Raw genomic sequence first — 72,089 nt, 5'->3', positions numbered from 1 at the left:
TTAGCAGTATATAAAACCTGATTTGAATTGAATTGAATATATACAACTTGTGCTGTATTACAGTCTAAGGAATGGCGAAGCTCTGTAGACTGATTTGAAACCAGATGAACAGGTAGATAAAAATTAAACAATCCCTGCAAACAGAACACTCCCCACAAGTGGAATGTCCAGTATGAATTGGTGAACTATCCCTAACTTCAGGCAAAACCGATGGTACCAAATGTTCCCTGAGATTATGATTGCGTGAATAAGCTATGATTGGTTGTTTACCTTTGAAACAATTATGAGTTTTTAGGATAAATGCTTTCTAATAATTTTATGAATGCTACTAGCATAATCAGAAAATCTCAGTATACGAACCTCTCTGTCTTTCATTCTAGCTTTATTAAGACATAACACATCTTCTGGGATAACCCCTTTGAATAAATCAATCAGACATGTGAGCTGCTTGGATCTTAAATTCTTCAAAGTCTGTGTAATCTAAGAAATTGTGAAAATGGTAAGTTCTCCTTAAGACTTCTGTTATGGAAGCTGGTAAAGTGCAGACAGGTGTTCCTTTCGGTCTCTAAATGATATCTAGTTTTTTAAATAAGAATGTCCAAAAATGCAACCTAATTGTCTTGATGTTTTATCTTAAAATGTAAATTTGGTTCACATGTATTAAGCCACTCCAAACGTTTGACATCACCCCTCCATAGAAGAAAAATATTATCTATGTATCATTTATAGAAAATCACTTCCCTCTCATAAGGATGGTTTTTCAAAAAGACTTCTGCAAAATTTGCAATGTACAAATTGGCAAATGTAAAGGGTCATAGATTCCTTTGATTTGTTTAAAATACCTATGAGTTCGATTCCCACTTCAGGCACAGGCAGCTCCTTGTGACTCTGGGCAAGTCACTTAACCCTCCATTGCCCAAGGTACAAATAAGTACTTGTATATAATATGTAAGCCGCATTGAGCCTGCCATGAGTGGGAAAGCGCGGGGTACAAATGTAACAAAAATAAAATAAAATAAACCAACAGAATTCTGGGTGCGTGCCAAAATAGTCAATGCAAGTATGAAATGCATCATGGTGCTCTTTTCTTTAGTACATTTTCAACTATTATGAGTGCCTCTAGCTGCGGGATGGTGTACAAGGCATCTGTGTCCATGGTAACTGAAATAGCATCCTCAAGATCCCCATCAAACCCCTCCAACCGATTAATCATTTGGGGTGAATCTCTTGTATAATCCATCTGTGGAATAAGAGGCCTCAAGAAATGGTCCACAAATTTTGACAATTGATCTAAAACCGAACCATTGCCAGACACTATTAGACAGCCTGGCAGATCAATGAGTGATTTATGCACTTTCAGCAAAATATAAATGGAACCACTGGATATTTAACATTAAGGAAGTCCTTTTCCTTTATAGTAATATATCCTGCATCATATGCCACATTGACTATCTGTGGGGTCCTTGTCTAACTGTATATAGTATTGAATGACAAAAAACTACCTGCCTACATCATTAATGTATTTGTCTCTATCTAAAATAACTATACCTCCCCCTTAGTCTGCCGGCTTTATAACAATCTCATGATTATGTGACAGAGAGGTTAATGCCCTATGTTCATCCTGTGTCAAATTATAAAATATTTTCCAACATTTGGATTCTGTTTTCTTAATGCCTTCCAAAACACACTTATTAAAAGTAGATATACCAGAATCAGGCAGACCGGGAGATATCTATTTCGATTCTTTTCTAATCACAGAGGTGTCACTAGAATGATCTATATTACTAGAAAAAAACTGCACAATTTGTAATTTGCAATTAAAACGGAATAGGTCTACTCGTGTCTGAAAAGGGTCATATTTAACAGTTGGAACAAAGGAGAGCCCTTTCTTAAGAACCCTGGTTTGACCTTCAGATAGAGCAATGTTAGACAAATTAATAATAGGAATTTCTTCTACCACTGTTCTTGATTGTAATGGCCCTGATTGTAACGGTCCCTCTCCTCTCTTTCCCTTCTCTCTGCCTTGAGATGGATAAAATATTTGTGGATGTTGGTATGTGTTCTCAAACTGTTTGTGTATCTGATTCCTCAGGTCTTGGAAGTTTGTCTTCTCCGACCATATCTTTTCTAACAAATCTTTACATGGACCTGCAACAGGTGTATTCACAGGGCTAGTGTGTGTGTGTGGTGATGGTGGGGGAATAAAAAGTTCACCAGAATCAGTACAGATATGTTTTCTTGCTATATATTTTCTTTTGTAATAGTTTGTTACTATTTTGTCTTTTGCTGTAACATGAATTTTCTTGGAACTCAAATATAAATTACTTATATAAATAACATAAAAAAATGGATAGTATTCATTCAAGTCACAGCAACAAGACTAAGATAACTGCCACTTCCTCAGAGCATCTTTATCAAACTCCTTTTTACAGGCAGAACCCATTGCAGTGCTTGTGTGTGTCACGTCTGTGGCCGTGACCACCCTCAGCCTTACCTTCTTTCTGGGGGTCAGCAGCTCTGCTGGCTTCTGTCTGTGTTTGTGTTTGTCTTGTCTCTAGTCTCTGGGCTGATTGCTTCTCTAGACCTCACCTGTGTGGGCTATGCCTCTCTAGGGAGCCAGCATCTAAGATGGCTGCCACCGGCTCTGTGCCAGCTTCCAAGATGGCTCCTGCTTGTCTTTCCTGTGGGCTCACTTCCTATGTGTGTCAAGCCTCTCTTTGGGGTCTGTGTACTTCCTGCTTCTGCCCTTCTGCTGGTGACTCATCAGGGAGAGCTTTCATAAGGAAGTGCTGTGCTTGCAGTCAGGGCCTTTGCATAAGTGTTATGCTCTTAGGCCAGGTCAGGTTAGTAAGTGTCTGCTGCACTACTGCTTAGCCTCTCTCTGGGTTCCTGCCCAGCTTCTTTCTGTGTCTGTGTCTGTTATCCTTCCATGAGGGGTCTTCCCTGCCACTGTCTGTCTGTGGACTACGGGTCCTTCCTGGCTTACCTTGTGTTTGGGGTGAAGCCTCTGTTCCTGGCTTACCCTGTGTTGGGGTGAAGCCTCTGTCCCTGGCTTACCCTGGGTTGGGGTGAAGCCTTTGTCCTGGTTTACTCTGTCTGTTCTCCTGTCTGCCCCAAAGACCCTTGACCTGTTATTCCTGGTTACTCTGTTTGCTCTGCTGCCAGCCCTAGACCCCTGGCCTATTCTTCCTGGTTTGCTCTCTTTACCTTAAGTCCTGCCTTGTCTAGCCTGTGTGCCTACCCTGCTTGTATATCCTGAGTGTATATCCTGAATCCTGTATCTGTCTAGCTAGTGTGTATTTCCTGGGTGGTTATTCCTGTATCCTGTCTCCACCTAGCTAGACGGTTTACCCTGTAGGTATTCCTGGATCCCCGTTCTGCCTAGGGTGTATGCTGCCCTAGTCCTTGCTCCTGCTAGGCTTCTGTACGCCTTGTGTTCCTTGGTCTGTCTTCTGGGTCTTGCTAGTGGCTGTGCAGCAGCACACTGTCTGTGTTTAGTTCCTAGTCTGGGCTCCCTCGTGTATCCCAGACCCAGGGTGGGTCCTCTGGATCTTCAGTTCCTGCCTTATCCTGCAAGTCCTGCCAGCCACCTGCACTTCGGAGCTCAACTCCGGAGGAACGGTGGCTAAGTGCAGGTGAAGCTGTTCCTGTTTCGTCTGTTCTAGTTGCCTGCCTTGTACTACTCCAGTCCAGAGTTCCAGTACTGCTCTTCAGGGTATCCAGTTCCAAGGTGGTCTTGCCTGCCGCTGCCGCTCCTCGGCAGTGGCCCAAGGGCTCACGAACTCCAGTCCTGCCTCAAGAACCTGACAGGATGCCAAGGCCCTCGAGAACGCAACAGTGCAGCAGCACATAAAGAGTTGTATTGCGGTGTGGGTGGGATGGAGCATTACTGGAGATGGGTACTAGGCAGCGTTTGTGCCAAGTTACTTCCATTCTTTTGTGTGGGAGGGGCATGACCTATCCTAGAAGTGAACACCAATTGGTAGAAGTCATTCTTATTTTACCTGTCAATCAATATTCACATGTGGTTTTATAATCTCAAAAACCCTTCTCAGAAGCAGTTCTTTTGTCCTATATACTACTCCCTGCCTATCCCAGAAATCCACATATTTACAGTTCTCCTGGATCAATATTTATGGTTGCTCTGATGGCAGTGATGGGAGGGAAGGAGGACTGGAGAAAGGTAGTGGATAGTGTATGTGTGTGTCATGGGATAGAGGACTAGAAAAAGATGATTAGGGGATGTGTGCACCTGGGGAGAGATACCAGCCCTTATAATGGGAGAGTTTTACACAAGAAAATTTACAAAGGGGCCATTTTACTAAACTGCACTAAGAATTGAATTATTTAGGGTGAATTTATCCCTCCCAATATGGTGGGCCACCCACCAATATCTAGGAAGAAATAAATCACCCAAGGCTGCATCAGTTAGGAAAGCAATTAGATACCTTATTTCTTACCAAGTAGAAATACAATTAGCAGATCAGTGATATCTCACTGGGAGTACAGAACATTGCTACACAAAAGTACTGCTGTATGTGAGACTCCAAAGACTATATAAGCAATCAAATAAAGCAATCATGGATTCTCAACCAGGAGAACTTTAAGGCAGTAGCCTCCCAGCTCAGTTGGAGATCTTTTCTGGAGTAGGCAGGAGTTTTTGAGGGTGGAGTTCTGGAAAGACTTTGGCCATCTCCAGGTCAGGTGTTCAGGATTTCCACAATGACTATGCAAGAGATCTATTTTCACACAATGGAGTCAGTGCATTCAGATAGATCTCATGTATATTCATTATGGAAATCCTGAAAACCTAACTGGATTGCGACCCTCAGGGACCAAGGTTGGACACCCCTGTTCTAGACACTCATTTCATTATGTTAAGAGGAGTCTAGAAGGAATTGTATGTATGGGCTTATGGGGAAGGAGGCTGGAACAACTGATTGATGGTTGGAACAGGGAAGTACTTTTGGAAACAGTCATTTCACAAAGGACCATATTAAAAAAAAAAAAAAAGAGCAGCCTCACCCAAGGCTTCAGGGGTCCTTTTACCAAGCTGTGGTAAAAGAGGCCTGCGTTGGTGTCAGCGTGTGTTTTTGATGCTCACCGAGATCCTCTTTTACCGCAGTGGGTAAAAGGGAGGTCTTTCTTTTTTTAAAGAAATGGATGTGCGGCAAGTGAAGCATCCATTTCAGGGGGGAGCACTTACCGCCACTCACTAAGGTGGCGGTAAGGGCTCCTGTGCTATCCTGGCTTGTAGAAAATGTTAGTGGGTTGTTAGGCATTAGTTTACCCACAATCTTCAACCTAATGATGATACCACTAGCCAAACTCTTGGCCAATCAAAACCTTAACCCCTACATATATGCCGATGACGTCACAATCTATATCCCATTTAAGAGTGACTTAAACAAAATAACCAACGAGATCAACCAGAGCTTCCAGATCATGCACTCATGGGCAGACTCATTCCAGTTAAAGCTCAACGCAGAAAATACCCAATGCCTAGTTCTCACCTCCCAATACAACACAAACAGTTACTCCACTATAACCACACCTCACTGCACACTTCCTATCTCAGAAAACCTGAAAATTCTTGGAGTCACCATTGATCGAAACCTCACACTCGATACCCACGTGAAGAACACAACGAAAAAAATGTTCCAATCGATGTGGAAGCTCAAAAGAATTAAACCTTTTTTCCCAAGAAACGTCTTTCGCACCCTGGTACAGTCACTAGTAATAAGCCACTTGGACTACTGCAACGCTCTGTACGCAGGCTGTAAAGAACAGACCATTAAAAAACTCCAAACAACCCAAAATACTGCAGCTAGACTCATCTTTGGAAAACCTAAATATGAAAGTGCGAAGCCCCTAAGAGAGAAACTACATTGGCTACCACTCAAGGAACGTATTGAGTTCAAGATCTGCACAACCATGCACAAAATCATTCACGCAGACTCCCCACTCTATATGCTAAACCTAGTGGACCTACCGCACAGAAACGCCAAAAGATCGGCCCGCAAATTCCTCAATCTGAATTTCCCCAGCTGCAAAGGAGTGAAATACAAACAGGCTTATGCTAGACCTTTGCATACAAAAGCACACAGTTTTGGAATGCGTTACCCAAGGCCCTGAAAACCATGAATAATCTAACCAGCTTCCGCAAAGCTCTGAAAACACACCTCTTTAACAAAGCTTACAAAAGTCACCCTCAATGACACAAATCATCCCTAAACCACCCAAGCACACCTAAAACACTTCTCACACAATCCACTCAACTTCTGCCCATCTAAATCCTCTTTTACCTCAACTTATGATCTACTGAATTTAAATCATGTACTGACTTTATCATAACTTTACTCTGTAAGCCACATTGAGCCTGCAAAAAGGTGGGATAATGTGGGGTACAAATTTAATGTAATAATAATAATATGTGTAGGGTGAGTTATGTATGTGTGCATGTATGTGTGTATTTATATGGAGAGGGTCACATGTTGCACTCTGTCCCCTCTGAACTCTCCTCACCAACTTCACTGTTCAGGGCTGCCCCCTCTTTACTCCTGAGGGAATTCTGTGCTACTGCACAATGCAGAATTGTGTAGAATTCCCCTCCTCCACAGAGAGACTGCTTAGAATTCTGCCTTTCCTGTGAGAATTCTGTGCAGTCTGCTGAATATGCTCTGTTTCCAGCTGGCTGTCTTCTTCCATCCCTGTATGCCTACCTGCACTTGCACTACTACAGCATGGCAAGAAAAAGAAGTTGCACAGCCGCACATTGGGCTGCTTCCACCTTCTCTGCTGTCTTAGTCCCCAGTGGTTCCTTTAAGCCGCAAGACTGTATGGAGGCCCATGTGGCTCAAAGGAGGAGGAAGCAGCCCAATATGCAGCTATGCAGCTTTCCTCTCTTACTGTGCTGTAGTGGTGCAAGTGCAGGTAGGCAGAAAGAAAGAAAGAGAGAGAGGGAGGGAGTTCCTGGAAAAATGTGGATGAGGTGTATGTGTGCCATTAGAAGGGGGTAGAGAGCTGCAGGAAGCTTTATGTGGTTGTGTATGCCATGGGGAGGGGGGGCAGTGACTGAAGCAAGGTGGATGGGGGTGGTGCATACCATGGGAGGGGGAGGATTGGAGCAAGGCGGATGGGGTAGTGTGTGCCAGGAGGGAGGGAAGGAGGACTGGAGAAAGGTGGTGGATAGTGTATGTGTGTGTCATGGGATAGAGGACTAGAAAAAGGTGATTAGGGGATGTGTGCACCTGGGGAGAGATACCAGCCCTTATAATGGGAGAGTTTTGCACAAGAAAATTTACAAAGGGGCCATTTTACTAAACTGCACTAAGAATTGAATTATTTAGCCTTATTATATAAGGCTGCATCAGTTAGGAAAGCAATTAGATACCTTATTTCTTACCAAGTAGAAATACAATTAGCAGATCAGTGATATCTCACTGGGAGTACAGAACATTGCTACACAAAAGTACTGCTGTATGTGAGACTCCAAAGACTATATAAGCAATCAAATACTTTTATTATTCTCCGAGTATATGTACAATTAATACTTATGAGTATTAATACAGTACCACAGCTGCACATAGGTGTTCTTCTGGGTCTGAGTCTCCAAAGAAGTAGGAAGTACATACATCTTTATAGGTCTTCTCAGGCTACAGGTAACATAACAACAATCGTGCCCTATTGAACACATGAGAACACCGTGGCCAACAATGATTGGCTATGGTAATGAGTTGGTTAGTTCTTCTTGGAAATGCTAATAATATAATATAGCTATTATTTACTTAGAAATGCTAATAATATAATGGACTAGCTCTTCTTAGAAAGCTAGGTCATTTTCCTGAGGAGTTATCTTGTTCTGTCAGCTGCAGAACATCTGTAACCACTACGTTGCTAAACCATGTTGCTGTTTTTCCACCTACGCCCGCCTGTTCCTCATTCTGTTGCATGAGAGTGTCACAACAGATCATGTGTTCTGCAGTCACACTGGAGTTCAGGTTATACTCATGGGCCTGTAAGGTTTTCTCTCATTTTAGATCCTGAACCAAAGTCAGGCCTTGAATCAAAGCTCTTAGCTATGATGATAATATACAGAAGTGGACTGCTCTAAGACTAGCAGTGGCGTAGCAAGGGCGGGCAGGTGGGGGTAATCCGCCCTGGGTGCACGCTGCTGGAGGGGTACAGAGAGCAGCCATGCGCCTGTCGGATCCGCTGGTTCCCTGCTCCCTCTGTCCCGGAACAGGTTACTTCCTGTTCCAGACAGAGGGAGCCAGTGGAGCCAACAGCCGCGCGGCTGCTCACAGCAGCTAAGAATGCACCCGGGTGGGGGGTGGGGTCGTGCTGCACCCTGGGGGGACAGATGCCGCTGCACACGGGGGAGGGGTTGCGCAGCGGCGATCCATCCCAGGTGGCAGCCAGCCTAGGAACGCCACTGAAGACTAGCATGTGGGTTTCCTGCGTGCTGAGGCCACTTTTAGTGCATCTGTAAAATGGCCACATTTCCTATTTCTCCCATTAATGGCTACTTGCTAATTTCCCAGTTAGCATGTGGCCATTAGTGCGAGAGCCCTTATCGACACCTATTTACTAGGCACTAAGGGCTCCTGTGCTGGGCACGCCTACTGTCTGCTCCCAGATACTCCCCCCATCGCTAAAAAATACTTTCTATTTCTTAGTGCATGGGTAGCACATGCCAAACCCAAAACTACTAAGCGATGCCTCGGCGTGCCCCATGGTAGTGGATTTTAACTAGCAGTAAGCATGTGTTAGTGCTTGCTGCAGCATTGTAAAAGGACGCCAAAGTGTGCAGAATTTTGATATTGTTTTCATAGAATTCCTCCAGGAGTACCTTTTTGACTGTACTAAAGTTCTCTTCAGCCCCTTTGCTTATTTTTAATTTTGTCTGTCCATCAGCTAGACCCACTTGTGATTTCAGTGTCTAAGATAGGCAACTAGATAGAGAAAACTGAAAATATAAGTATATTTTTTAATGTTATAATACATATTAAAATCAAGCCAGGATAGTTTGATTGAAAAATGCTTGCTAGTGATAGGTTCTGGCTCTTCTCCTGTCAACCTTGCTGGAAGAGAACAGAACTTGATTGCCAGAACACCTTGACTCCTCCCTTGAGAAAGCTGGAGGGCGAAACGGGTCCCCGTCGGGAGTTGGAAGTCTCAAGTTCGGATGTTCGACAGCCAGATCCGCCTTAGAAGCACAGAGGCTTAAAAGCTAAGTTATTTCATCTATTTTCATTTGAAAATTGTTTTTTGAATTATTATAAGCAAATGAATAAAAAAATAAGAAAAACAAGAAAAGAAATATGTGAAAAGGTTGCAAGAGGTTTTTGGTCAGTGATGAGCTATAGTCTGGTGTGTGCCTTGAAGATATTGATGGTGAAGTTCATCATGGCACCAGGGCAGTTTGACCCCTTTTCCTCCTTTTTTTGATTTTTAATATCATCTTTCAACATATAAATGCTAAGTATCTACAGTCTATTGTTGGTATTATTTTCTGTGATCCTGTAGAAGAGTTTTTTGTATTTGTGGAAGTGATCTTTCTTCCCCACACCCCACCACTCCTAGCAGGCTGAGCTAAAAAAGCTCCAGAGATCACTTGTCCTATAGCCTACAATGGAAAACAAATGACATATATGACAAACAGAATCTAGTTAGAGTTTTGTGTGGATTTCAAATGACGTGAAATGAAACAATCAGTATTTGTTTTCATGTCATTTTCAAATGACAGCTCAAGCCTACACTAGAATGCTTTAGAATGGCAATAAAAATATCCAGTGTTAGGGATGTATATAGGCCGAAATTTTTCATTCCTTTTTCAGAAAATGTGGCTTTTTCCTTGATATTCAATTACTTTTTTTCAGTATGTCCTACATATTCATAGAAATTTTGTAGCCTACATTAGATTCATTTTAATGTTTGGAAATTGACCATACACATTTTAATTCATGAGTTAATCATTAAGGCGTCATTTTTATTAAGCTGCAGTAAGCACTAACACATGATTACCGTGGGGCATGCTCAGGTGTCCCGCGGTAGTTTCTGCATGGGCATGCACTACCCACGTGCTAAAAATAAGTCTTTATTTTTAAGCGCTGGGGCAAAGAGTAGGCATGTTCAGCGCTAATCAACTAGTTCAGCTACATTGCTGCATACTAACCAATTAGCACGTGGTTAGCGCGTGATCCCTTACCACCTACAAAATAGGTGTCGGTAAGCGCTCACATGCTAATGGCCACACGCTAATGGGAAAATTAGCACATGGTCATTATTGTTGAAATAGAGAAACTGACCATTCCCCAGCAATGCTAAAAGTGGCCTTAGCGCATGGGAAAGATATGCACTGGGGATAGCTCAGGCCACTTTCTAGCGCTGCTTAGTAAAAGGCTCCTAAATCAATTTTGTATGCACTTAGGGCCTTGTTTACTAAGTTGCGCTGAAGGTGTGCTAACATTTTTAGAGTGTGCTAACACTACAGACACCCATAGGAATATATGGGTGTCTCTAGAATTAGCTCATGCTAAATTTTAGCATGCGCTAAAAATGCTAGCGCACCTTAGTAAATAGGGTCCTTAAATTTTTAAGGATTTTTAGTGCATCAAATATATGATAATGAATGCCCAGCACTATGCAATTTCTCTTGTTTTCTTACCACATAACCGATCCTCCTCTCTGAATGTAACTTGCCTTGAGCAGCAGCTACAACTAAAAATAAAACAAAAAAACGTATGTTAAATCAAATTCTGGTGTAGTGAAATGAGAAGAACAAGTTGAGTTACCAAAAATGTTCCCAAAAGAAGTCAAGTGAGAGGGTAGAAATACAGGGAATGCCTGATATGCCAAAATGGAACATTACCCTCTCTCTTCTCCTATTTGCTTTCTTGTGCTTTGAACTGTTTTCTCCAGTGACTCACTTTACATTGCTATAAAAACCCAGGTCTGGTTCAGCCTATGTAATTCCTATCATCAGCGCAGTTATTACTGTGATACAACGAGACATACCAGCAATCTATTTCAAACTGTGTAATGGGGAGATGTTTAATAAAGGGGGCAGAATTTTTACAGAATACAAAATGCCTAGACAGATCTGACTGAGGCTAATATGCATAAAAAATGCAGCTGTCAAATGCAGGCTTTTCTAATTCAGTAATCTAAATAATTTATTTGACATTTTAGCATAAAATGACCTTTCTCTGGGAAAAAAATGACTGTTTTAAACTTTTAGCAAGTGCAACCCGCTGAGTCTGATAGCTGATAAAATCGGCATTTTCCTAAATGAGTGGAGGTTAATCTTGAGCTCCTGCCTGCCTTTGACCAGATTGCTCTACATACCTGCAGAACAAGGAAATTAATTTTTCTGTCTGTATTTCTCCCAAGTGACAGACATTCCAAAGTCCCCAGCTGCCCTTGCCTAGAATAACTGGTAGTGTTGTTGGCGCATTGGTAGAGATGTGATGTGGGGACAGGAGGGAATCTCAATACTGTGATTTTTTTCTTATTATAGAACCAATCAATAAAATGTGTGATATTTCCATTTCTATATATGTAAATAAATACAAAATCAAATAATGTGACACATTCATAACTTCTATGCAGTTTTCATTCCTTTACTTGTCATCTCTCATCCCTATACTTAGGGCTTCTGATTTTAGGTTTTAACTGATAAAAACCAATAAAATTCTTTGAGCCATAAAAATTAAAATAGGTGTTTACTGGATAAACACCAGAAAAATATACTTTCCCTACGGTTTCTCACCCCTCTCCTGGTTCTTGTATCCTCTGTTCACTTTTGGTGCTTTTTCTGCACTTAACAACTCCTAAGTCAAAGTGACATAAATATACATATTAATTCCACCAGAAAAGGAATTATTTCTAACAATAATAGAACTAGGGGACAGAAGATGAAATTAGAATGTGGTAGGTTTAAAACAAATTGAAGAAAGTTTTTCTTTACTCAGCGTGTGGTTAGACTCTGGAACTCATTGCCGGAGAAGATAGTGACGGCAGCTGGCCTTGCTGAGTTTAAAGGGGGTCTGGACAGATTCCTGAAGGAAAAGTCCATTGATAGTTATTAAATTTTGGGTTTTTGCCAGGTTCTTGGGGCCTGAATTGGCCGCTGTCAGAGACAGAGTGCTGGGCTTGATGGACCTTTGGTCTTTTCCCAGCGTGGCAGTGCTTATGTACTTATGTACATGTGACATGAAAACACTGATATTTGTACCCTCAAAAAAAACTCTCTAATTAGCTGGAAAATAAACACCAATTGGTCAATGTTCAGCCAACAGTGGTCAGCATTTTTAAGACGCTAACAGCTGCAGGCTGAAGTAGGCCCTGATATTCTATGCCAGGACCTATTCAGGTACCAACACTAAATATCTGGGGCTCTTGAGGCATGTACTGGCCACCAACTCTTGTATAGGTCCCAGCTGATATAGGCTGGGACCCACAAAAACTGGATGTCCCCTCTCACACACCCCACTGCATTCTGATCTCCCAACTAGACCCATCCAATAGAATAAGACCTGGTCCCCTATTCTGATCCCTCACCTGGACTCATCCAACAGAACATGACCTTCCCCTCCCCCCACTTCCCAGTAAATCTTCTGGGTCTACATGACTATCCCTGGTGGTTCCTTGGGTGATCGGGGCAGGAGCGAAGCCCACTCGTTCATGCCCCTTGCTGCTCCAGCTGTAAAATGGTGCCTCTTCCTAGTGGTTGTCTCCAAGCAAGTTATAACGTGGTTTGGCCATATACCATTCATGTGGCTCATTGAACCATGTGTAATAAAGGTAAACTTAGCTGAAGAGCCGTGCTGAACTCGGGGGAAGGGAGTTTGGTGTTGTGCTTGAATTAACTCCTGCTTGAAGATCTATAGCCGATATCTAGAGCAGAGCAAGGGGGAAGGTGTGTGTGTAGGTAATGTAGCACTATTTGCAGATCACAGAGCTACTCTTTAAAGCTATTTTGTGTACATGGCCCGGCCAGCAGAAGGGGCTGGGTTACAACATCATTAGCACAGAGAGACTGTGACTCTGAGAGAGAAAAGCAGTTAGAAAGTCATTTTTTTTTCCTGAAGGAAAGCAGCTGGATGAAAGCATCCACAGGGCTTTTCTGATATGACTGAGTGCCTGATAAAAGTAAACTGTGACTAATTTTTAAGAAATTATTGTAGCAGGAGAATGCAGGGCCGCCGAGAGGGGGGGGGGGGGCAGGGGGGACAAAATTCCCTGGGTCCAAGTCTCTCTCCTTCTCCTGCTCCCAGGCCGCCGGCGCTGCACTCCCCAGTCTCCCCTGCCTGCCCTCGGCTCCATCGACAGCCCCCCTCAGTCCGCCACCGGGCCCCCTGCATTCAAATCGGCAGTGCCTCACCTCTATGTGAAAGTGGCAGATCGCCTCCCCTTCGGGCCCTCCCTGTGTCCCGCACTCGCAGAAACAGGAAGTTACATCAGACGAGGGCGGGACACAGTGAGTGAAGGCCCAAAGGGAGGTGATCTGCTGCTTTCACATGGAGGTGAGGCGCTGCTGATTTGAATGCAGGGGGCTCGGTGATGGACGGAGGGGGGCTGTCGACGGGGCTGGGGGTGGGCGGGTGGAGACTGGGGACTGCGGCGCTGGCGGTCTGAGAGCAGGAGAGGGAGGCGACAGTGGTAGTGATTGGGGAGGGGGCGGTGGCAGCAGTGGGGGCCCAGCTCAGTCTCTCGGTGGCCCTAGGAGAATGTGATAGCTTTGAGAAAAGGATGTGAAGCAATTGTGTTACTCTTTCGAGAGTAGTATCTCTGAAAGCATGTATGCTGAATGAGTCAGAGTCAAGGCAGAATGCTTCTTGAAGCACCAATAATCTCTAGCAGAGGGGTAGAAGAATCTAGGATGAAAGAGGACAACTTGGCACAGATCAACAGAACCTGCAAAACTGATCCACTGACTCCACCTTCCCTTGAACTGAGGAACTGGTTTGCAGCCCTACCTCAGAGGTGGAGGTGAGAACACCCCAGAAATAGGAGGAATCTAAGCTCATAAATCCCCAAATTGTCAGATCAGACTGAGACCACTAGGAAGCAAAGGGTAGTGGTGGTTGGTGATTCCCTTCTGAGGGGTACAGAGGTGTTTGTCTGCCATCGAGACATAGAATTAAATACAAGACCTACTATGCATCCAGTTTCTCCTTTTCGGGCAGCCAGCTTTGGAATGCTCTACCTAGATCTATCCGATTAATTAATGACTACTTACCCTTTAGAAAAATGCTGAAAGTTCATTTCTTTAAGCAAGCCTACTCTAATGTCCCAACCTAACCTGATCAACCTCCACTCCCAACTCTGTTCTGACTATGATACGGACCTCATCATTTGTTTTACTAACCCCACCTCCCCTTTCCCCCTCTACTCATCCCAACCTCCTCCTCTCCATCTCTCCTTTACTATATTCCTCCTTACCCCATTTCCCCCAACCTATACTATCCTATCTTGTATACCCTCCCTTATCCTAATCATACATTATCAAGCTTCAACTTTATCATGTTTTATTACTGTTTAAATTTCTCTCACTATAAGAATTTGTATTTCAAATTACTATGTAAGCCGCATTGATCGTGCATTGTGTGGGAAAGCGTGGGGTACAAATGTAATAAATAAAATAGTCCCAGGAGGTGTGTTATCTGGTGTTAAGACTTGAGACGTTATAGAGAGTTTGCCAAGACTCATCAGACCTATTATTACCTAATGCTGGATATACTTGTTGGTATGAATGATACTGCTAGGTATCCCACTGAATGTATCAAAAGTGACTTCTTGGCTCTAGGAGAGAGGATGTAGCAGATAGGTGCACAGATGATGTTTTCATCAATCTCCCTATGAAGGCTAAAGACCAAAACAGAGAAGCTGGCATTCTGGAGATTAGTTCTGGATGGTATTATTGGGAACATTCCAGATTCCTGGCCTATGGGGTGATCTTCCAAGGACTACAGGGAACAGAAGATATCCATCTATCAAAGAAGCAACAAAGAGGCCAATATTCAAAGCAATTACTGCCTGCTTAAATAGCTTCCTGCTGCCTAACTGGGGATATTCAGCGGCAGTTAAGAAGAAGTGGGCAGATCAGGGGCAGCACAGGGGGCGGCACTGAGGAGGAGCCCCAGTTTATGAAGGGGCTGGCAATATTCAGTGCCAGCACCTGCATAGCTAATTGGCTTCATTTAGGACAGATCAAGAGCTGTCCTAAATAAGGCTGCATAGCTATGCAGACATTGGCTCTGAATATTGGGCCGGTACTCACATAACCATTTTAAAAAAATGTAAAATTATTTTTTTAAACTACACCCCGAGCTCCCTCAAACCTCCCCACAAATGTTCCCTTCTTTCTATCCCACCTTCCAGCTCACATCAAGATCCCCTGCCCCTGGAAGACTCCCCTGCCCCCCCCCCCAGTTGTGTAGGCAAACCCTCCCTCTGGGCCTACTTATATCCTTGATGGTCCAGTGCGATCATTGGGGGCAGGAGCACAGCCCCCTCACTCCTGCCCCTTGCGGTGCTGGTCTAAAATGGCTGCCACGACCTCTTGCAGCAGCTCACAGTAATGTACTTCGAGCTACCGTGAGAGGTCATGGCAGCCATTTTAGACCAGTGCCACAAGGGGAAGGAGTGAGAGTGCTGTGATCCTGCCACTAAAGACCCCACTGGACCACCAGGGTTATAGGTAAGCCTGGAGGGAGGGCCTGCCTGTATGGCTGGGGGGGATGGAGTTCTTGATGTGAGCTGGGAAGGGGAAGGGAAAGAAGGGAACATTGGCGGGGTGGGGGTGGGGGGCTTGAGTGAGCTTGGGGGTTTAGTTAAAAAAATTAAAATAAATTTTTTAAAAAAGTTATGAGGGCCGGCCAGCCGGCCTGATATTCAGCAAGGGCCTCATAAGTATTATGCAGCCCTGGCTGAATATTGGCCTGTCCTGCATAAGTGCTGGGCACCCAGCCCTCTCAACCCCCCCCCCCCGATATTCAGTGCCAATGCCCAGTCATGCCCTGGCACTGAATATTGGGGGATAAGTTAGCCGGCGATGATCAGCATTTTAAAAAACGCTGAACACCACCAGCTGAATATCAAGGGGACAATGTCTTCTACAGCAGACTGGTTGACCCACTGAAGAGGTGGGAAACTGGAAAAAAGAGCAACATCTGAAAAGGTGTTTATACTAATGTCCATAGTATGGGAAATACTATTCTGGATCTAGAGACTGACTTGGATTTAGTGGCAGTCACAGAGACATGGTTCACAGAGCATCATGACTGATATAGTTATATTGGACTATAATTTATTTAGTAAAAGCAGGGTAGGAAGAAAAGGAGGAGAAATGTTGTTATGTGTTAATGATAGTATTAAAGTGACAGAATAGCAGGACTTACAGAATAAAGAAGAGACACTGTGGGTTAACCTTGAAAGAGGGAAAGTATATACAGGCTTCTTTTTGCCTAAAGAAGCCTGGCTGAATGTAGATGAAAGCTACATCATCTGAAACATGTGTTTTGAATAATCATGGTAATTAAAAGATTGAAATGAGAGGGTTAGATAGGGTAAACAGAAATCCGATTGATTGTAGGACCGAGGCAATACTGTTTTACTAGAGCAGTGATTCTCAACCAGTGTGTCAGGATACGCTGTTGTGTCACTTACAATTTGGTATATACAGCAAGCCTGCTTCCTTTACAGTCTGCAAGCTGGGAAGACCAGTAATCTGGAGAGTCAGGTTCTTGAAATCCCTATAATTGGTCCCTATTTTGGCTTCCCTTTGACCCCCCATTAATAACTTCTGGCACCAGCCCCAACTGAAAATATTACAGGTCTGCTGTCCATTGATTGTTTACTGTATTGTTTCTGAGTAGCTATTTGTATGTTTTTGTGTTGGTTCACAGTATCTGGCAGTGGAGGGACTCTGTGTTGCTGTTACTGAGGTGACATCAGAATTTGAATATATATTTGTTTTGTTGTATGACAAGTGATAAATCTGGGACTGATGTGTTGCATGCAGTTTTTTTGATATGAGATAGGCAAATTCATACAATTAAACAATGAAATATTTAAGTGTGCTTTGTTCAGTTGTGAATTTCATTGTATCATATATGTGAAAGTTGTCTGTCAGGTGTGTCACATCAGAACAAAGGTTGAGAACCACTGTACTAAAAGGAGGTCTTGTCAGACAAATCTGATTAATTTCTTTAATTGGATGACCAGACAGTTGGACTGAGGGAGATCACTAGATGTAGTATACTTAGATTTTAACAAAGCCATTGACACAGTTCCAAGTAGGTGATTTATAAACAAACTGACTGCCTTCAGTATGGACCCTAAAATGACTGACTAATTTTAAAACTGGTTGAGTAGAAAAAGGGTAGTGGTAAATGGAGTACATTCTTAGGACAGGGATGCTACCAGTGGTGTGGCATATGGATCTGTTTTTGGTACAGTTCTTTAAAAAAAATGGTTGTAAGTGATATTGTGAAAGAGTTGTCTGGCAAGATTTATATCTCTGTGGATGATACTAAAATTTGCAATGGGGTAGCTACCCCTGATGATGTGGATAACATGAGGTGGGATCTAGTGAAGCTTGAAGAATGGTCTAGAATTTGGCAACTAAGATTTAATGCTAAAAAATATAGAATTATGCATTTGGGCTGCAAACATACAAAGAAGTGGTACTTATGCTCATGAAAGAAGAGCTGGATTTTGGGGTGATCGTATCTGATGGCCGAACAGGTAGTAAAGCTGATGGCAAAAGCCAGAAGGAAAAAGGAGAATATGTTTCTGTTTAAGTCTCTGGTGAGACCCCATTTACATTGCTATATACAACACTGGAGTCCGCACTTTTGGAGTTGGTCCAGAGGGTGACTACAAAAATGGTCTGTGGTCTTTCTTATAACATAGGGGGACAGACCTAAAGATCTCAATATCTATACTTTGAAAAAAAGGTAGGAGAGAGGAGACATTAAAATACCTCCATGCAGGGGCGTAGCCAGACAGCAGATTTTGGGTGGGCCTAGGCAAGAAGTGGGTGGGCACCAAGTGTTCTCCACCCCACCAAAAAAATATCTCAGCTGGTGGAAAAATGCTTCTCTCCACCTTGGCAGTCTGCAGCAGGCAGGCGCTGAAAACTGAGAATGTGCAGGTGCCGGTATCGTGGAGATTAGCGTTTTCATTACCATCAGGGGGAAGTCTTCAGCTAGCGGAGATTGGGATCCCCACCAGCTACTGCTAAATGTGTATTACTGTTGGGTGGGCCTGAACCCCATGTGGGTGGGCCCTGACCCACCCCAGCCCACTTGTGGCTACGCCACTGCCTCCATGGCATAAATGCACAGGAGGAGGCAAGTCTCTTTCACCTGACAGGAAATTCTGGAATGAGGGTGAAAGGTGAAAGGGAATAGACTCAGGAATAATCTACGAAAATGCTTTTGGAAAGGAAGGTGGATATGTGGAACTGCCTCCTGTGGAGGAAAAGGCTGTATCTGAATTCAAGAAAGCATGGGACAAACACATAGAATCTCTAAAGAAAAGGAGGGGATAGTAGATGGTATGGATGAGCAGACTAGATAGGCCATGGGGCCCATTTTCAAAACAGAAAAATGTCCAAAAAGCGGCACAAAGTGGCAGATGGACTTTTTTTCTCAAAACGCCCAAATATCTATTTTTTAAACCCATTTTAAGACTGTTTTCTATGCAGTTCATATACAGTGCATCCAAATCACAAAGGGGGGGGGGGGGGGGGATCATGCCTTAATCCTTCCAGTGATCATTTGGAGGGGCATTTTCTATATGACATCCATGTCAGACATTGGACGTTTTGTGCTAAATGTCCCAAATCCGAATAGCAAATATAACCCTTATGGAAAAAGGAAAACATCTTTTTTTTTTCCCCCTTGAAAATACCATTTGTAACAATGTTTTGTGCTCTCTGCATTTATCTTTTCAGGCATAAAAAAAATGCACATGTGAAAAACATAGCAAATCAAGCCATAGGGATGTAGGAGGGGGCCAGCATTTTTGGCACACTGGTCCCCCAGACATCCAAGAGTGCAATGGGACATCCTAGGGAGCGCTGCTGTGGATTTCTTATAAATGCTCCCAGGTACACATCTCACAGATGCTCCCTTATCTTGCCTGCTGAGCCATCCAAAACCTACCCAAAACCCAGTGCTTCCAACTGTACACCAGTACAATAGCCCTTATGGGTGAAGGGGGCACCTATATGTGGGCACAGTCGGTTTCTGGTGATTTTTGGAGGGCTCACAGTTTCCACCACAAGTGTAACAGGTAGGGGGAGGTATGGACTTGGGTCCACCTGTCTACAGTGCACTGCATCCACCATTACATTACTGCTGCTCTAATGGACCTGGCTATAACTTCTGAGGCTGTCATAGAGGCTGGTGAGTACTATTTTTATTAAAAGGTTTTGGGGGTGGGAGGGGGGTCAGTGACCACTGGGGGGAGTAAGAGGGATCCCTGATTCTTTCCAGTGGTTATCTGGTCATTTAGATCACCTTTTTGTATCTTATTCAGTAGAAAAACAGGTATAGATCAAAACATTTTGGTTTTGTTCAATTATGGCTGTAAAATGTCCAAGTGTTAGGTACGCCCTAATCCCAACTTTGAAATGCTCCCGACACATCCCCTTGTGATATGGGCACACTGCAGATAAAATGCATAGCTAGATGTCTGCAAAACAGGTTTCGAAAATACCAATTTGACTTTTGAGAAGAAATCCATCCAAATAGTACTTTATGACATTTTTTGGATGTTTTTTTTCTCTTTTGAAATTTCAAGAAAACTGACTAAACAAATGAAAAAGATCACAAGATTTGTTCACCCCCCCCCCCCTTTTTATTCTTGTCATGCTCTGCCCACCTACTGGTGTGTGCCAAGTGACCATGAAGATTCCTTGATTGCCTCTGCCCAGGAGTTCTTCACCACCTGTAAAAATAGGAGCTCTGAAAACATTTATGCCCTTGATCATATTTATTGACCTTCACTTAACCTCTTGGGGTCAGTCTCTGGTAAAGCTACCCGGTAGAGCCTGGGATTCATCTGGCTCCATTTCCCTCCTCAGGTATTAACTCTGAGTCCAAGAATGTCGAAACCAAAAATAGATATCCCATATACAGAAATAAATGTATCTAGGAACTTCTCCCATAACTCAAAGTCTCCCAGTAGTTGTAATGATGGTGTTCCACCAGAGAGTGACTATTAAAATGGTATGTCATCAAAAAGCAGATGGGGACAGACTTATAGATCTCAATATGTATATAGTGGAAGAAAAGCAGAAACATGTGATAGAACATAGCAGTGAGCACCCAGAAAATTTTCATTTTGTCTTGTTTCTTGTGTTGTTTATGGGAATGTTTGTTTTATCTGTTTTTTGCTAATGTGTCATTATGGGAGCATGTCATTCACTGATAACAGTGCACACTCTTCTGCAAACAGTGCACACTATTTAGAAAGAGAGCACATTGTTTCATAAAGATATATGGAGACATTTAAATATCTCTGTAGGATTATTACACAGGAGGTGAGCTACTTTTGACTGAAAAGAAATGAGGGGTCATAGGATGAAGGTGAAAGGTGTTATCTAAGCAAGTACTTTTTTTTTACAGAAACGATAGTGAATGTGAGGAATAGCCGCCCAGTTGAGGTGGTAGAGATGAGAGCTCTTTCTAAATTCAAGAAAGCAAGGGGGGGGGGGGGGGGACAGAGATGATCTCTGAGGGAGAGGATGGGATTGTATAGCTTAGTAGTTGGAATTGATGGGAACCCTGGATAGGCTGTATGTTTCTTATTTCATCTACAGTCCACTCACTGCCCATCTCAATGCCCAGTGAGCTTTCACAGAATCTTAATTATCATAGCACAGCACTGCACAGGAAATTCCTTTTGGCTCACCCCCTTTTTTTCTGTGTCTGTAGCTTGCCTTCAAATACTCCCACCACAGGACTTGCCCATTGGCTATATCCTAATTACAGTCTCCCTGACTCCTGAGCCCCTCTTGCATGAAATTGATGACAGAAATGGGAATGTCAACAGAAAGATAAATGGGCTCTTTGCTGATTAAATAATCGTGACTCTAATGCATGAGACAGCCTTCAGCATGAGAGTGTGAGACAGCCTCCAATCATCTGACATGCCAAATGAGTGAGACTTAGCATGTTTGATTTTATGAAACAAAAAGCTTACATTAATTACTGCATATCCCATTTTATTCCATGGGAATATCAAGGCGGGATTTCTGTACTGTAGTGCTAGCACAGATTAGAGAGTTATACTCTAAGTCACTTCCTGTGCTTTTTTTCAGGTCCACACTTCATATTCCTCTACATAAGTGGCTCCCAAACCTGCTCTGAGGAACCCTCAGTCATCTGGGTTTTCAGGATATCTGTAATGAATACGTATGAGATAGCTTTATCTGTACTGTTCTGATTGCATGCAGTTTCATCTCATGAAGATTTAATTTGGACATCCAGAAAACCAACTTGATTGGCTTTCCCCTCATTACAGGTTTGGAAACAATACCCTACATCTATCTTGGTTCATCTATTGTTTTTGTTTTCTGCCATTCTGCTCAGGGCAGTGCATCCCTTTGGTCACACCATACGCTTCTGTCATTTTCATGCACCCTTGCCCTCAGTCAGTTCACATAGCAGTTCACAGGAACATGTCATGTTTTCAGCAAGCTTTTTTAAACAGGGCACAACAATGCTGGAACAAATCTTCACCAGAACCGTGTTAACTGGAAAATTACCAGAGTTGATCTAATTTTGTATTAGAAATTCATGGACTTAGCAGAAAGGATTTGAACCTTATTTCAGGCCAAGAGATGATCTGGTCATTAATGGTCGATAATTTCATCAGCTGCTAAACCAGAGGAATTTCCAGGGTAAGGAGGCTGTGGCGACATATCAGAAATTCACAGCTGTGAGTCTTATCTATTCCTCAATACCATAGCTCACAGGAAGTGGAAGAATATCCTATCAAAACTGGATTAACCTGTCACTCAGGCCTTGCCATGAATATTGTATTATTATGATTATTTTGCAAAATGTCAGTGATATCAGAGTCATTTCTTGGCTAATTGTGTCTTGTCTCTTCCTAATGCATTATTTTTAATGTGGTTTTTACACAGCATGACAGAATCACAGTCTACAGGCCAGAATTAGGGATTTTTCATGCTTTATAATAATAACTAAAATAAAAAAAAAACAAGCTTTCTTGATTCCTTTAAAAAGTGAAAACAACATTTAAAGCCCTTCTTTATTTGTGAAATTGAATAAAATAGGTTTGCTCTGGCAGTATTGCTCCCTGTGGTCTGACATGTAAATAAGAGATGAAATTGTGTCTCTAATCCCAAAAGCATACCTTGCGCTTAATATAACATTTTTTTCCTCCTGCTTCAACCGGCATGGAAATAGATTAAGAAGATATTAACCTTTCAGAAACTGTCACTCATTATTTATGTAACTTCTAGCTGGCATGCATGGCTCACCAGAGACTTTCCTTTGCATCAAAACTCAAAAATACTTATGTTCCAATATTGCCCATTTAGTCAGGAGGGACTCATTTACAGCAACATCATGCTTCTGTTTGCAAAGGTTTTTTAAAATAATATGGGGCTTAAATTAGACTGTAGGGCTTTTGTACATAGGGTACAAAATTACAGTCAGCATCAGTATTATTTTAGTCAGAGATTCTGGAGAAATAACATAGACATGCATGATTCTGTCCTTAGCTAGTATGAAATAATTAAACAATATGGATCCACAGGCAATCATTGCCGTTATTTCAAACGGCCCACCATATTACCACCACCACCAGTACTACTAAGCATTTTTATAGCACTAAGAGGTGTATGAAGAACTGTTTGTGCAGGTACACATAAAAAAACACAGTCCCTGATCTATGAAGTTTGCAATCTAGTCAAAAACAGATAGAAAGACAAGATAGTTAAACATTAGAGAGAATCAGGGAACATAATTTAAGATCTCAAAGATGGGTTATAGGTAGTGAGGGTCTATATTGCATCATAAGGTAAACCTATGAGATTGAATTAATGCCCAACAATCTGTATAAGAAAATAAATAACATTTGAGGGGTAGGGAGGGAAATCAGCCATGGAAACTTTCCCTCATCCTTACCATTGCTAAGTAGACGTACAAATTTTCACTCAGAAGGACCTGCTGGGGAATACAAAACCTTACACGTAGAAAAACTGTTTAACTTGCCTTATGAAGATGTTAGCTTTGATGTGTAAGTCCTTATGTTATTTTTCTCTGTGTTGCTTGATCAGAGTATTACTGTAGCTATTTCACTTGCAGTATTATGTTCCTGGCCCGTCACATCATTCTTTGCAACTGCTTTTGCTAGAACCTTTTTATACGTGTCCCTTGCTTTGGACAAAGTGAGCCACAGGAACTGAGAATTGTTAATGAGCATATGCTGTCTGGAACTATATAAAACATACATTTTCTGTTTGGCCTGTAACTAAGGATATTTGAGGGGTTAATTTAATGTCAGTACTTATTAACTGCTTTTTTATTCAATGAAACATACTAAGCTGAATACAAAAGTACAACACAAAATAAAATGTATAATTTAAAATTCAATAAAAATAAAAAATGAAATGCTCATGGAAAACAAATAATGCATTTCATTTTCAAAAACAATACAAAAAAAACAACACAAACAAACAATAACCAGCTACTGAATGAATTTTAGTCTGCTTTCCATTGGTATTGCAGTACAGAACCTTTACTGGTATCATTATTAGACATAATGTATACAATGATGGATCATGGGAATCTCTGATGAGTGTGTTTTTAGAATCAACTGCTGCATTTAATACTGTGCAAAATGATTTATTGATATACCACCTTTTGGTGTTAGGTATTGGGCACATTGTCTTGTGGTGGTTTTTGCCTTTTTAGAGGATTACCTGTGGGGTCAGAAATTCTTAGAAAGTTGGCAAATGAGGTGTAGGGCCCCAAGGGGTTGGTGATTCCCCAAGTATTGTTTAATATTTTTATATGATGTGTTTAGTGCACTGTATTTGATTTGCAGGTCTCCACTATCATTGTTTTGCTGATGACAACCAAATTTACTTGCCACTGGGAAAGTACCACACATGTGGTCTGAAGAAGTTGAATAATGAATCAGAGGCTGTGGCTCTTGGTTGCACTCAAATGGATTGAAATTAAGTGTAACCAAGTCAGAGGTACTTTAGGAGGGAAATATCACCTGTATAGGATTTCATTGTTCAAGTTATCAATAGAAATAAAAAAAAATAAAACATGGAAAAGAAAATAAGATGATACCTTTTTTATTGGACATAACTTATGTCCAACGGCTACCACACTCCTCTACTTAAGATTGTTCAAGTTCAAAGGGAACATATGCTGATTAAAACATAACTTGGGTGTGTAGCTGGATTCAGCATTAGCTTTTAATTTACAAATTTAGCATTTCATGTGACTACCTCCTCTGCATTTTGAACCCTTTCTGGTTGAACCAGGGATTTCTTGGGAAGGCCCACATAGATTGTATTACAAGAGTCCAGGTAGCTCTGAACCAGGGCTTAATTTGTAACCAAAAAGGAAAAGGAATCTTGAAGCCAAGGGAGGGAGTGGGTAAACCACAACAGAAGCAGCAGGAGAAGAGGGGCTGGATTAGGATGTAGAGTGAGTGTTATTTGCTCTGCTCCAGGTTCACCCACTCCCCTTCTCTGCAGGTTGCCTGGAAGGGAGGGGCTGGAGCAGAATACTCCTCCTGCTCTGAAGTCTAAAAAGAAGTGGTAGAACTGTGTTCCAGGCCATTCCCATAGATATTAAGCCCTGCTCAGAACTACTGACTGCATTATGGTTTAGACATTCTGAGGACAGAAATAAGGAAGTCAATATTTCACCATACGAAGGCTATTACCAAGGACTAGTATGTGACAGGTACAACTGCACAGGATGTAAGGGAGGTGTTGGTGAAAAAATTGATCCCCATCCATTGTCTTCTCTTTTGGCCATAGTGTATTGGGAAGGATGGGGGAATAAGAGGGTGTGTCACACATGGCATGATTCCTGCTCAATACAGTCCTGCACTGTACACAGATCAAACCATTCCTTTTGCCTATAGTTGAAAGCTGAGCATCAAGCATCAATCTGGAATCAAGTAAAATGGTATAGGGAGGTAAAAAAAACTTTAAGCAACAAATGATTGCAAGTATTGAATGATTGAAAAGCAGTTAGCAATACATATATTTTCAAGTCCAGCACTGAGTTTTTGTGTGATGCAAAAGTTGGATGTCATCAGCATATATGTATAGCCTAAAGCTGCATTGTTTAAGGGCACAGCAAGCCAATTGGCTTTTCAGGATTTCCAGAATGAGTATGCATGATGAGCTAGATTAACATGCCCTAAAGACCCCTTTATTCACAGAAGTCTTTGGTAACCAAAGTAGTGTCATAGTGGCCTCATGAGTGCATAGATCCTGCTTTTGATTTTATTGTTTTGCTATTCTTATTGGTTTGGAATGAATGTCTATCTTTTGATTTGAATGCTTATGTGATTATTTGCTATTTTATACTGCTTTCTTTTAAACCCTACAGGATGTCTTCTGTCCTATTTTTGTAATTCCTTTCTTTTTCCTATCTTAATGGTCTTCTGATCTCAACCCAGCATTATGTACAGAGTATATTCAGAGAATTAAACCCAGGGCTACTTACCACCAAAGAAAGGGCTCCAGTCTTTAATCTAGTTCTTCATTTAATACAGATGATGATAAGATAAATCAATCAATCAATCAATCACAATTGCTTTGAGCCAGATTATGGATTCTGTATATACAGAGTGAGTCTGTGTCTGTGATTAGCCCCTCAACCAGAGAGGAGGAACTGTCAGTGGCAGGTAATATGAAATAATCTACAGCCACTACAGCAACCACAGCAGCTGCCAAAGCAAGTGAAAAATCACTATAGATTACTAACTGTTAGAGGGAAAAACAAGCAGCAGTTTATTGCCTCAGCATGAAGAGTTCAAGCTCTCTACATGCTGGATCTATGACCTATGCACAGCTCTAAACAGGTTGCGAAATCTGTCCTTTTTTTTTTTTTTTTTTTACCTCAGGAGAGAAATTGGAGGTAGGGGGAGATCTGATCCTCCCAGCATGCTCAAAGGCAGGTAGTAACAACAAAGCTCAAAAAGGCACTGAGAGCAGACACAGGTGTTCATAAAGGCTAATCTCAGATGACCACAGAAATGCAGGGACCTGGTCCATTATACACAGCTTAATAAACATACAGACATGTGATCTGTTGCACACAATCAGCACAAGCTACCCCATGTAATGGGGGCAGAACAAGGTGGTCTTTTAAATGTGCTGCAGTAAACAATAACTCAGGCTTACTGCAGCAAAAAAGGGTATGCTCAGGCATCCTGCGGTAATTTTTACATGTGAATAAATTTTTTAGCACTGGGGGCAGGTTGGGATGGAGAGTAGCTATGTTTTACATTAATTAGTTAGCACAACTACATTGCCTCATGCTAACCAATTAGCTTGTGAGCCCTTACCACCTAAACAATAGGTGTCAGTAAGTGCTCACATGCTAATGGCTATATGCTAATGGGAAACTTAGTGCATAGCCATTAATACTGGAAATAGAAAAATCAGCCATTTACCCATGTGGAAAATGGCCTTAGTGCATGAGAATTTATTTATTTATTTGCTGCATTTATATCCCACATTTTCCCACCTATTTGTAGGCTCAATGTGGCTTACAATATAATACAACTACAATCACATTGATGGAATAGAAAATCAGAGTATATATAACAGATAAGGTGTATAGGAATATTGTTGCGATCATATTAACGGAGAAGAATTTCAGAAATATTGCTATTAAAGTGCATACGAAAATTATGTTGAGTAAGAAGTGGATAAATGGATATAATAAAGAAGACTTAGTAAGATCCCAAGAGAAAGCAATAGATCCACGAAAGAGACACACTGAAAGAATGACATGCATAAGCACATTCTAAGGCCACTTTTTACCGTAGCTCAGTAAAGGGGCCCCTTAGTCGTACACTGCTTTGCAATGACCTCAGGAAAGGCAGTTTATTAAGTTCAGTAACTCATAAGCCATAGTTTGCTACCAGACTGCATGGGTGTGATCTAAGGATGTGTAACCCCTTTTTGCGCAGGTCAATCCTAGGAAATTTACTTTGTTTAGAATATATTAATTTTGATGGTGGGTCTAGGTCTGGACCAGTCTTCACTGGGGGGATTGTTGGCAAAACAATCCATACTCTCCATTCTCCACTGCCACTCAATAACTCAGACTAGGCTAGAATTGGGGTTTGAACCAAAGGATTTACTTAAAACAGAGCCTTTTTAAAAAGGGACAAAAAAAAAAACTAAACAATAACAACGCAGGCAGAGAACAAAAATAACAGCAAACACTTTATAGTTCTTATGTCTCTCAGGACTTTCTAATTCAAAAGACATATATCTATTCTACACCTCTCAGATGCTGGTTTATATCCAAATGAGAACACTACTGTCATTGTGTTCTCTTTGTAGATCCAAGGGACATCCTTTCTGTTCCCTCCAGCTTTTCTTTTTCAGAGAAGGTAAAATGGTAAAACTGGAGAACAAAAATTGAGGTTGTGGGGTGGTAAACTTAAGAGTAATGTCGGAAACTTCTTTTTCATGGACAGAGTGGGTGATGCCATCCTCCCGAGGGACGTGGTGGAAAAAAAACTGTGGTGGAATTCAAAAAGCCATGGGATAAACACAGAGGATCTCTAATTAGAAAATGAATTAAAATCACAACTTATCTTGGAATCAAATTAATTTAACTTGTGGACAAATGGGATGTAAAGATATATACTTATCATTTTTGTTTCCTAATGTTAAATAATGCCGATTGCATATTCACTTTAAGTGGTGATATATTGGAAAATTTAAATAAATAATTAAAATCACAACTTAAAGGGTTGCATATGTGTTTGCATGTCAAGTGGTGCTTAGATGGCAACGCTGGCTGTATCAATTAAGGCCGGTGCTGGGCTAGCTTGTACGGTTTGAGTCCCACGTATAGCAATCCGGTTTAGAATAACCTGTAGAGGGCTTTTTTGGAAACTCCAGTAATTTGGACCTGCAAATGACAAGATGGATTCGGATAGGCTGGAGTTGTCTTTGATGGCAACTGCAGTAGTTGGAATATAAGGACAGAACCGGGTGGACTTCTATGGTCTGTGTCCTAGAAACAACAAAGAAAGACCATGATCAAGTATATAATATCACATTCATTGTTGATTTAATCTTGAATTGAGAATGAATGTGATTGTTGGGCAGACTGGGTGGACCATTCAGGACTTTATCTGCTGTCACTTATTATGTTACTATGTTCTATCCCCTGTTGTTCCTCCTGTTTCTCCAAATGCTCCACCCCTTCCTCTTTTTTCTTACAAATAGTGGTGGGTTGATTCCCCATTCCAGCTTACACTTCCAAGTAAGTTCAGAAGCCTTATCTGCGCTTGCCATTTCTCTTTAAAGAATGCATCTGGCTGTAATGTAGTTAGTAACCCATCAAATTTTCAAAGAAGCCTCTGCCCAGTTTTCAACTGTGCTATTTGTCCTCTACCAATGAGTTCTATCTCCAGTACAAAGGCCACCCAAACACCACTCTTTGTGTGTAAAAAAACTGCTAGAACTGTGCACAATCTCCTCCACATAATTCACACATCAGCAAATATTTGCTGAGAGTGAGCCATGTCCAAAGAGATGGGGAGGGGGGCAAAACTTGGTGAGCACACCACTAAAATGCCTTACAATAGACATTATTGATCTGTTCATGTTTTTCATCAGGGTTTGTACCATGGTTCACTTTTCTTTCTAGTCAAGTTTGATATCTTTTCTGATGTCATCATGAAAATATGCCTCTCAGTATTTGCAGAGTAGGAAGCACTTGTCTCAATGACGGATCGTTGAGCAGTTAGGACATAAAATATTATAAAGGATGATCAATGATGTTTTAAAGAGAAGGGAATGATGGCTCTAAACTCCAGTAATGTAAATGGTTATCTATTTGCTAAGGTTTTTTCTTACACACCATTATCTCTGGAAGCCAACTCTTATGATTTGTTAATTATAATGTTCTTTTTTAGCTACAGAGTCTTTTTTAATCTGTTGGTAAATGTCATTATGAAAGGGAATGAGTATTAAGACCTTTGAGAACCATCAATGACATTTGAGTTTCCTACTGAGATAATCTATGTCTTCCAAGGGTATTAGAAGCCTTTTAGAATCAACTTTTTAACATTCGGTTTAAAACACTGTTGAGGGCTAGAAGACGATTTTACATTTGGACAATAGGTCAATTTAGATCACCTGTATAAGGTAACAAAAGAAGGGGATATTTTTGTCAAGCAAGTGTTCTTGCATAAAGGCATATAAGCACATTTTTTCTAGTATACTGACAACAGCAACCTCAGCTTTATGTTCTTTTAAGATTATGTTGGTTATAATTTAATCTAAAATGATAATTATAGTTTTATTAGGAGCTATTTAATTTAAGTTGAAGTGGAAAGCCAACACAGTACTAAGTTGTCTGTATTTTTCAAAATTCCTTTGGAAATTGTGAGATAAATATGTATTTTTCAAATATAATTTCATATTCTTGTATATCTCATATTTACGTAGAAACAGAGAAAACCGAACGCAGTCTGCCCATCCATACCATGTCTCTTAGCGATCCTGTGTAGTTGCATGAATTCAGATATAGTCTTTGTCTCCACTGACACCACTGGGAGGCCGTTCCACAAATGCACCTCCCTTTCCATGAAGAAGTATTTCTTCAAGTTCATCCTGAGTCTGTCCCCTTTCACCTTTATCCTATGCCCCCTCATTCCAGAGCTTCCTTTGATTTGAAAAAGACTCACTTTCTGGGCATTTATGCCTTTCTTCTAAAGTAAATGTAACCCCCGGCTCGCCCTTCAGTCAGGGCCACCAGCTAAGCTCCCCAGGCAAGGTACCCGGGACCAGGGGTCATAAAACAGATTGTACTTCAAGCGAACTGGGTATAGGCTTCTGTTGGGCTAAATCCCGGTAGGCCGAAGGGTAATCTTTTTCTGGGCACTTTTCAGTCCACTCTCATTCAAAAAAAACAAAAACAAAAAAACAACAGCAACAAGCAGCAGTCATTAAATTAAACTTCAGCTGACTTTACTTAACAACTTGAAAACAGTTCAGAAACATAAATTGATATGTACAGTCAGGGCATGTAATGGTCCAGGTCAGCTTCAAACAATCTCCCCCAATCACCCAAACGAAATGCAAACAGTCATTGATCATCAGCAGCACAGTTTCTCTTATACTTCTGTCCCATCCTGAAGCAGGATTCCCCTCCGAACACCCATTGAATAGGCTCCCCCACTCTCACTTCTTCTACCGGGGATGTCTTAAACCCTGGGCACTCCTTTTGGTTCCAAATCAGAAACTTCCTACAGGCACCCTCTGCCCTGTGTAGGGGCTTCATTCACTGAATATTGCAGAAGTCCTCTCTTTTTGTGTCCAGGACTTCCCCCTTGGTGCTTGGGTCTCAGCAGGGGTGGGCAACCAAAGACCATGTTCTGTGTAAACCAGAGATGTCTTTATCAGCTTCTGGCCCTGCCCTAAAGGGCTGGCCTCTCCCATATCCACCCACCCGGATGACAATCCCAACCCTTGTTGCATTAGTGATGTCACTGAAAATCCTCTCTCCCACCACACTAGAACTTTTTTTTTGGTGTGGGGAGGGGGTCTCCTAAAAGTGCACATTACAAATCTACTTGTCATTCAGGTTATTTTTTCTTGGCTCTTTTTCTTTGGAATAACTTGAACCCTCATATCTGAATGAAATGTCTTTTTCTAAATTTAAAGCACTTGTCAAAGCTCATTTTTTGAGCAGGCATTTGGCTCTCAATTATCACAACCTAGCTGACCTGCTTGACACTTTCTATAAGGGATGAAAATTGAATTATATTTGATTTTATTTGAATAATGTGTATAACTATTGGTTTAATTTTTTGTTTTGGTACAATGTTTGTTAATGCCTAGCCTGTCCTATTGCTGTGGATTGTTTATACTGTCCTATCATGATTATGGTGTTCTTTTCTGTTTTCTTAGATTGATTTTAGATTTGTAAACTGCTTAGACCCATTTTTTGGAAATTTGACGGGGTATCAAATTTTTAATAAATATAAATATAAACAAACATAAACAAACATTCTCAATATACACTTTATGATGAAGAGAACTGCCCAATTTAGTAGTTGCCCTATGGGCTGACTCCATCTTGTTTATATCTTTTTGAAGGTGCAGTCTCCAGAACTGTACACAGTACTTTAAATGAGGTCTCATCAGAGACTTATGCAGTGGCATTATCACCTCCTTTTCCTGCTGGCCATTCCTTTCTCTATGCACCCAAGCATCCTTCTAGCTTTTGCCATTGCCTTTTCTGTTTGGCCACCTTAAGATCATCACATATGATCATAACCAAGTCCTGCTCCTCTTTCATACACAAAAGTACTTCACCTCCTAAACTTATCACTCCCTCAGGTTTTGCAGCACAAATGCATGACTTTGATTTTTTTTAGCATTAAATCTTAGATTCAGAATTCTAGACCATTCTTCAAGCTTTGCTAGGTCCCTCCTCATTTTATCTATACCATTAGGGGTGTCTAGCCAATTGCATATTTTGTTATCATCCACAAAGTGGCAAAAGTTACTAGACAACCCTTCAGCAATATCACTTACAAAAATGTATTCTCGATTTTTTTGCTCTGTGCATTGGTTGCCGGTTCATTTTTAAGTACAATACAAGGTGACACGTTTGATCCACTAAGTGCTGTACTCTGACTGTATTCCTTGGTACCTTACAGATGTGATTCAGGAGAATCAGCCTGCCCGATTCTTGCGGTCTGAAAATTTATGTCAAAATACAATCTGTATGATATGCTGATTCTCGGAATACCGCTTTTTTGATAGCAGGTCCACAAATTTGGAACAAATTACCAAGTTACCTGAGATTGTTTAGCACCAGAGAACAATTTAGTAAATTATTGAAGTCTTGTTTGAACACACATGGAGCTGATGCTTGTGTCTTTATTTTGAGCAATGCATTGTTTTGTTCTTATAATGTACTTGTTTTAATCTTTTTATTGTGTATGTAATTTGTGATCCGCCTAGTTGTAGGAGGAATAGGAATCTTTAAGTAAATAAAATAAAAGTTAACCCCTCCGAAGGGACACCACCTTGTAGTGGTGGAGGGGCTTTTGTGTTTCAATGACTCAGAGGGCTATGCTGAAGGGTTACCCATATCAGACAGGCCTCTGAGGAGAAACCAGACAAAGAGTGTCCCAAACTGGGAGAGTGGTAAGATGGTGACCTGAAGTTCGTATGCCCAACGGCCCAGCTGCCCTCTGAAGTTTTGTCTTCTTTACGTAAATTTCCTCTCTGCAATTGCAGTTACCTTAACTGAGAGGAAGGGGACAACTGGCAGTCAGCCGCCGATGGCCAGCGTTTTGTCCCCTGAGCAGCAAGTGCGGGACCGCTGCGCGACAAACTGCCCACAGATGAAGGGGTTGGCGAGTCCTTTGATTAGTGCCGGCGAAGGAGTGTCGACGCTCTTGGACCTGGAAAAAACAACTCCATCGCTCCCGAATTATTCAACCACCATGTCCAAAGGAGTGGAGGAGTGAGTTAGAGGCATATGCTGAAATGGAGGACGTTCACAGCAGAACCCGAATCGGCGGAACCACTCCTAAACACCTAAGAGAAATCAACTTGGAGTTTTTGGCTCCTGTGGAGGTTACATTGAATACCATCTGGAAGGCGCTTCGGGACCTAACGGTGGCAGTAAATAATTTTGTTTCAGATATAATTTTATTAGACAGTTACATGGACAATTTAACTGAACCCTTTGAGAGTGAAAAATTGATAAAACAAATGATTCTACACGAGCAAGAAGTGGTTATGATTTTGAAAATGATAATAGACTAGAAACTTTGAATAATAAAATGAATATTATTATAGATGATTAATATCGAGATGATTGTTTTTCCCAGAGTTCCGGGCATGACCAAAAGTTTTCCTCAGAAATATTTCCTCAATTATTACTTTAAAAGGAGTGAAGCCTGTGAAAACTGGGATTACTTTAATCAGTGAGATTTCAATTAGAGACTTAAGTATATGTATTGTTAAATAACTTCTGGTTTTTAAAAGAGAAAGAATGTCATCAGATCTATTATTTCTAACTAATATTGGACAATAAGTATGTTTTCAATGAAATGATTTGACTATACACCGTATTGGCCCTGAAGAAGCCAACCAGATGATCAATGTGGAATAAGGAATTAGACGAGTAATATCTGGGGATAATCAGGTTAATACCACATTTTTTTTTCTGTTTACTGTTTAATTGATCTCTTTGTCTTGTTTCACTCTCCCCATTTAGTGGTCTAAGGAAGAGAATAGAATTACCTGACTGAAATAATTCCTATATATTACTTTTTCTGTATTTCCGGCAAGTTGTTTTATCGCTTGTAAAAATGTAAATGGTTATAAATAAAACATTTTAAAAAAGTTAATTGCCTTGTTTTTTTTTGTTTGTTTTTTTAAATCTTAGGTGGTCCATATTTTGTTCTGAAGCAGTGGTGCTTTTGCAAAACAAGTTTCTTGTCGGCAACTGGGACCCTGGCATATTGTTATAGCAACTGTGATCTGGCTCCCTGGAAGTTCCTGCATAAGACTGTCACTACTGTGTGCAGATGAGTTTTTGAACTTTTTTTTAGTGTGTTGGACACTTAAAGTATTATAACAATGCTGCTGAATGGTCACATTGCACATGTTATTATTGACCTTATATAGAGGTCTTTTTTTTTGCCTATGACTGAAATTGGGAAGTACATCTGATTACTCCAAGAGATATTCTGAGGCTTTTCCCTCCATGTTTGGCTACTACTGTCTTCATCTTAAATTTTAATGAGGTGTTTTTTGTTGTTGGCTAAATCCATGCCTATGAATATGCTCAGTAATTATTTTCTTTGGTCATGTGTCTCTACCATTTTGTCCAGCACCAATATCAGGCTCACCAGTCTATAATTTCCTGGGTCAACTCTGGAGCCTTTTTAAAAAATTGGCATTACATTGGCCACCTTCCAATCTTCCAGCACCACACTTTTAATTTTAAAGATAAATTACATATTACTAACAATAGCTCTGCAAGTTAATGTTAGTTCTGTCTGTACTATGGGATGTATACCATCCAATCTAGGTGATTTGCTAATCTTTAATTTGTGAAATTACCCCATTACATCTTCCAGGTTTACAGAGATTTGTTTCAGTTCCTCTGACTCATTACCATTAAATACCATTTCTGGCATGGGTATCTCCACTATGTCCTTGTTCTCTCTGAGTTCCCTATTTACCCCTCAATCATCTAGTGGCTTAACAGATACTTTTATCAGCTTCTTGCTTCTATTGTACCTAAAAAAAATTATTATGTGTTTTTGCTGTAAGGCAATATTCTTTTTACAGTTTTTCTTTGTCTTCCTTATTAGTACTTTGCATTTGACTTGCCATTCCTTACATTATTTTTCCCATACTGTGGGCATTAATATATGCTGCTCTCCAGATGTGGCTCCTTATTCCCATTTGTGTAGAGGTATTTAATGTTTCACTTACCTGAGAGCTTATACTTACATAGGGGCTTTGATAACCCAGCACCATTGATTCTAGTTTAAATCCCTCTTTAGTAGGTTAGCCAGTATGCTGCTGAAGACACTTCTTCCCTTCTTTATTAGATGGATACCATCTCTGCTTAGCAGCACTTGGAAAACCATCCAAGCCAAAATTCTCTTGATAGCACCATCTACACAGCCATGTATTCATCTCCAGGATGAAAGCTTCTCTGCCTTGGCCTCTACCCTCAACAGGGAAGATTGACAAGAACACCACCTGTGCACTTGTCTGGTTCACCTTCTTTCTCAGTGCCACAGAGTCACTTTTGATACATTCAGAGCGAACATCATTTGTGCCAACATGGATGAACAGCATCATATAATAGTCAATAGGCTTGATGAGTCTCGGCAAGCTCTCCACAACATCTTGAATCTTGGCACCTGGAAGATAACACACTTCCTAGGACATCGTATCTGGTCAGCAGATGGATGCCTCTATACCCCTTTCACGTCCTAGTGGTCACTGATCCAGCAATTTGGGGAATTTCAAGCTTTGGTTCCTCCTGTTCCTGGGATGATTTCTGCTCTTCCACTTCCAGGGGTGCATACTGGTTCTTCAGTTTGAGGGCAGGTGGAAATATGGTATTGATTTTTCAGGGTCTTGTGATCTGTGTCCAATTGTTCTCTTTCAGTACATCTTCTTTGATGCCTCAAGAAGCCTTTCATTGATGTATTTCTTGTTCTCATGGATGTTTCTAACCTTGCCACTTCCTTTATGAATACCATCTTTGTCTATTGTTCAGTGTGTGGACCTGAAGCAAGTGAAGTTCCAGTCATGGACCAACCTTGGGAAGCAACACACTATATCAGAACCAATTCTGCACTGAAGAAAAAAGGAGCTTGACCACCAAGGAGGGAGGTTGGATGGACTCGGACTTCTGATTGGGGCAGTGAAGACCCAGAATAACAACTAATCAGAGACACTGTTCCTGTCCTGTTTGTCAGACAGGTACTTTGAGGAGTTGCAAGAAGGAATTAGTGCATCTGTACTGCTGCCCCATCAAAATAACTACGTTCTGCACCTCTCTGAAAAAACTGTGCAGCCACAGAGAAGACACTGCAGACACAAGAAGAGGAGATTTATGGTATCTGAGACCCTATAGACCAATGAACTCTGACCTTCCTGGCTGAGAGGAGACGTTTTTCTCACATTCTGGACCATCTTGATTAGGCAGACTTGGCTTGCAGTTGCACAGTTTGTTTGGAGCTGAGGGAAGAGTGAATTTCATCTTAGCTGGATTCAGTGGCCAACAGGGGTGAGTTTTGGAAGCACTTCTATAGTTTGGGTTATCTAGAAAATATCTCTTTGTAAACTGAACATGGAAATGAGAGCTGATTGGCATATGTGAGGACTATATTTTCACTTGTGCTGATATGTAGTGTATAGTTCTTTTCTATGGAAAAACAATCACTTTAACTCAGGAATTGTTAGTGCCTTTTACCAGAACATATCTACTTAGTGATTTATTAGTTGCCAGAGAAATATGTTTTTGCATGATAGCCTTATTTTTGTATAGATTCTTGTTACCTATAATAAAGCAGATTTATTATCTGTTCCAGAGCTTGCATAGTCCAGTCATTTCATCCTGATCCAGAGGGACTGGGGCATTACTGTGCTCGTGGCTTATGCTGAACAATTATGCCATTCCTTTGTGTTATCACTACAAGGTAATTTAATTTCTGCCAATAAGGATAATATTATCAGTCAAATTAAAACAGCATATTCCCTCAAATTCCTCACACCCATAATTAGCTCTGAGAAGTAAGTAATCAATGACTAAGCAATTTTGAATAACTGCTTTCCTCAAACTATGAGTTTCCTGAGTCAAAGCTATAATGAGAGAAGACGTCAGGTTAACAGTCCTTGTTAAAGCACATGGAAGGTAGGTCAATTATGGCTGTCTCTTGTTATTTGTTTGCAGTTCCTAACAAGAAGAATGCTGAATTGCAAACTGATATAAGAGATGCCAAAATAATCCTTAATAAAAGAGCAAAGGCTGAACGACACTTTGAAACACTAGGATGAACTCCAGTGATTGAGTGGATACCGTGAGCTGCTTCCCAAACGCTTTTGCTAGTGAGACCATACTATTTGTCTATGAGTGTCTTTCTTTCCATTAGCCTCAATCAGGGAGAGGAAGCAAAGACTTGAGGGAAGATTCAGAGCAAAGAGTTTGTGGCATGACTGGGATAAGATTTGGAGCAAACAGCCCCATTTGAGGACTTCCTTTTGAAAAAAAAGATCACAGAAAAAAGTGGCCACCAGGCCCATGTATGCATCTTTGGAGGTAGCCATCTTGGATATGTCATCCTTGGAGATGGCCATCTTGGTTATGTCATCCTAGGTGAGCTAATGAGTGAAATCCAGCAGATGTAATTGGATTTGTGTACCCCTATCTCCTGAAAACATTCACAGTCATTAATGACATATGTTTCCGATGTTTTAGACTTAACTATCTATGTCATATCACATATATATTTGTCATCTTGCAACAAAGGATTGCAACAGTGGGCTCAATATTCAGACCGCAGGAGTTAGCCCGGCTAACTCCCAGTCAACGCTGAGCCCAGATATTCAATGCTAGGCTTTCCAGTGACTGGCATTGAATATCCAGTTTATTTTTGTCCAGTTCAAACTTAACCAGCTAAGCCGATATTCAGCATTGGCTGATAACTTTGAACTGGCCAAAGATAGGCCTAGTATTCTTGCGGTCAATTATGGCTACCAAACTGAGCCAGTGATGCACTGAAAATTGGTGGATAGCCGGTTATATTGTGTGATATAACTGGCTATCCGCTATCTGCTAACCACAAATTTTCAGCAGGTCATGGCCGGCCATGTCCTGCTGAAAATGTGCAGATAGCCAGTTATGGGGCATTTAACTAACCAGGTGCTGATCCTGGTTAGTTAAATGCTTTTGATTATCGGGGGCTGTTTATATGTTTTGACTTTACATTTGTGCTAATGTTTTTGTATGAAAGTCCCTGTTTCTGCTTCCTCACTACTTCCAGTGATAGCTTCTGTCACCATCCCCAACTGGAAATGTTACAGGTCTGCTGTCTATAGGTTCTGTTCGTTAGATTCTGAGTAGCATATTTGTAAGGTTTTGCATTACTTCCCAGTATCTGGCAATGGAGGAATTTTGTGTTGCTGTTACTGAGGTGACAGCATAATTTGAATATATATTTGTTTTGTATGATAAAGGGAAACATCCTAACTCTATGATCTGCATTGACCCTAGAATAGGTAAAAGTTTCTTGAGGCTGAGCGCTTGGCTGCAATTTTAAACCCATATTGAAAAACTGTATGCAACATGAATCCCAGATTTCTAACTGATACAGGAGTCCTTTTACTAAGCTGTTTTAGACACTAAGGTGTGCCTACTGCAGCAAAAATGGCCTAAGAAAGGATAAGTTAAAGCATCCTGTATTAACTTTGCCACCTGTACATGCTAAGAGCTCAGTATTTTTTTTTGTATTCTTACTTGTTGAAGGGGACATATCTGGGATGGAGAATGAGTGTGGATGCATTAAACAGATAGCACACTGACATTAACACTGTGCTAACTGGTTGGTGTGTCCATAACGCTGGAGTCCTTTGCATCTGCTAAATGGGAGGTGGCAAATGTCCCCACATTAATTTTTTTAATTACTGTGCACTAATGCTAACATTAGTGCATTGCTAGAAATGCAACAAATAAAACAAAACCCCTTTTTTATTATTTATTTATAGTTTCAATACAGTACAAGATTAATTCTTGTTAAAGAAAAACAGATCATATAATTTCCAACAATATACATATTATATCAAATCTTTTAAAATTAAAAGGGGAAAAAGAAAAATCCAATACTCTTTCTTAGACCACCAATATACAATTTTGAGGGCTTTAAGAAACTCTGGTGGAAAACAAAACCCCTTTTGATGGCTGCACTAGAAACGGGCTTAGCTTATGGGAAAGGCCCGCATAAGGATGCGCTAACCCCCAAATTCTATAAATGGCACCTTAATTTATGTACACAAATTTGGCTGCATGGTCAATTCTGCGCATGACTTAATTGATTAATAAGCCTATCAGTGCCGATAATTGGTACTTATCAACCAAATAGTGGCACTAATTGGTTTTAATTAGAATTTATGTGCACAACTTTCTAGGCATATTCTACAGTGTGGTGCATGTAAATTCTAACATGTACAGCTGAAAGGGAGTGTGGCCATGGTCATGGAATGGGTGGGTTGTGGTTTAGGTGTAGTTTATAGAATCGTGCTAAGCACATGGTTTCTTGGTGCCGATTTTTAAGGCTCCATTTATAGAATTTGGCCCGAAGTCCATTTACTAGTGCAGCTTAGTAAAAGAACCTTACATTTATTCAACTTTATATTTTCTCAAAGAAGTTTTAAGATTCACTTTAATTTTAACAACGTCATTGAACAAATAAAGCAAATTCTGCTTATATTCTATATGCACTATTTTTAAAAACTGGGATATTTAGGATTTTTTTTTGTTCAGCTGTCAATTGTAGTGTTCAGTGTCGCACACATTAACAATGTCTGTCAGATGTGCCACAACAGAAGAAAGGTTAAGACCCACTACTTTAGAATGACAGTATGATTGGCAGTTGGGACACCTCCTTCTCTCACCTATAAGAACTTAACAAGCAGTGGGCACGCTCCTTATCTGTGCTTAAACATTGAAAAAATGCAAAGCAGAATTCACCTTGAGCACTTTTTTTTTGTTTTAAAGAAGAGCTTTTTGTATAAACTTATTTCTAAAAGCTAGCTACAAGTAAATTTATTTTGGATGTACAAGAAAACTGTAAAAATCCACACCAATTACTAAACTTTCCAATCCTTCCTGTCCCTGTAACTTTCTATGCTTGTTCTTTGCTTTTGTGAATTCAGATATTGTCTTTGTCTCCACAGCCCCCCACTGGGAAGTTGTTTTACTCATCCAATTCCATTTCTATAAAGAAAATTACCTTTAACAACTGTAATATTTACTCTTTAATTCTCATTTTTTGATCCTCATTCCATATCTACTTTTGCATTGAAAGAAGCTCATCTTCTGTGCATTTTAAAATTGTATTTTATCTGCAGTTATCCCACTAGTAAACTAAGGGTTTTTGTTTTTGCTTTTCTAATGGCTGCAGGTGTATACATATCGCTCATGGTATTAGGAAGCAATTCTGCAAAGGGTGCTAAATGTGGTGGCAAGAAATGATCTTTAATAAACAATACTGCTAAGCAGTACACTGCACTCCATTTAAGTGCACGTCAGATAAGCGAATGCTCTAACTGCATGCTGTACTTCGGCCCCATTTTTGGCGCCATCAATTTCTATGGGGACAAACTTCGGTTTAGCACACCACTGATGTGCAAGATTCGCTTATATGGATGGTTTAAGACCACTCCTCTGCAGGAGACACTCCATATAAGCGCACACACAGAATATGGAAGCCGATTGGCGCGTGACAAAGGGACGGTAAATTTGAAATCTCTTTGGTTAACTGCCACAGGCAGAAGAAGTGAAAGAATGTTGCTAGAGTGTACACTGGAGTTGTCATCATCGTCGCGCAACTGTAAGACTTTAACACTGGCTGAACAAATAGAAGTTCTTAAAAAATTAGAAAAACAAAGTCAAGCATCTATTGCTAAAGAATATGGTGTCAATCCCAGTCAAATTTCACTTGTCTTGAAGCAGAAAGACGAGCTTCTGGAAGACTGGCAAAACAATACAAATCCACACTGGAAACGAAAACGGGTGGGAAAAGTTGAGGAGGTAGAAGATGCTCTTCTTCGGTGGTTTTCTCAAGTCAGGAGCAGACAGTTTCCTGTCAGTGGTCCACTGATTATGGAGAAAGCTAATCAGCTAGCTGAAAGTCTTGGATTAACTGAATTCAAAGCCATTGTTGGATGGTTGGAAAGATGGAAGGAGAGGAACAACATAAAATTCAAGAAACAGCATGATGAAAAACAAGACGCTGATGACTTTGGTGCTGAAAATAGAGTTGTTTCAGTTCTTCCTACCATCTTGAACGAGTTTGCACCTCGTGACATTTTCAATGCTGACGAAAACAGACTCAACTGGCGAGCGATTCCTGATGGAACACTTGCATTCAAACAAGCCAAAACTACAGGAAGTAAAACGTCGAAGGATTGACTGACGATCCTCCTTTGCTGCAATATGGATGGGAGTGAGAAGTTGGAACCCCTCGTCATTGGAAAGAGCAAACAGCCCCGTTACTTCAAGAATGTTAAGCGACTTCCTGTGTCATACGAGGCTAATGCAAATTCATGGATGACTGGGGAAATTTAGAAGCAGTGGCTAAAGAAGTTAGACACTAGAATGCGGGCACAAAAGCGTCAGATTTTGTTGCTTTGTAATAATTGTGCTGTACACAGTGATGATGTCAGGCTGTCTAACATCAAGGTGGTCTTTCTGCCACCAAACACTACCTCTCTGATCCAACCTATGGATCAGGGCATAATAGCCAATTTCAAACAACATTATCGAGCTTTTGTGCTACGTCGTCTAATGAGTGTTATGGATGACCAGACTGGCAAGGATAAACGTGCTGTTGAACTGGCTCATAATCTATCACTGTTGGATTCCCTACATATGCAGGAAGAAGCCTGGAATCATGTTACACAGGCAACCATTGTGAACTGCTATAAGCGGGCAAGCTTTGTTAGGGATGTGGAGAGGGACGACACAGACACAGCTGTTGCAAACGTGTCAGATGAACAGGCTATTGACATCCCAGCCGGTGTTACTGAAGAGGAGTTTCATCACTACGTAGCTGTTGATTACGATCTACAAACAGCTGATGACAGCACTGATGTCCAGATATGTGCCTACACGCAGGCAACGGCTGATGATGAAACAGATAATGAAATGAGTAGTGAGGCACATGCTGACGAAATTCAACAACCTCCTGTCACTTTTGCAAGAGTGCTGGAGAGTCTCAACACCGTGCGGGCCTATCTGGAGGCCACTGGATGTCAGTGCTATGACAGTTTTTACCGTCTGGCAGATGTAGTCTATGGGACTCACAGACACAAGAGTGTACAGAGGACTATGATTACTTCAAGTAAGCCTAACGTCAGTTAACGGAGACTGTATACTGTACGTATAATAAACAGTACTGTACATATGTTTATCAGATGTCAAGCTTCTTTTTTGGGTCACAACGGTTAAGTGCACACTCCGGTTAATTGCATGTATTTCTTTGGTCCCAGACCCTTGCACTTAAGCAGATTGCACCATATTATATAATGGCAAATTCACAGGTATATGCTGTTATAGAATGCAGGAATAGGGAAGGAGATCTGTGCCACTATTTAGTCGAGATCACTTATGCCATGTCAATGGCCGGCTTAAGTGTTTGTGGGTATTTTACAGCACTTTCCCATGTAACTTATACTATTTTGTAAGGAAGGTGACAATCAGGCATATTTTCAAAAGAGAAGGACGCCCATCTTTCGACACAGGTCGCCAAATCAGCATAATTGAAAGACGATTTTGGGTGTCCTCAACTGCTTTCCATCGTGGGGATGACCAAAGTTCCCGCAGGCATGTCGGAGGCGTAGCGAAGGTGGGACTTGGGCGTGCCTAACACATGGGCGTCCTCTGACGAGCATTTGGACAACTTTACCTGGTCCAGTTTTTCTTACAACCAACTGACTAGATGACCACTGGAAGGAATAAGGGATGACCTCCCCTTACTCCCCCAGTGGCCACTAACCCCCTCCCACCCTCAACAAAGAACTTTAAAAATATTTTGTGCCAGCCTCTATGCCAGCCTCAAATGTCATACTCAGGTACATCGCAGTAGTATGCAGGTCCCTCGAGCAGTTTTAGTGGATGCAGTGCACTTCAGGCAGGCGGACCCAGGCCATTTCCCCTTTACCTGTTACACTTGTGGTGGTAAATGTGAACCCTCCAAAACCCACCCGAAACCTACTGTACCCACATCTAGGTGCCCCCTTCACCCGTAAGGGCTATGGTAATGGTGTACAGTTGTGGGTAGTGGGTTTTGTGAGGGTTTTGGGGGGCTCAGCACACAAGGTAAGGGCGCTATGTACCTGGGAGCATTTTCTGAAGTCCACTGCAGTGCCCCCTAAGGTGCCCAGTTGGTGCCCTGGCATGTAAGGGGGATCAGTGCATTACAAATGCTGGCTCCTCCCACTACCAAAGGACTTGTATTTGGTCGTTTCTGAGATGGGCGTCCTTAGTTTCCATTATCGCCGAAAATCAGAAATGACCAAGTCTAAGGACGACCATCTCTAGGGGCGACCTAAATGTCAAGATTTGGAGGTCCCCGACCGTATTATCAAAATGAAAGATGGATGCCTATCCTGTTTTGATAATATGGGTTTCCCCACCACTTTGCCGGGATGTCCTGCGAGGATGTCCTCATGAAAACTTGGGCGCCCCTTTTGATTATGCCCTTCAATGTGGCTAACCTTGGGGAGAGAATTCCATAAAAGGAGAACCAATATATAAAAGGTAGAGTCACAAGCTGATGCAAGCCTGGTACATGTGGGTGGAGGAATTGCCAGAAGTCTGTCAGAAGAAGGATGCAGAGATCAAGGGGGAGCCTGAGGGATGAGTGCGTTGAAGAGGGATGCATCAGGCAAGGAGTGAGCTGTTCCCCTGGGGCTAAAGGGATCCAGACTGAGCTGAGACTTCTTGTTTTTTCATCCTCTCGTTTCTTTATTTTTATTTATTTATATTAAAGATGTGTATCTCTGACTATCTAAAATCCTAGATAGGTATCTACATCTCTTACATCCTCTCTCTCTCGCTCCTCTAATTTTTGTTTTGTTTGGCTGTGAACCATTTTGATATATGTTTGAACTGCGGTATAACAAGCATGGAAATAAACATGAACAAGGAATTAAATCTCCTGAGTACTCTATCAAGCAAGCCCAGGTCATGTAACCAGAAAAGAAGGTCATGGTCAACAAAATCATATGTCACTGTCAGATCCAGTGAAACTAAAACACAAACCATCTGAGAAAAGCCCTGCAATTATTGTACTTTGGTTGTTAACATAATGTGCTATTAATATAAGACACTGCGGGACTCATTTTCAAAAGAGAAAAAAAACATTTATAAAGTGGCATTCAGCAGCATTTGGATATTTTGCTTGGCAAAACGTTCAAATCGCTATTTTTGAAAGATAGTTTGCAGACTTACCTATGCATTTGGTCTGCAGTGAATCCAAATCACAAGGAGGTATATTGGGGGCATGTCAGGGATGGGATTAGGGCATTCCTAACACTTGGACATTTTTCTGTCATAATGGAACAAAACAAAAATGTCCAGGACTGTAACTAAGACATTTTGAAGTAGTTCTGTTTTAATATCAAACATGCCGCAGTAACACTACTCCTAAAGAAGCCCTCATTGGACCCTACCTGTCCCTCCAACTACCGCCCCATCTCCCTCCTCTCTATTCTATCCAAGATACTTGAATGTGCTGTTCACCGTCGTTGCCTTGACTTTCTTTCATCTCAAGCAATTCTTGACCCGCTTCAATCTGGCTTTCGCCCCCTTCATTCAACCGAAACAGCGCTAACTAAAGTCTCCAATGACCTGCTCCTGGCCAGATCCAAAGGGCTCTATTCTATCCTCATCCCAGGGGCGTAGCCAGACACCCAATTTTGGGTGGGCCTGGGCCCAAGATGGGTGGGCAGAAGAACTCCACCTTGTCCCACAAATGATTTGGTCTCTCCCTCTCTCGCCTGCATGCCATATGGAGGGGCATAATTGAACGAAAACGCCTATCTCCATGGGCGTTTATCTCCAAGAACGGGTCCGTGAAGGGGTGGACCGAACCGTATTTTGGGAAAAAATAGACGCCCATGTTTTATTCAACAATGTGTGAGCTGGGCGTTTTTGTTTTTCAGCGATAATGGAAAATGAAAGCGCCCAGCTCAAAAACGAATAAATCCAAGGCATTTGTTCGTGGGAGGGGCCAGGATTCGTAGTGCACTGGTCCCCCTCACATGCCAGGACATCAACCGGGCACCCTAGGGGGCACTTTTACAAAACCAAAAAAAAAGGTAAAAGAGCTCCCAGGTGCATAGCACCCTTCCCTTGTGTGTTGAGCCCCCCAAATCCCCCTCACAACCCACTGCCCACAAGTCTACACCATTACTATAGCCCTAAGGGGTGAAGGGGGGCACCTACATGTGGGTACAGTGGGTTTGGGGGGGTTGGACGACTAATAAGCATTAAGCAGCACAATTGTAACAGGTAGGGGGGGGATGGGCCTGGGTCCACCTGCCTGAAGTCCACTGCACCCCCTAACAACTCCTCCAGTGACCTGCATACTGCTGTCAGGGAGCTGGGTATGACATTTCAGGGTGAAAATAAAAAGTTGTGAAACATCATTTTTTGTGGTGGGAGGGGGTTAGTGACCACTGGGGGAGTCAGGGGAGGTCATCCCCGATTCCCTCCAGTGGTCATCTGGTCATTTAGGGCACTTTTTGGGGCCTTATTCGTGAAAAAACAGGGTCCAGGAAAAGTGTCCTAAATTCTAGCTAAAAACGCATACTTTTTTCCCATTATCGGTGAAATGCGCCCATCTTTGTTCGGCAGATAACCACGCCCCAGTTCCGCCTTCGCCACACCTCTGACACGCCCCATCAACTTTGTCCGCATCCGCGACGGAGTGCAGTTGAAAACGTCCAAAAATCGGCTTTCGATTATACCGCTTTATTCGGTTTTGTGAGATAAACGTCCATCTCCCGATTTAGGTCGGAACTTGGGCGTTTTTCTCGTTCGATTATAAGCAGGATGGTCTCTCAAACATCCCCCCTCCCCCGTATACCTTTTAAATAGCAGTTTTTCACTTTCAGCGAGCAGCAACTAATACACACTGCTCATGTTGGCCCCACAGCCTTCTCTCCGATGCAACTTCCTGTTTCCGCATAGGCAGGAATACATCAGAGGGAAGGCTGTGGCGCCGGTGCGAGCAGTATGTAATAGTCGCTGCTCGCTGCAGGTAAAGATCTGCTATTTACAAGGTATGCGGGAGGAACAGTTGTTGGGAGTTTTCGGCTGATGGGGCTTGGGGATCTCTGCCAGCCACATCAAAGGTGTACTGCTACTGGGTGGGCCTGGGCCCACCCGGGCCCACCCTTGGCTACGCCACTGCCTCATCCTTCTTGATCTATCTGCTGCTTTTGACACAGTCAATCACAGCCTACGCCTTGATACGCTATCCTCACTTGGATTTCAAGGCTCTGTTCTTTCCTGGTTTTCTTCTTACCTCTCCAGACGTACTTTTAGTGTACACTCTGGTGGATCCTCCTCTTCTTCTATCCCGCTGTCTGTTGGCATACCTCAGGGATCTGTCCTGGGACCTCTACTCTTCTCCATCTATACTTCTTCGCTTGGTACTCTGATCTCATCCCATGGTTTTCAGTATCATCTTTACGCCGACGACTCCCAGATCTACCTCTCTGCACCAGAAATCTCAGCAGGCATCCAGGCCAAAGTTTCAGCCTACCTGTCCAACATTGCTGCCTGGATGTCTCACCGCCATCTGAAGCTAAACACGACCAAGACTGAGCTCCTTATCTTTCCACCTAAACCAACCTCTCCTCTCCCCCATTCTCTATTTCTGTGGATAACACGTTCTTCCTTCCTGTCTCATCAGCATGCAACCTTGGGGGTAATCTTTGACTCCTCCCTCTCCTTCTCTTCCTGTCGTTTCTTCTTCTATAACATCACTAAAATTCGCCCTTTCCTTTCTGAGTATGCAACCAGAACCCTCATCCATACTCTTATCACCTCCCGCTTAGACTACTGCAACATGCTTCTCACAGGTCTCCCACTTAGCCATCTCTCTCCAATCTGTTCAAAATTCGGCTGCACGCCTAATATTTCGACAGTGTCGTTATGCTCATATTACCCCTCTCCTCAAGTCACTTCATTGGCTCCTTATCCATTTCCGTATACAGTTCAAACTCCTCTTACTGACTTATAAATGAATTCACTCTGCAGCTCCTCAGTACCTCTCCATGCTCATCTCTCCCTACACCCCTCCCCGGGAACTCCGCTCGCTGGGTAAATCTCTCTTATTTGCACCCTTCTCCTCCACCGCTAACTCCAGACTCCGTTCCTGTTATCTTGCTGCACCATATGCCTGGAATAGATTTCCTGAGCCGGTACGTCAAGCCTCATCTCTGGCCATCTTCAAATCTAAGCTAAAAACCCACCTTTTTGATGCTGCTTTTAACTCCTAACCCCTACTCGCCCGTTCAGAACCCTCACCTTATCATCCTCACTTCAACTGTCTCTTATCACTTATATGTCCTGTCTGTCCTAACCCTTATGCCTTACCTGTCCTGTCTGTCTGTCCTAATTAGATTGTAAGCTCTGTCGAGCAGGGACTGTATCTCCATGTTCAAGTGTAAAGCGCTGCGTCCGTCCAGTAGCGCTATAGAAATGATAAGTAGTAGTAGTAGTAATAATGACTAAGCCAAAAAAAGTGCCCTAAATGACCAGATTACCACTGGAGGAATAAAGGAATGACACACTCTTACTGTTCACTGAACCCCATACCACCCCCCAAAGATGTGAAAGAAGCAGTACATACCAGCTACTATGACAGCTTCAGAAGTTATGGCCAGTCCAATTAGAGTCGCAAGCAGGTCCCTGTAGTAGCTTAGTGGTTGGTGCAGTGCACTATGGAGAAGGGGACTCAGGCCCATAATTCACTCTGTTACACTGGTGGAAAGTGTCAGCCCCCCAAAACCCACCAAAAATCTATTGTACCCACATACAGTGAAACCTCAGTTTTCGTCGATAATTCGTCCGAAAATAATCGACGAAAACCGAAAACGACGAAAACCGAGGCAATTTATTTTAAATTCTTTTAAATGAATAAAAATACTAATCCTACTATATAAATGATGATGCGGCACGTCACACAACGCTTCAGATATTATAACAGGCTGTAACAGTGCCAACAAGCTACTAAGGGCAAATCAGTGCCCCGATCAAGAGGACTCCGGATTCCCCTGCCCCGCTTACCTCCGCCTACCCCCCAGTGCATGTCCCCAACCAGCAACTACTTGCAATGCACCACATCCGCAAATCGCTATCCCGTCCCGCCCTCACAGATCTCCAACACACACCTCCTCCACCAGCCCCTCTCTAACGATCCCACACACTTAAACACACCCACCTCCTGCTCCCGCCCTTCAAAAATGCTAAACAAATGCAAACAGGAACAAGGGGAAGGGGGAGTGGCACTAGAAATATCTCACGCCTTCCACACCAACAGCCAGCCAATGCAATTAACGCACATGATGTAAAACACATCCACCTCCTGCGCACACCCTCAAATCACTAGCAATAAATGAATATTTAACATGGCATTTACTGACGAATTCTGAGGCGACCAACGAAAACTGAGACAAAAATTTTGTGAAAACAAAATCGACGATAACCAAAAACGATGAAATCCGACGTCAACGAAAACCGAGGTTTCACTGTATAGATGACACCTGTAGCCATACACCTTGATGGGAGTTACACCCTAGACATGTTGGTTGAGCTGGCGCTGGGACGGCGTATGGGGGAAGTCCTTGATAAAGCCTAGTGGCGAAACATGCGTGTCGGACAACATATTCCCCTTTTGTCCGAGTAAAGTGGTGAAGATAAGAACTTTGTAAAATTTCACTTATAAAGAATATTAATAAGCCGATGAAGATGTTAGTGCCATGTGGATTACCCTAAGAAACTATTGAGGGATAATCAAGCACTACTGAGGCAAGATGGAATAAAGGTGTGATTACAACTTGATAGATATGTGTGGTTAAGTGGGGAGTAGATCTGGACCTACTAATGTGTGTATTGCCATACACCTGTAGCCATAAGGGCTATTGTAGTGGTGTATAGTTGGGTAGAGTAGGTTTTTGGTGTGTTTTGGGAGTCTCCCCATATGATATAAGGGGGGTAACGGTGAGATGTGTACCTGGGAATTTTTATGTGAAGTCTACTGCAGTGCCCTGCAGTGCCTTCTAGGGTGCCTCACTGCCTTGCTGGGATGTCTGTGTGGCCAGTCTACTAAGAATGCTGGCTCCTCAGTGCCCATACCCCCGAGGAGACCCACCACTTTAATCCCCCTATCTACTGGATCTTTTCCTGATGCCATGGGGAGCATAGGAGTGATCCCCAGTTGCTCCTGAATCCTAGGTTGTCAGATTCAAAATGGTAGCAGTTGAACCTGACAATCTGCGATTCAGGAGCAACTGGGGATTTGCTCGCTCTTCTGGGACTGCCCCAGCCCAACATGGCTGCCAGCGGTAGTTCCAAGTCACACGTGTACCATTTCCGGGGGAACAAAAACCCCGGAAATGGTTAGTGCAGTGGTAACCCGGTGGTAATCGGGCATCACCACACACATTGCCCACTTATTGCTGGGTTACCAAGGGAGCCCTTACCGCCATCTCAATGGGTGGCGGTAAGGGCTCCCCATTGCATGGCCACGCAGAAAGAGTTCTCATCGCATGGCCATTTTATAAGGGCTTTTACCAGTTATGGCAAAAATGGCCCTGGCGCATGAGAAAAACGACCCCCGCAGCTGCCACAGGGCCCTTTTCCCCACAGCTTGGTAAAAGGACCCCACAAACAGGCAAGATACCACAAAACACTTTAATGCATTCTACGGTAACCTGCTAGAGTGCGCTAACCCCCTTTAGTAAAAGGGCTCCTTAGCAATTGAAGGAGCCCTTTTACCAAGCTGCAGTAAAGGGGGCCCTGCGGTGGCATTGACATCTGGATTTGTCGCATGCTGTTCTGTCATTTGACAGCCTTGCCTTAGTTATAGTAGGTTCCTGAAATGTGTTTAATGTTTGTGCAGCGCTGCTAAATAGTAGTAGTAGTAGTAGTAATCTGTCTGTAAGTTAGAAGAGCAATGCATTATGTGTAATATAGTTCACAGCTAGTGCAGACATACTTGTCTGTTTGTTTAAAAACTGTTATCATTGATGTAATGTTGCCTGAACCTCTTCTCCTTCTCAGCCTAGCTTGACTGCCTTGCTACCTGATGGCTCTGTCTCATTGGTCTTTATGCTCTTTGGGCTTGGGAGCCCCCCTGCTTTCAGTGTTGCCAGGTGGGCGGTTTTAATGCCCAATTGGGCGGTTTTCCGCGACCCGCCGCGGGAAATTTTTGCCCGCGGCGAGTTGCGGTTTTTTGGGCTCCTTTTTGGCTTCGGGGCGGTTTTTTCGCCGGCTTTTGCGGTTTTTTCGCCGGCTTTTTTCGGCCGCGGTGGGCGGGGTTAATGACGTTTCTGGGCGGGGTTAGTGACGTGGGAGGCGGGGTTAGTGACGGGGGAGGCGGGGTTAGTGACGGGGGAGGCGGGGTTAGTGACGGGGAGGCGGGGCTGATGACAGCGGGGGCGGGGTTGATGACGGCGGGGGCGGGGGTGATGACGCGGGGGCGGGGGTGTCAGGGGCGGGGTTTGAGTTTGGGCGGGTTTTGGGCTGGATTTTGGGCTCCTTTAGGCTGGAAAAAAATTTTCCACCTGGCAACCCTGCCTGCTTTTCCTCTTGTTCTAGCTTTGAAACTTTCTCCATCTTGTTTTCTGTCAGTACTTGGCCTGATAAACTCCCTGAAGAGAACTTGGTTTTTTACCTTGTAAAATATATCTTGTCAATAAGACATAGCACAGCATGTTCCAGGCATCCATTTCTGAGCTATCTCTGCCTGTTCATCTGTTTTCCACCTCAGCAGTAGAATTGTTTTTCTTCAGACTTCTACCTCCAAGCATTGTTTCAGCCCAGAATAATGAAGCCTCTGTGCTATGAAGCACCCCTTCTGACTGTGAATACATTGATGTGTATGCCATAAAGAAATTATCAGAAAAAGAAAGAGGCTTCAGGGTGTGCTGGTGTGCCAAGGTTTATGCATCAGGATATTAAGATTTTGTTAGATTTCAAGACTTAAGAGAACTGAATCCATGCCGAGGCCCCTTTTACCGCAGCAGTTTTTTTTTTTTTTTTTTTTAAAGAAAATGACTATGTGGTAAATAGAAACTTGCCACATGGACATTTCCTGGGGGAGCCTTTACTGCCTCCTATTTAGAAGGCACTAAGGGCTTCTATGCTAACCTGGTGGTAACCAAGCAGTGCATGGCGCTGCCCGATTACCACCGGGTAAGCCCCAGGTGGTAAAAATAAATAAAAATATTTCCAGTCATGCTGGAAGTGGCGCACATGGGGGCAGCACTACCACCTCCTCCTGTGGTGGGCTGGTGGTAGTGCCAGGGCATGCGCCAATGCCGCAGCAGCTGTACTGCAGCATTGTAAAAGGGCCCCCGATTGACCTGATTTTATGAGGCTAATTTTTTTTGAAAATCTACAGATTCATCACCTATCAATGAACACATAAACTACCTTTCGGTATCGATTCAATTTTTTTTTACTGCGCACACCCTTTTTATGTATAGTTTCTTTTTCAAACTATAGGTTTTCTACACCATCATTAAACTTTGCAAAATAAAAATCCTGATGAAAGCTAAAACATCTGATCCACTATGTCCTTCTCCTGCATCTCAATAAAAATTTGCCAGTGTAGTTGAATAGTGATTTAGTAAGCTAATACAAAATTAATTGGATGAGCTCTTTTCTGTATTTGCTCTTTTACTTATCTAAAATGAGAAATGAAAAAAAAATTACACAATCCTTTCCAATCATGTCACCAATGTGTGTCAAAATTTATATTTTAATTAAATGTTAATTGTCCCTAAATAAACAAAATATATTTACTTTATTCCTTTCAGTGCCTAACCACTGTCTGTTTCTAATTTTTCTCTCTATTATTTATACACTTTTTCATTCACTGTCTGCTTGAGATTATTCCTTATGAAAAGAGACATCAAAATGTATTTCAATGGTCTATTAAAAGCAATAAATTTCATTCTAGTATTTTTTATGCATCAGAAATAAAATAAATACATGTGTAAAGAAAAGTAGCTAATGAAAAATATATCAATTAATATTATTCCTTTGACAGATACAGTATTTGTCTTGTAAAGTTTTCCCCTCTCTTTAGGAAATTTTCCTATAGAAGTTTTGTGTCTTTCTGTGAGAATAATAATTGCAACCGAGCCATTTCTCAAGCAGCATTATTGCAGGGGCCTGGGAGCATCGGGCCAGAAAGCTTTGCTTGGGTTCATGTTTCTGTATAACTTCATTTTACCTGCAATTTCTGTGAGTTTGGTGGGGTGATTTTTATGAAGATACATAGGGACCCTTTCATTAAACTGCAGTAAGCACTTAAAGTATGTTTAACTGCATTAGCACAAAGCCAGGTTAAGAGGCTTTGTAATATTTTTGTGGGTAGTGTGAGGTAAACCACGCATTAACTGTGTTTTGTGTCAGGGGGTGTACAAGGTGTTAATACACTGAGCTTAAATCTCATGCTAGTTGCCTAAGTCAGAGTTAGCATGGGACCTGAATAGCAGGCCTAGATTCTATATATGATGCCTGAAAAATTGGTGCTGAAAATACTTCCACCTAGGTGTATACTGAACACTGCACCTAAATTTAGGCACGGTTTATAGAATACACCTAGTGGGCTTATATAATATGCCTAGCGGACATGTCTGCACCTAACTATGGGGGGTGTTTTATGAAGCGGCGGTAAGCCCAAAGTGGTCTTACTGCATGCTAAATCGGAACTACCGCCAGTGGCCGCTTCGGGCGCAGTCAAGTGCGTGCCATTTCCGGTGTTCCAGAAACTTTATTTTTATCTAATATGACGGTAACCTGGTGGTAATCGTGTATTGCCACGTGCTACCCAGTTACTGCTGGGTTACCGCAGGAGCCCTTACCACCACCTCAATGGGTGGCGGTAAGTGCTTCCCACTGCATGGCCATACGGTAAGAGTTATCTTACCACATGGCCATTTTTTTGCAGTGAAACAGACCAAGCACTTCCATATGCAGTAATGGCTTCCAACAAACTTCCAGACTGGTCTGTTTCACTGCTAACTAATACACAGTGCTATTCTGACTGAACACGCTTCTGGCCTAGGGCCCACCAAGGAGTTAATTCTGCCCTGCATGTGTTTTTAAGCCTATTTTATAAAGGCATCATAGACAGGCACTAATATGCCTTGATATAATAGGCTCCCAGACCAGCCAAATAGCCACACAATAGAAACACAAAACTTTCCACTTCAACTACCATTGTTGTACATTTGTGTGTAACAAGTCACTTACCTCTAATTCTACATAGTCTGCCAAAAGTTAGGTATTCAGAAGGGGGTAAACAGCATAGGCACCTAAGGGTACATAAGAACATAAGAATAGGCATACTGGGTCAGACCAATGGTCTAGCTAGCCCAGTATCCTGCTTCCAACAGTGGCCAATCCAGGTCACATGTCCCTGGCAGAAACCCAAATAGTAACAACATTCCAGGCTACCAATCCCAGGGCAAGCAGAGGCGTTCCCTAGTCTGTCTCAATAGCAGACTATGGACTTTTCCTCCAGGAACTTGTCCAAACCTCTTTTAAACCCAGATACGATAACCATTGTTACCACCCTCCTCCACTGAGAAAAATGGCCATTTAACCCTACTCTTTGTTTTCTGTCCAATAACCAATTCCTAATCTACAACAGAACATTGCCTCCTCTCCCATGACTCTAATTTTCTCAGTTGATGCGGTAACCAGAATGAAATGCAGTACTCAAGAGATATTATAGTATTCTTCGTCTTATTTACCATCCCTTTTCTAATAATTCCTAACATCCTGTTTGCTTTTTTGGCCGCCGCCACACACACAAGTCTCTCATGAGGGACTTTGTCAAAAGCTGTTCGAAAATCTAGATACACTACATCAAACAGCTTATCGACATGTTTATTCACACCTTCAAAGAAATGAAGCAAATTGGTGAGGCAAGACTTCTTTTGGCTGAATCCATGCTTACTCTGTCACCTTAAATCATATTTATTTATGTGTTTTGTAATTTTATTCTTTATAATAGTTTCCACTATTTTACCTGGCACTGTTATCAGGCTTACAGGTCTATAATTTCCCGGATCACCCCTGAAACCCTTTTTAAATACCGGCATTACATTGGCCACCCTCAATCTTCAGGTACTATGGATGATTTTAATGACAGGTTACATATTATTTTATTTTTCTTACATTTGTACCCCGCGCTTTCCCACTCATAGCAGGTTCAATGCGGCTTACATATTATATACAGGTATTTATTTGTACCTGGGGCAATGGAGTGTTAAGTGACATGCCCAGAGCTGCCTGTGCCTGCAGTGGGAATCGAACCTAGTTCCCCAGAACCAAAGTCCACCACTAACCACTAGGCCACTCCTCCACAGATCAGCAATTTCATGCTTGAGTTCCTTTGGATGTATGCCATCCGGTCTAGGTGATTTACTACTCTTTAATTTGTCGATTTGGATCACTGAGATTTCTTTCAGTTCTTGCACATTGTCACCCTTGAAAACCATTTCTGGTACAGATAGATCTTTTACATCTTCTTCCGTAAAGACCAAAGCAAAGAATTCCTTCAGTTTCTTCGCTATGGCCTTGTTTTCCCTGAGTGCCCCTTTTACTCTTTTATGATATATCGGCCCCACAGATTTCTCTCATAGGCTTTCTACTTCTGATGTACCTGAGAATTTTGTTAGTGAATTTTTGCCTCTGTCGCAAGTTTCTCTATATATTCTGTTTTAGCTTTCTTTATCAGTGCTTTGTGTCTAACTTGCCAGTGCTTATGTTGCTTCTTATTTTGTCCATTCTTTGAAGGATGTTCTTTTGGCTTTAATAAGATCATTTACTTCACCTTTTAACCATGCTGGCTCTCAATTCATCTTCTTTCCATCTTTGTAATTATGTGGAATGCATCTGGTCTGGGCTTCCAAGATGGTATTTTTAAACAACATCAATGCCTGATTTAACCCCTAACCTTTGTTGCTGATTCTTTTAGCTTCTTTTTAATTGTTTCCTTCATTTTTTCGTAGTCTCCCTTTCAAAAGTTAAATACTGCTACAGTAGATTTCCTTTGTGACTTTACTTCAGATATTAGCTCAAATTTGATCATGTTATGATCACTGTTTCCCAGCGGACCCACGACCCAACACCATTACTTCTTACTATGCCCTGTATTTCACTAAGGACTAGATCTAAAATAGCTCCCCCTCTTGTCAGTTCCTGGACTAGTTGCTCCAAGAAGCAGTCATTTATTACATCCTCCCTATTGCTCCCTGATGTAACATTTATCCAGCCAATATTGGATAATTGAAATCACCCATTATTATACTACTGCCTAATTTGCCACCATAGAAGACTGTTTTATTTTTTTTATTTTTGTAGTCTTCTATGGTGGAGAATAGTTAATACACCATTTAATTTTTTTGACAGTGAAGATCACAGTATAGGTATGTGTCCTATTTGTACTTCCTTACATATGTTTGTCTGTTAAGACAATATGATCTCTTTATGTGCTTAAATAGACATGATATGATATTTATTACATATTTTTGTATTTTAGTTACATATGTAGTTGATTTATTTATTTATATATAGTACACACTATCATTTTTATCAATGTTCTATATGCATGAATATGATGGTACATATACTTATTGGTTTTTGAATTTTGTTTTTACATGCCATGGTATCTTATATTTTTCAAAATTATATTTTCTAATTTTATGCTGTATATTTTAAATTGATATGTTCTTATGTTTGTAATTTTGTTTATTTATTATTTTGTAGCCCCTGACATAGCCTCTTTGGAGAAAACACATTCTGTGTTGGACATTCTACTAGTTTGCAACTCTACAATTAAAGTTAGGTGCACTTAGGTGCACAAATTGCAGTTATTGAATACTAGCTTAACTTTTAGTGGCAGAAGGCAGGACACTGGGTACCAGCAGCAGACAGGCACTGGCAGCAGTCAGTAGACATGGCACTGGCAGACATAGTTCCATAAACGTCTGCCGCAAATGTACTAGCCCGGCTTGTGAGTTGCACATGCATAGCGAGTGTGCATTCTTCTAAATGAGTGTGCACTACTACAAAAGAGTATTCACTCTTATTTACATTGGTCCCTAAATGAAAATGAAGACTAACAACATTACACTAAGCAAACAACGCTGTAAAAAAACATGAGAAATGAAATAAAATGAAAATGTTTGGGCTGCTCATCCATAGTAGAAATTCTGCCATTTAAATCCATGGCAAATATATTTGCAAATATGCACATTTTATAGAAAGTAAATGTTTCTTTTCATGACCTGTATGTTCAAAGAAAACATTTCCTGGAATTATGGACATGGTGACTTTAGAGTGATGTCACTGGAGAAAAGATAGGGGTCTCTGACTATGTGAGAACCTTTCCAGTGAGATGAAATGAATAGACAGTGAGATGAAATGAATAGAATCTCAGATTAATTAAAAGCTGTAGAAGAATCAAATGAGCTTTCTTATGTGATAAATCAGAGCTTTGACAATCTCATTCTTTCACTGCTATTAAAATTACAACAATGGAAAGGATTTTAGTTTTTGAATGAAAGAAATCGAAGTCTGACTTATTTTAGAAGAATTTATTTTGGCCTTTGGTCTCCCGATTTTTAAATGATATAATTAGATTTTTTAAAGACCATTCTGAAACCATTATTAGCATTTTCTCAAGTAGAAACTAAAAGCCTTTTTTGTGGACAATTTAATTTTAAATGTGATAATAATGCTTTATTCAGGCAACGGTATTCTTTATTCATTAACAAGGAAAGGGGGTTTTGTATCCTGTTTCTAACAGCATAATTATATAATAAGACCACAAAGAAAATTCAGTTTAGTACATTATTTTGTTATATTCAGTTCAGAAGTCTATTGGTATTCTTTGGCTTTCAAAAGAAAGTTTTTACAATAAATGGTAACTTGCTTCTATACTGGCATGCTTGGCAGGACAAACAGTGTTGTCCAGCTGTAACAAAGGATATGAAGAACAGAAAATCTACTGCAAAATCAAAAACTCTGCTGATGATCCAAAATCTTACTGATAAATGTGAGATTCTCCCTTGACTGAGGTATCTCAGACCACAATTTTAGATCACAATAATCAGATCACTCGAATCGGAATTTAAGAAATGGAAGAATCTGAAAAGCAGAAAGATTTTGGAGAATTCAAACTTTTGATTTGGCATAGCATAAAGAAATAAGTGCACTAGGATTGGCAATTGCAAGGCCCTGTTAGATGTTTCTTTTTTTCTTTTTTTAGGGCTTCTTTTACAAAGTTGTGGTTAGCAGCAGCCCATGCTTAATGCAGCTGAAAAGGACTTACTGTGGGATGGACTGAGGCAACCAAACTAAAGCACGTAATGGACATAACACAACTCTTCCGTTCTCCGATTCCCTAATGTGGCTGTGCCACATGAACTTGATCTTACCACAACATCACCCTGTATCAGGGGCGTATCTGCGTGGGGCCACAGGGGCCTGGGCCCCCGCAGATTTTGCCCCGGACCCCCCCTACCGCCGTTAACCCTCCCTCCCCCGCCTACCGCCGTCACCTACCCCGAGGTCCACTTCCTCCGGCTTTTTAAAATATTGCTTCAGCTGGCGGGGGACCCCAACCCCCCGCCAGCCCAGCCGCGATCTTTAACTTTTTCATCCTCCTCATGCAGCGCGCTGTGAAAGCTGCATGCATCTTTAGATCCAGTTGGATGGAGTCTGACGTCGCAGCACGTACAACGTGCTGCGACGTCAGACTCCATCCAACTGGATCTAAAGATGCATGCAGCTTTCACAGCGCGCTGCACGACGAGGATGAAAAAGTTAAAGATCGCGGCTGGGCTGGCGGGGGGTTGGGGTCCCCCGCCAGCTGAAGCAATATTTTAAAAAGCCGGAGGAAGCGGACCTCGGGGTAGGTGACGGCGGTAGGCGGGGGAGGGAGGGAGGGTTAACGGTGGTAGGGGGAGGTTGACGGCGGTGGGGGGGGGGTTGACGGCGGTAGGGGGGGTTGATGGCGGTGGGGGGCCTATAATGTGCCCCCTCACTCTAGCCCCTGCCCCCCCTACCGCCGAACCTCAGATACGCCCCTGCCCTGTATTTGTTCACACCGGAGCCTGCAAAGGCCTCTCCGGTACTATGTAAGCCACATTGAGCCTACAAATAGGTGGGAAAATGTGGGATACAAATGTAACAAATAAATAAATAAATAAATAAATAAATAAATAAATAATCCTGTGGTATTTAGCAATATGCATGTGCAAATTGTGTACTAAAAAATAAAATTTATTTTACCACAGAGGAGGAATATGTGGAGGCAGAGTGGGCATTTCTAAGCTAATCAGTTACTACAGCATCATTGCCTTATACTAACTGATTAGTGCAGGATTAGTGCATGAGCCCCTACCGCCCACAAAATAGATTCTGGTAGCGGTCCGTGCTCATTTTTAATAATTGCCACGTACCAATGGGAACATTAGCGTGTGGCCATTAATTTGGAAGAAATGATCTTAGCACACAGGAAAGACCTGCATAAGGGCACACTTGAGTCCACTTTCTACTTCAGCTTTGTAAAAGCAGCCCTTAGTAATTTCTCGATATAACATAATTTCAACATACATCTATGATATAAGTAAACAGAAATATATAATTAAAAAATTATTAAACAGAAGCAAGACTCTTGATATTGATCACAAATAAGGAAAATGAGGTAAGGTTTGAGAAGGTATTTTAAGCATTTCAATCATATATTTAATTAATGGAATTCCAGGAGATCAAGTGGGGATAAATTCAGTTTCCTTATATGAGTTGAGGGAAATTGTTAAACCAGTGATTGTTACCCTGGAGGTACTTTAGGATGTCTTGTATGAACTAAACTCTTTCCTTTTGAAATTATCTGGAAAACTTGTGGGGATATCAAAGTGGTTTCTGAGATAGTAGTTGCATAATCCCAGGAGATTAATCGACCTACTACTATATTAGACTCCATGGAGGTTAAGATGCATGAATTACAAACATTAAATGGAGTCCTTATCAGAGATAGGACAGCAACGAAGAGTTGAGTATCTGGAAAACAAGTCGAGAAGGAATAATTTACAATTTTTAAACTTCCACAGGTTCCTTTTACTAACCTCAGTTCTGTGGGATGGCTCTTTTTCTCTCTCATGGAGAAGAAACTGCAAGCAGTGGGCTCCCTAGTAATGACGTTGAAAGCTGGCCTCCCGCCAAACACTACTAGCTGCTTCACTGATGAGATCACTTCCGGGTTGTAGGGGTGCAGCTCTATCAATGGGGCTTAACAAAGCACCATTTTCACTGCCGCTGACAGCATCTGCAATCGGCAAAATGGAAGAAGCAGTAGCAGTGAAAACAGTCAGTGCTCGGTAGACATCCGCTGTAGCTTGTTGGAGTGCTGGCATTGATCCGGGCCCCAAGGGAGCCACCCAGGTTCTACCTTTCCTGTTGCCCATTATAAACACAGACAAGACTGCTCCATGTCAGCAGACCTCCAGACTACAAGGACAACAAGTAGGTACAGTATATCCTACTCCAGCCTTATCTTGGATCCTTGTTCCTGTTAGATACTTCCATTATATTTTTCTCAGAGTGACTGAATGTATAAAATCCCTTAGCTCTGGTCCAAGTTGGCAGATGAGAAGCATGTTAGATACCGATCTCCATTATCTTGCTTGTTTTTGCCTTTCTTTATGTTTTGATCCTATATTATTTATGTTTTGATCCTATACCTAAGCTAAGAGGAAACTTCAAGACCTCCTTCTGTGTTTGGCAAACAATGATAACCGGTTACAGTGGTACACTCACTCCATTGGATGGCTCCATGTCTTCTGAAGTGGTGAAACATTGACAGCAGAAGACAAAAAGGGGCATAATCGAAAGGGGCGCCAAAGTTTTCCTGAGGACGTCCTCACAGGATGTCCCGGTGAAGGGGCGGGGAAACCCGTATTATTGAAACAAGATGGGCGTCCATCTTTCATTTCGATAATACGGTCGAGGATGCCCAAAATGTGAAATTTAAGTCGACCTTAGAGATGGTCGTCCTTAGAGATGGTCGGCCCCGATTTTCGGCCATAATGGAAACCGAAGACGCCCATCTCAGAAATGACCAAATCCAACTCATTTGGTTGTGGGAGGAGCCAGCATTCATAGTGCACTGGTCCCCCTGACATGCCAGGACACCAACCGGGCACCCTAGGGGGCACTGCAGTGGACTAACTGATGCACTAAGTGAACGGAAAAAGCCTTTCCTTTACCGATCCTTTAGCGATTCGGAAAGGAACGGGTATGCATGAAGGAAATCGCATGCAAATGAGCTGCTCGCTGTTAGCTCATTTGCACACAATTTCCTTCCTAAGGAGTGAAAGCCAGTGAACAGCAGCCAAGCTCAAAAGAGCATGGTTCGGGATAAGGTATCTTTCAAAGATATCACCATAACAGGGAAGATAGAGTATCCTGATAGTGAGGTTGCAAAAGAGATTGTAGTAGATCGGGTATCTTTAAATAACAATAAAAATCAGACAAAAGATTGCCAGTTAATACTGTCAAGTACTAAGCATGATGTACTTAGGAACAACAAACATAGTTTGAAATGTCTATATGCGAATGCCAGGAGCCTAAGAAATAAGATGGGGGAGTTAGAATATATTGCACTAAATGAAAAATTAGATATAATAGGCATCTCTGAGACCTGGTGGAAGGAGGATAACCAGTGGGACACTGTCATACCGGGGTACAAATTATATCGTAGTGATAGGGTGAATCGGATTGGTGGAGGGGTAGCATTGTATATTAACGAGAGCCTTGAATCAAATAGATTGAAAATTCTGCAGGAAGCAAAACACTCCTTGGAATCACTGTGGATTGAAATTCCATGTGCAAAGGGGAAAAGGATAGTGATAGGAGTGTACTACCGTCCGCCTGGCCAGGACGAACAGACGGATGCGGAAATGTTAAAGGAAATCAGAGACGCAAACAAACTGGGCAACACAATAATAATGGGGGATTTCAATTACCCGCATATAGACTGGGTTAATGTAACATCTGTACACGTAAGGGACATAAGATTTCTTGATGAAATCAAGGACAGCTTCATGGAACAGCTAGTTCAGGAGCCGACAAGAGAAGGAAAAATACTAGACTTAGTCCTTAGTGGTGCTCATGATCTAGTGCAGGGGGTAACGATACGAGGGCCGCTTGATAACAGTGATCATAATATGATCGGTTTTGATATTGGCATTGAAGGAAGTGAAACTAGGAAATCAAGTACGCTAGCGTTTAACTATAGAAAAGGTGATTACGACAAAATGAGAAAAATGGTGAAAAAAAGACTGAAAGGAGCAGCTCGCAGAGTAAAAAACTTGCATCAGGCGTGGATGCTGTTTAAAAACACCATCCTGGAGGTTCAGGACAAATATATTCCACGTATTAGAAAAAAGGGAAAAAAGACTAAACGTCAGCCGGCGTGGCTAAACAGTAAGATAAAGGAAATCATTAGAGCCAAAAAACAATCCTTCAGAAAGTGGAGAAGAGAACCAACTGAAAGTAACAGGATAGATCATAAGGAATGCCAAGCCAAATGCAAAGCGGAGATAAGGAGGGCAAAAAAGGACTTTGAGAAGAAATTAGCGTTGGAAGCAAAAATACATAGTAAAAACTTTTTTAGATACATTAAAAGCAGGAAACCGGCCAAAGAGTCGGTTGGGCCGCTGGACGAAAATGGTGTTAAAGGGGCGATCAAGGAGGACAAAGCCGTAGCGGAGAAATTAAATGAATTCTTTGCTTCGGTCTTCACCGAGGAGGATTTGGGGGGGACACCGGTGCCGGAAAGAATATTTGAAGCGGGGGAGTCGGAGAAACTAAACAAATTCTCTGTAACCTTGGAGGATGTAATGGGTCAGTTCAGCAAGCTGAAGAGTAGTAAATCACCGGGACCTGATGGTATTCATCCCAGAGTATTAATAGAACTAAAAAATGAACTTGCGGAGCTACTGTTAGAAATATGCAATCTGTCCCTAAAATCGAGTGTAGTACCGGAAGACTGGAGGGTAGCCAATGTTACTCCGATTTTTAAGAAAGGTTCCAGAGGAGATCCGGGAAATTATAGACCGGTGAGTCTGACGTCGGTGCCGGGCAAGATGGTGGAGGCTATTATTAAGAATAAAATTGCAGAGCATATACAAAAACATGGACTGATGAGACAAAGTCAGCACGGATTTAGTGAAGGGAAGTCTTGCCTCACCAATCTAATGCATTTTTTTGAGGGGGTAAGCAAACATGTGGACAATGGGGAGCCGGTTGATATTGTATATCTGGATTTTCAGAAGGCGTTTGACAAAGTGCCGCACGAAAGACTCCTGAAGAAATTGCAGAGTCATGGAATCGGAGGTAGGGTATTATTATGGATTAAGAACTGGTTGAAAGATAGGAAGCAGAGAGTAGGATTGCGTGGCCAGTATTCTCAGTGGAGGAGGGTAGTTAGTGGGGTCCCGCAGGGGTCTGTGCTGGGTCCGTTGCTTTTTAATGTATTTATAAATGACCTAGAGATGGGAATAACTAGTGAGGTAATTAAATTCGCCGATGACACAAAATTATTCAGGGTCGTCAAGTCGCAGGAGGAATGTGAACGATTACAGGAGGACCTTGCGAGACTGGGAGAATGGGCGTGCAAGTGGCAGATGAAGTTCAATGTTGACAAGTGCAAAGTGATGCATGTGGGTAAGAGGAACCCGAATTATAGCTACGTCTTGCAAGGTTCCGCGTTAGGAGTTACGGATCAAGAAAGGGATCTGGGTGTCGTCGTCGATGATACGCTGAAACCTTCTGCTCAGTGTGCTGCTGCGGCTAGGAAAGCGAATAGAATGTTGGGTGTTATTAGGAAGGGTATGGAGTCCAGGTGTGCGGATGTTATAATGCCGTTGTATCGCTCCATGGTGCGACCGCACCTGGAGTATTGTGTTCAGTACTGGTCTCCGTATCTCAAAAAAGATATAGTAGAATTGGAAAAGGTACAGCGAAGGGCGACGAAAATGATAGTGGGGATGGGACGACTTTCCTATGAAGAGAGGCTGAGAAGGCTAGGGCTTTTCAGCTTGGAGAAGAGACGGCTGAGGGGAGATATGATAGAAGTGTATAAAAGAATGAGTGGAATGGATCGGGTGGATGTGAAGCGACTGTTCACGCTATCCAAAAATACTAGGACTAGAGGGCATGAGTTGAAGCTACAGTGTGGTAAATTTAAAACGAATCGGAGAAAATTTTTCTTCACCCAACGTGTAATTAGACTCTGGAATTCATTGCCGGAGAACGTGGTACGGGCGGTTAGCTTGACGGAGTTTAAAAAGGGGTTAGATAGATTCCTAAAGGACAAGTCCATAGACCGCTATTAAATGGACTTGGAAAAATTCCGCATTTTTAGGTATAACTTGTCTGGAATGTTTTTACGTTTGGGGAGCGTGCCAGGTGCCCTTGACCTGGATTGGCCACTGTCGGTGACAGGATGCTGGGCTAGATGGACCTTTGGTCTTTCCCAGTATGGCACTACTTATGTACTTATGTACTTATGTGGCTGCTCTGCACATGCCAAAGACGGCTTCATACACGCAGACAAGCTGCGTGTATAATACCATATACAACCTTTAAAAAACACAAGTCCAGGTGAAAATGTCCAAGTGCTCGTCAGGGTCTTTTATTTTTTTTGAGTATGGGTGAAGGGCGTCCAAGTGTTAGGTGCCTTCGTCCCTGTGACAGGCAGTTGAGGATGTCCAAAATGTGGGTGTTTCTGTGAGAAGGACATCCACGCCTTTGCTATGTCTCTGACACCCCCCTTTATTTATTTATTTGGATTTTGGATCACAAGTAGCAGCAGTGGGATTTGAACTGGCCACCTCTGAATTGCAAGACCAGGACTCTAACCACTAGGCCATGCCTCCACTCCACTCCCTTGAAATTTGGGTGTGTGTGTGTGTGTGTGTGTGTGTGTGTGTGTGTGTGTGTGTGTGTGTGTGTGTGTGTGTGTGTGTGTGTGTGTGTGTGTGTGTGTGTGTGTGTGTGGTGTGTGTGTGTGTGTGTGTGTGTGTGTGTGTGTGTGTGTGTGTGTGTGTGTGTGTGTGTGTGTGTGTGTGTGTGTGTGTGTGTGTGTGTGTGTGTGTGTGTGTGTGTGTGTGTGTGTGTGTGTGTGTGTGTGTGTGTGTGTGTGTGTGTGTGTGTGTGTGTGTGTGTGTGTGTGTGTGTGTGTGTGTGTGTGTGTGTGTGTGTGTGTGTGTGTGTGTGTGTGTGTGTGTGTGTGTGTGTGTGTGTGTGTGTGTGTGTGTGTGTGTGTGTGTGTGTGTGTGTGTGTGTGTGTGTGTGTGTGTGTGTGTGTGTGTGTGTGTGTGTGTGTCACCACTGGGGGAGTCAGGGGAGGTCATCCCCGATTCCCTCCGGTGGTCATCTGGTCAGTTCGGGCACCTTTTTGAGGCTTGGTCGTAAGAAAAAATGGGCCAAGTAAAGTCGGCCAAGTGCTCATCAGGGATGCCCTTCTTTTTTCCATTATCGCTCGAGGACGCCCATGTGTTAGGCACGCCCCTTTCCCGCCTTCACTATGCCTCCAACATGCCCCCGGGAACTTTGGTCGTCCCCGCAACGGAAAGCAGTTGGGGACGCCCAAAATCAGCTTTCGATTATGCCAATTTGGGCGACCCTGAGAGAAGGACGCCCATCTCCCAATTTGTGTCGAAAGATGGGCGCCCTTCTCTTTCGAAAATAAGCCTGATTGTCTTTATTTGCCTATATTTATCTCTGTTTCAATGTTACTAATAAGTTTTAAGTAATAAAGTACTATTGAGAGCGTTGACAGTACATTTGAGAGACTGAGGTCATATTCCACATAACCTGGCTTAGGACCATCCTAAACCAGTTTGCCATATTTGCAACCCAGACTGTACAAGCTTGCCCAGCTCTGGCCTTAGTTTTTCACAGCCAGAGTTACCCTCTAAGTGCCACTTGACATGCAAACACTCATACAGCCATATGTTTTGCTTTTTATACCATTAATTTTCTAATTAGAGATCCTCTGCATTTATCCCATGCCTTTTTGAATTCCGTCACCATTTTTTTCTCCACCACCTCCCTTGAAAGCACATTCTAGGCATCAACCACCCTCTCTGTAAAAAAGAATTTCCTAACATTACACCTAAGTCTACCACCCCGCAACCTCAATTCATGTCCTCTAGTTTTACCATTTTCCCTTCTCTGTAAAATATTTGTTTCTATATTAATGCATTTCAAGTATTTAAATGTCTGTATCATATTTCCCCTGTCCCTTCTTTTCTCTAGAGCATACATATTCAAGTCTTCCAGTCTCATATGTCTTTTGGCACAAGCCCTATACCATTTTTGTCTTCTTCCTCTGGACCGCTTCAAGCCTTTTTACATCCCTAGAAAGATACAGCCTCCAAAACTGAACACAATACTCCAAGTGAGGCCTCACCAATGACTTGTACAGAAGCATCAACACCTCCTTTCTTCTGCTGGTTACTCCTCTCTCTATATAGCCTAGCATCCTTCTGGCATCTATTTCAGTAGCACATAGATTGACATCAAATTTTGGATTCTTTGCCAGCTTCCAGAGTGGGAAGGAAACTGCATTTTATTTATCTGCTATTGGAGAAACCAGGGACAGACAGTTAAAGTAGCTTTTATTGTGATTGGCAGCAGAGTGATTGGAGGTCACACTAGAATTTCTTCCACCTTGTAAAATTGCTCAATTTAAACACCATAGAAGTGTTGGGAGCAGATGAAACACAGACTTTATCAAGTTCAAAGTGTACAGCAAATCTTACACTTTAACTTTCCAGCCACTGAACTGATTTTAGGTCAAAAATAGTCTGCCCCCCCCCCCCCCTATATTACTAAGATTATTACTTCCCTGAACAAGAATAAAATATGCAGGAGCTAGCTCTGCCACACAGTGTGACAGGTTAAATGAGACATCAGCATGCCTGCTGACAGGGTCTGGAGTTTGGCACTTTGAATCTCTCTGTTCAGCTCAGCCTGGCTCAGTGGGAGGTCAGGACATAGTGCTCTTAAGACACCCCAAAAAGTGGGAGCACACTATTTAAAAACCTTTCTGTGAGCCAAACAGATAATTTATATGCTTAAGGCACTTTTAATATGACATATTTAAAGCATGCATTATTGAGAGCTGAGATGGCTGGCAGTGAAGGGATCCAGGAGTCTGTAAAGCAGTGCCCCACTGAGCAGAGAGGTAGCTTGTCTTTGAATGTATTGCTGCTGCTGCTGTGATTATCAGCATAATAGACTTGTACATAATTTTTTTTTTGCAGAAATAAAGCTATGACGTTTGCTTTATAAATTGCCCTTTAGAACTTAAAAGGCTGAACTGATAAATGGAACTTTCTCCCTCAGCGATGTCACAGCTGTTATTGCTTATTGGAAGACAGACACATCGGTCAACTGGATAAGTAACATGACTTCTCTTAGCTTGATTTTATTAAAGCACATAAACCTTACTACTTTATTCTCTCCGTACTATGTCCCACAGCTACCCATCAAGCAAGGGCCAGCTTCCTCTGGCCCCCAGCTTGAAAGAGGCCTCTTGATATCACCATGAAAGACATGATCTAAGATGCTCAAGATACAATCGTATTCCCATTCCAGTTTTTATGCTACACTTAATTCACATCATCTGATTGAATTAGAAGTCCTTAGCATTACCTTTAGCAGTATAAGAAGCGAGGCCAAATTATGAACATGCTTAAATCTGAAGTGCATCTCAAATTCGACCCTAATGAAAATGATCTCATTTTGTTCAGACTGAGGTCATTTTTAATAGGGTCACCAATTTGACCCTCAAAGCATGATCATGAGAGTCGCTAAGCACCTAGACCAGTACTTTTCAACAGAGCTCAGGGCAAGAGCAACCAGTTAGGATAGCAGCATTAAATATACATGAGGCAGATTTGCATGCACTGTCTCCACTGTATGAAAATGTATATCTATTTGTATTTAGCTCACACCCTTTCATTGTAGCTCAAGTCAATGTGGCTGAGAAATATATAAGGGTTTGTCTATGCTGTTCTTACTTATTGTGGAAAAAAGACCTCAGAGAGTTTTTAAAGATATTTTATTGTGCATTGTATCTTCATTGTAAGTAGCATATTATACTATAATATACCCTCTTATTTGAATATTTTTTTTCTGCTGCAATTGTCTATTGCCTATGTCCAGATCATTCTTGCTGTACACTTCCTTGGTGAACTTCCTCAAGAAGGCAGTAAATAAATTCTAATTAATTAATCAGTCAATCAATCAATCAATCAATCAATCAATCAATCATCGTGCCCTAAGGATGCACTTAAGTGGATAACTATTTTTCTGTCTTAGGTCAAAAAAACCTCCCTAATAGTCCCAATCATTTTATATGTTTGTTTTATCCTATTTGGTTTGATATCTTCTATATACATTTGTATTTTAACATTTTTTATATCTTTACAAATTGAGGAGTATGTTTACTAAGGCGCGTTAACATTTTTAACGTGCCTTTAAAGTTAAGGTGTGTTAAATGCTAACACACCTATACATTCCTATGGGCGCATTAACATTTAACACGTGCCAACCATTAACACGCGTTAAAAACACTAACGCACCTGTAGCACACCTTAGTAAACATACCCCTTAGTTTAAATTTCAAAATTTAAACTACCAATATTTTCCTTTTTCAGAAAAACTAATATTTTTACAATAGTCTTTATTGAGGATCAACAAAACACAGTCAGAATACATTAACCGTTACATTCTGCCTTATGGAGAGAGCTCTTAACCAGAGTCACCAAATATAAAAACAAAATGAGATAAAATTTGTACATATAAACATATCTTAAACTTTTCAGCACAAAATCTCCATCCAGCTATTACAGTCTGACGACTAGGAAAAGAAACAGAATAATAATAGTTTTATCTTCAACATCCACACAAATGCAGGAGTAGGAGAGTGGCAGTGCCCTTTTGATCACAATTTTCTAGTTACATCCTTCCTACTTCTCTGGAACTATATCAGATCTCCATTATACTCCATTATATTAATAAACATGTATCAATTTCATATATATGACATTTATAACCTTCAGTTACCTTGCTGCCCACAATTTTTTAAAATGCATTTACTTATACCAGTATAGTGAGGAAGCACAAACGTGGCTTATAACTCAGTGAAGGCTCCCATTTCACTTTAGGGGGTCTGTTTACTAAAGTACATTAAAGGGTTAATTTGTGACACTGTCACTCTATGACACTGTGCTGTAAGAAGCCACATAGCACACACAACAGTGCTTATTAACCCCTTAGGGCAGAGGGTGGAGATAAGGTAGAGACTGGAGATAAAGAAGGTCATCACAATGATGTTAATACATGGCAAAATAGCACTTGGTAACAGTCAATGGGAAAGATTTTGTGGCTTCCCTAATGCCACATCCACAGAAGGTGGTAAGTGAAGCTACGGGGAAGGCTGTCAATATACAGCATGGTATGGATGCAAGCCATTTCTAGCCCCACCTTTCAACTGTATCATCCTATATAATAATTTGCACCTCCAACGTTCTACGTCTGGATGCCTGGGTTCGTAACACAATTCCCGTTGGTCCACCCTCACGTCGGAATGTGATGACGTCAGAGGGTGGATCAATGGAAAGGGAAACCAGCACCAGCCAGCCACAGAATGTTGGAGGTGAGGATTCAATTGCAGGAGAATCGCCCCCTCCCACCCCCCCCATCCTCCGAGTTCCAGGCCTTCCCCCCTCCCTCTCCTCCCCTCCCCTCCGAGTTCCATGCCCCCCTCTTCTCCGAGTTCCAGACCCCCACGCCCTCCCTCCCTCTCTCTCTCTCTCTCCCCTCTGAGTGGCAGCTCGACCTGCATTGCCCGTCCTCTTCTCCCAGTCCTCCGCCTGCCCCTCGCCTTCCTGCGTGCCGTCCTGAATTGAAAAGTTCTTACCTCGGGATCCACCGGCAGCAGTAAAAGGCAAGCAGGCATGGCGCTTCAGCCTGCCTTCCTTTCAGTCTCAGCTCTGCCTCTGGTCCTGCCTTTCCGGAAACAGGAAATGAGGGCGGGACCAGAGGCAGAGCTGAGACTGAAGGGAAGGCAGGCTGAAGCGCCGTGCCTGCTCGACTTTTACTGCTGCCGACGCTCCGAGGTAAGAACTTTTAAATTCAGGCTGGCACGCAGGAAGGCGAGGAGCAGGCGGAGGACTGGGAGAAGAGGGCGGGCAACGCTGGTCAGGCTGCCACTTGGAGGGGAGAGAGAGAGAGGGAGGGAGGTGAGGGGGCCTGGAACTCGGAGAAGAGAGGGGGCATGGAACTCAGAGGGGAGGAGAGGGAGGGAGAGAGGGAGGTGAGGGGGTCTGGAACTCGGAGGAGAGGGGGGCATGAAACTCATAGGGGAGGGGAGGAGAGGGAGGGAGGGAGGGGGCATGGAACTCGGAGGGGAGGGGGGAGGGAGGGGGCCAAGCTGGAACTCAGAGGATAACCTTGCTAGCGCCTGTTTCATTGGTGTCAGAAACGGGTATGTTTTACTAGTAGTCAATAAAAGCTGAACAAGACTGTAGCACTACATACTTCTACAACGGCATTTCAAGCAGCAGCAAATCACCTAGATATGTGTCAGGACAGAGGCAACTGCACAGCTGGACACCAGAAGCTGCCCCAGCCATGGCCATAGATATGGCAGAAGCAGCCATTGCAGAAGGAACAGCAGCCAGTGCAGAGGCAACATCTTCCTCAGAGGAAGGGAGTATGATCCATATAGTTTTGCATTATCCGTACACGCTTCACTTTAATAGGGAAGCTGTATGAGGATCTGCATGCAGAACTTGATTCAATAACAGACAGCTCCCATGCCATATAGTCTCTAGCTCCTTCCAAACGGAGCGTGTTTCCCTACTCCTCCCCCTGCCTGGGAAACAGCTGTCAGTGCCCCCCCCCCCTTGGCGCAACACCCAAGCCCCTGCCCTGCAAAACCGCGAGCCAGGCAGGGGGAGGAGTAGGGAAACATGCGGAGCATGTTTCCCTACTCCTTCCCCTGCCTACCAATCAGCTCTCAGGGCCCCCCCTCGGTGCAACACCCAAGCCCCTACCCTCCCTCGATGCATCACCCAAGACCCTCCCCCCAGCGCATCACTAAAGCCCCTACCCCCCCCTCGGGCACATCAACTCCCTCGCCACCCGCAGCCACCAATACTAACGCTGTCCGGCCGCTGCTGCTTCTCCTGTGGAGCAGCAGCGGCCGGTACAAAAAAAAAAAAGCCAAAAAAAGATTTTTAACCTGAAATGCGGCTCCGTAGACAGCCATCTGGCATTGGCTGTCCTCACTGCAGCCGCTCCTCCTCTCCCCTCCACGTCACTGCCCCTGCAGGAAGACCCCAGAGGAGCGCAGCGATGTCAGAGGGGAGAGGAGGAGCGGCTGCAGAGATGCCAGCCAATGCCAGATGGCTGTCTACGGAGCCGTGTTTCAGGTTTAAAATCTTTTTTTGGCTTTTTTCTTTTTGTACCGGCCGCTGCTGCTCAACAGGAGACGCAGCAGCGGCTGGACAGCGTTAGTATTGGCGGCTGTGGGTGGCGAGGGGGTTGATGTGCCCAAGGGGGGAGTAGGGGCTTGGGTGATGCACTGGGGGGGGGGGGTAAGGGTTTGGGTGATGCGCTGAGGGGGAGGGGAGGGTCGCTGGACATGGGTGGCTGGAGGGGGGCAGGGGGATGGGAGGGTCGCTGGACATTGGTGGCTGCAGGGAGAGAGGAGGGTCACTGGACATGGATGCCTGCAGGGGGGGCAGGGAAGAGGGAGGTGGGGAGGGGGTCCTGAGACCAGATGGGTGGCTGCAGTTGAGGGCAGGGGAGACAAAAGGGATGCTGCAGGGGGGGCAGGGGAGAGGAGGGTCACTGGACATGGGTGGCTGCAGGGGGGGCAGGGGAGAGAGGTGGGTTGCTGGACATGGGTGGCTACAGGGGGGCAAGGGGAAAGGAGAGGAGGGTCATTGGACATGGGTGGCTGCAGGGGGGCAGGGGAGAGGAGGGTCGCTGGACATGGGTGGCTGCAGGGGGGCAGGGGGAGAGGAGGGTTGCTGGACATGGGTGGCTGTAGGGGGGGCAGGGGAGAGGAGAGTCGCTGGACATGGGTGGCTACAGGGGGGCAAGGGGAAAGGAGAGGAGGGTCATTGGACATGGGTGGCTGCAGGGGGGCAGGGGAGAGGAGAGTCGCTGGACATGGGTGGCTGCAGGGGGAGCAGGGGAGAGAGGAGGGCTGCTGCACATGTGTGGCTGCAGGGGCAGAGTAAGGTTGGTGGGGAGGGGTCCTGAGACCAGATGGGTGGCTGCAGGGGGGGCAGAGGAGACAGGAAGGACGCTGAGGGGGGGATTACCTTGCTAGCGCCTGTTTCATTGCCTACCAAAACGGGCCTTTTATACTAGTCCTATATAATAAAACACACCTCCAACATTCTGAAGCTGACTGCATGGCTGAGGCATTCCTGCTCTCTGTATCCATCTCCTGAATTGACATCACGTACTTCCGGGTTCGTCGCAAGCAGAAGTGACCAACCACACGAGGTTTCTCGGCTTCAGAATGTTGGAGGTGCATTCTATTAAATAGGATTGGTCAGTTCCTTGAAGCACAGCCAGAGCTCAGCGTCCTGCACAGTAATGCTCATACACCGGAGAGAGAGAGGGGGGGCCTGACACAAGAGAGAGGAAGGGAGGGGGGGCCTGACACCAGAGAGGGGGGGGAGGTATCTCTGTCACACACACACTCTCTCACACACGCTCTCTCTCTCTCTCACAATCAATGTCTTTCTCTCACTCTCACACACTGTCTCTCACACACACTGTATCACATTCACGCTCTATGTGTCACACAGTCACTCACACACTCTCTTGGTCTCATACACTCAGTCTCACAGAGAGTCTGTGTCTCACACTCTCTCTCTCTCTCTCTCGCACACACTGTATCTGTGTGAAACACACACTCTCTCACACTGTGTCTCACATACGCACTTGCACACACTCTCATTCTCACACACACACTCTCTCTCTCACAGACACACTCGCACCCAGACTCACTCTCTCTCTTTCACACACACACACTCGCACATTCACTCTCTCAGAGGTGAGAGGCGCTGTCAGATCAGTGCAGGGGGCCCGATACGGAGGGGGGCGGGAGCGGCGGCGGGGATGGGGGGGAGGGTGTAGGTTGTTTTGCACGATGTTCCTTTCCAGGTGACA

At 42.7% G+C, this 72,089-nt stretch overlaps 1 long non-coding RNA gene across 1 annotated transcript; it reads left to right on the top strand.

The window, feature by feature from the left end:
- The first annotated feature begins 46,999 nt into the window (after positions 1-46,999).
- LOC115477157 lies at positions 47,000-71,409 on the top strand. The gene is made up of 3 exons (XR_003943285.1): positions 47,000-47,132; positions 59,010-59,016; positions 71,399-71,409. It is a non-coding gene; the product is annotated as an uncharacterized LOC115477157 (long non-coding RNA).
- Positions 71,410-72,089: the final 680 nt, after the last annotated feature.

Source organism: Microcaecilia unicolor, chromosome 9 (assembly GCF_901765095.1).
Source record: "Microcaecilia unicolor chromosome 9, aMicUni1.1, whole genome shotgun sequence".
NCBI classification, from domain to species: Eukaryota; Metazoa; Chordata; class Amphibia; order Gymnophiona; family Siphonopidae; genus Microcaecilia; species Microcaecilia unicolor.
Note: the sequence above shows the minus strand (reverse complement) of the source record. Positions and strands in the feature narration are given on the sequence as shown.